General features: G+C 33.8%; 1 protein-coding gene across 1 annotated transcript; it reads right to left on the reverse strand.

Moving 5' to 3' along the window:
- Nucleotides 1–1710: 1710 nt before the first annotated feature.
- On the reverse strand, nucleotides 1711–27885 carry LOC132735145 (centrosome-associated protein 350-like). The gene is made up of 12 exons (XM_060722046.1): nucleotides 27693–27885; nucleotides 27160–27332; nucleotides 22094–22286; nucleotides 19523–19757; nucleotides 16215–16307; nucleotides 14482–14635; nucleotides 13754–13969; nucleotides 6675–6818; nucleotides 6090–6375; nucleotides 5395–5538; nucleotides 3323–3447; nucleotides 1711–2094 (listed from the first exon to the last, which is right to left on the reverse strand). The coding sequence occupies exons 1-12, from the start codon at nucleotides 27757–27759 to the stop codon at nucleotides 1726–1728; spliced, it is 2199 nt and encodes a 732-aa protein (XP_060578029.1). The 5' UTR covers nucleotides 27760–27885; the 3' UTR covers nucleotides 1711–1725.
- Nucleotides 27886–72089: the final 44204 nt, after the last annotated feature.

Below are 72089 nucleotides of genomic sequence, written 5' to 3' on the forward strand. Positions count from 1 at the left end.
ATAGTTCTTGTGTACTGCACTTCCTCCCTCTTTTTGTGCTTGACCATTGTATGAAGTTGTTTTGAATTTCAACCAGTACGTTTTAAGTTATGCTCCAGACAAGGAAAAGTATCAAAGGGCAGTAACTCTGTATTTTGTCAAAATGGAGTTATGGCTCTTATGCACTGCACTTCCTTTTAATGTCCTTGACAACTGTATGAAGTTGTATTGAATTCCAAACAGTAGTTTTCAAGTTATGCTCTGGACAAGAAAAAGTAACAAAGGGCAATAACTATGTAATTTGTCAAGATGGAGTTATGGTTCTTGTGCACTGCACTTCCTCTCAATGTGCTTGACCATTGTATGAAGTTATATTGAATTCCAACCATTAGTCTTCAAGTTATGCTCCGGACAAAAAAAAGCAATGGAAAAGTAACAAAGGGCAGTAACTCTGTAATTAGTCAAGATGGAGTTATGGTTCTTGTGCACTGCACTTCCTCTCAATGTGCTTAACCATTGTATGAAGTTATAATGAATTCCAACAATTAGTCTTCAAGTTATACTCCGGACAAAAGAAAGCAATGGAAAAGTAACAAAGGGAAATAACTCTGTAATTACTTTAGATAGAGTTTTGGTTCTTATGCACTGCACTCACTCTTACTGTGTTTGACAATTGTATGAAGTTGTTTTGAATTCCAACCAGTAATTTTCAAGTTATGCCCCGGACAAGGAAAAGTAACAAAGGGCAATAACTCTGTAATTAGTCAAGACAGAGTTATGGTTCTTGTGCACTGCACTTCCTCTCAATGTGCTTGACCATTGTATGTAGTTATATTGAATTCCAACCATTAGTCTTCAAGTTATGGTCCGGACAAAAGAAAGCAATGGAAAAGTAACAAAGGGCAATAACTCTATAATTACTTTAGATAGAGTTATGGTTCTTGTGCACTGCACTTCCTCTTATTGTGTTTGACAATTGTATGAAGTTGTTTTGAATTCCAACCAGTAGTTTTCAAGTTATGCCCCGGACAAGGAAAAGTAACAAAGGGCAATAACTCTGTAATTAGTCAAGATAGAGTTATGGTTCTTGTGCACTGCACTTCCTCTCAATGTGCTTGACCATTGTATGTAGTTATATTGAATTCCAACCATTAGTCTTCAAGTTATGGTCCGGACAAGGAAAATGCAACGGATGTCTGGACCGACCGCCCGCCCGCCCGACCGACTGACCAACCGACCACCGGGTGACTCCTATATACCCACCAAACTTCGTTTTTGGGGGTATAACAAGTAACATTGTAAGTATTTGGTTGAGTTTCAATTCATACTAACACTGTAAAAGTTTTAGATATCAAGACTTTGTGGCATTAATGTTGGAGATGCATAAGGTTCTCCCATTTGCTTTATTTCATGCACAGACAGGCACCCTAAGACAACCTTCTTGTAGAAGCAGGCACCCTAAGACAACTTTATGCATGCTAGCTAGATAGCTTTCTTACATGAAGACTCTTAAAGTTAATTGCTAAACTTGAAACTACAGTGGAGAGGAGACAAATTACTGACCATAAAGGTGTTTATTCCTGTATAAATAATAGTTTATAAAATACTTCTCAACAACTTTTCATACTTTTACTACACAGCCAGATATCAAATTACTGTTAAACAAGAGGGCCATGACTTTACACAGCCAGATATCAAATTATTGTTAAAAACAATAACAACAACTTTTGTGTAAATTTTGCGACATTATTTTAAGATTGTGGACTCTTTCAAAAAGTTTGTCTTCAAACAATTTTGAAATTTAACTTTTAGGCATTCATTTATATCTTTTTTGATCATCATTCCTAATACCTGAGACGCCTGTCGTTTTGTGATTTCTTCGTATAATTTACGCTGACGTTCTTTTGCTGCTGCTTTATTCTCTTCTCTCATTCTACGAATCTCTTCTTGTTGTTCTTGTAACTTCATCTTGAGGCCTCTTTGTCGTTTCTTGATCTGAGGGTATGAATCATCTGCACCTTTGTTTCGGATTCGTTGTCTTTGCTGCTCTAACCATTGTAACTCTGCTTTTGTCTTCTCTATTAAGGCATTTTCTCTCAGTTTTAATAATGATTGCTGAAGAAAGCATATTAATGAAAAACTTAATGGAACTTCAACACAGCAAAAATTTTGTTTTGGTCTTGTTACAATAAAAGTATCAGGGACTTTAAAGTGTATAAAACTTTTATCTCTGTTGCCTTCAGTTTACAAATTTCTTTTGTTTAAATTTTCCAAATGCCTGTATGAAAGAAATATATTGGTCTTATTCCTTTTGAGCAAATGGCAGATGCACATTGCTTAACAGTTAAAAACCACCTTTAAATACCAGCATATTTTGTTCCAAATTTTTTTTTATTCTGTTAACCCAGATTATTGGCCATTTACAGAATTTGTAGTGTTTGCAATAGTTGGAATATGTAAATAATAATATAAAAAATCCAAGTAAATAATGGGATCCGAGGTCTTGTACATGACCAAAAATCATTTTTTATTGTTTGATAAAGAAAGTCATGAACATTAACCTTTCACATAATTATTAATAAAAATCTTTTAATAGTTTGTCAAATGTTTAACATTTCCTTAATGAATAGCAGCTTAAGTTAAAACTTTTTTCTTTTTCATTATAATTAATGTATTTCAGTATGAAAAATAATACAGTTATTATTATATTGCATGAATAATTAAATAAAGCTATCTGTAGTAAAAGGGCTGTAGTCTAGAAATTCTATTCAATCAAATTAAACTAGAAATAAAATTACTTTTTCCAGTAAGTGCAACTTATTTTCCATTATTTTAATCCATATTTTTAGAGTGTATGTATATATGTGCATGCGTGTGTGTGTGCAGAATTGATATTTAAATGTCGTAAATAAAGTTTGTAAGATTTCTTAACATATCATGAAAATTACCGACTCTTGAGTGTCTGCGTTTCAAACAGGTATTTAAATGATCCAGTTAAAATGAATTGGCAGACCGTTAATGTGTATCTGTAGGACTGCTACTCAAAGAACTTCAAACCGCCAACTTTGATAACTTGCACACATGACTTGAGAGACATTCGGGCATTATTTTAAACATGTTTAATTACACAGTCAATATGACATATACTACCTTCACTTCAAATTTCATTTTTTTTCTTTTCTTCTTTGCCAAAAAGTAGGGTCAATGGGTCTGAGAAATGAAATATCAACAAACAGTGGCTTCAGCAAAAATTGTTTTGTCATAAAAATTAAAAATTTGCAAAATTAGCAAAATTTTATTTCTCACAGAAATGTTTTATTTATAAGTAATACAAAAATTGTACCTGATGCTGAGCCTGCAAGGCTTCTTCTTTCATAAACTGCCTAACCATATCTTCTGTAAACTTGTCAAACGAACCTTCTTTAAACAATGTATGGATATCATGATCTAACAGTCGTGTTGAAGATGCTGCAAAAATTAAAACATATCAATAAACTATAATATAAAACTGGATTATTACGCTTATTTCCAAAAAAAGAAAAAAAGAAAGTCAGTTGTGTATATTAAAATCTTGCACATAAATATATTATTATTTTTTCTTAATTTAATTTAGTCTAGCCTGTCTATAGGGCATCTAATCAGAGACACAAAATAAAGTCGCTTTAACACAGACTGTCAACAAGAGGGCCATGATGGCCCTGAAGTCGCTCACCTGTATATAGGCCCCCGGAGCGGGGCCAGTTTAAACCCCAGGGCTTTTATTTGAACAAACTTGGTTGACACCCATTAGAAGATGTTTCATGCTAAACATCTAAGGTCTAGCTCGTTGGGTTTTTTAAAAGAAGATTTTTTCAAGTTTTTTCTTTACACATATAGTTAAAAACAATGACACACCTGGGGCAGGGCCAGTTTTGACCCCAGGGCTTTTATTTGAACGATCTTTGTAGACACTTACTATAAATTGTCTCATGCTTATTATCTAAATTCTAGCTATTCGGGTTTTTTCAAACAAGATTTTTAAGATTTTGCTATACACATATAAGGAAATCAATGTCCCCCGGGACCCCAGGGCTTTTATTTGAACAAACTTTGTAGACACTCAGTAGAAGATGCTTCGTGCTTAATATCTAAATTCTAGCTATTTGAGTTTTTTCAAAGAAGATTTTTTAAGTTTTTACTATACACATATAAGGAAAATCAATGACCCCCGGGGCGGGGCCAATTTTGACCCCAGGGCTTTTATTTGAACAAATTGGTAGACACCCATTAGAAGATGTTTCATGCTAAATATCTTAGCTCTAGCTCTTTGGGTTCTTTAAAAGAAGACTTTTTAAGTTTTTATTATATGCATATAGGGAAAATCAATGACCCCCTGGGGTCGGGGCCAATTTTGTCCCCAGGGCTTTTATTTGAACAAACTTGGTAGACACTCGAAGATGTTTCATGCCACATATCTAAGCTCTAGCTCTTTGGGGTTTTTAGAAGAAGATATTTAAAGTTTTTTCTTTTGGTTGCCATGGCAACCAGAATTCTGCAGGGGAACAATTTTCAAAGGTGACCACCAAAGGAACACTCCTGTGAAGTTTGGATGAAATTGGCTTAGTGGTTTATGAGGAGATGTCATTTAAATTAAAACTTTACGGACGACGGACAAAGGACGGACGACGGACGAAAAGCGATCATATATTATGTCAAAAATGGGTCAAAGATAGAAAAGGCCGGGTTGCTGTGATGTTACGTATAAAATTTAACACTGACCATTAATGTCGAAAAATTTATTTAAGTCGGTAAACAGGATGTGGATGAGCAACAGACCTGAAATCATATTCCACAGTATGGGACCACATGTCAATGCTTTATGCCAAATATCAAAAGGCTGTGATAAGTAGTGGCTGAGAAAACTGTTACGAAAATTTCCTACCATTGACCATTTATGTAGAAAATTTAACTAAGTCAGTAATCAGGAAGTGAATGAGCGACAGTCCTGAAATTGAATCCAACAGTATGGGACCATGTCTTAATGTTGAATGCAAAATATCAAAAGGCTGTGATAAGTAGTTGCTGAGAAAACTGTTACGAAAATTTTCTAACATTGACCATTAATGTCGAAAATTTAACTAAGTGGGTAAACAGGAAGTGAATGAGCTGCAGACCTGAAATCGAATCCCATGGTATGGGACCATGTGTCAATGCTGTATGCCAAATATCAAGAGGCTGTGATAAGTAGTTGCTGAGAAAACTGTTACGAAAATATTTTCCCCGCAGGCACGCCTGCCGCCCGATATTCACCATACTACAACCCGGGTTTGCACCAGTGCAAACCCGGCCAAAAATCAGCATATGAAATTTCAATGCTTCACATTTTCCCCAACAGTTGCATGTATTTACAACCAAAATAAGCAATAGTAAAACTACCTTCAGAAGCAACAGATTCATTATCTGAGTGTACATGTTTTCCTTTCTTTCTGTGACTTTCTGACGGCAAAATAAGTCGGAACGATTTCTCCTCCTTTTCATCCTCTGTCATTGACTCGTTTATACTAAAATCATCCACAGAGCCTGAAACATTTACAAGCAAAATTAACTTCAACATCAGTAAAAACAGTGATCTCAACTCATATTATTGCAATATTTAAAATCTGAATCCCTTGACATAAATGAAAACAAAAGGAATAGTTGAAAATCATATACTTAAGCTAATTAAATAAGCTTTGTGAAGGTCATATGGTGCATTTCTAGATGTTCATAAAAAGGATGCCAGCATAATGCCTTTAAATACAACAATTCAGACAACAGCAGTTGATCCAACCATTTACATTTCTATACACAATACAATAATTATTACACACTTAGTAATACTAAACAAACTATAATCAACACTAAATAACTATAACCAATTTACCAACAATACATAATTATTACACACTTAGCAACACTAAACAAATTATAATCAACACTAAATAACTATAACCAATTTACCAAATATACATAATTATTATACACTTAGTAACACTAAACAAATTATAATCAACACTAAATAACTATAATCAAATTTACCAACACTTTATAACTATAACAAACTTAGCAGTACTAAACAAACAATAACTTACCGACACTCTCAGAATCATCATGATCATGCGCCTCGTCAGATCGACGTTTCGTTGATTTACTCAACTTACTCTTACCCTGCCATTTCTTCTCGAGGGCAGTATTTACAGCAGAAGCTGCAGCAGAGGCTGCAGTCTCTACAGCCAGTGTGTTGGTGTCCTGGAGGCCAAGGGCCCGAGCTTCAGACAAAAATTTGGCAGCCTCTGCAGTGGCTTTTGCAGCCTCAGTCTGAGTGTCAATGAGTTTCCTTGTGGATTCCTGAATTGCAGACACCCCTTCCCCTCTTACCTGGGAAATCAAAGGCAAGAAAATAGTCAGAATACTTTTCAACCAAGGATATGGTATTGTTACATGTCTGTTACTCATACTTTGAAATAACCTTTATTATTATAAAGAATGCAACTTTAGACCCGAAAATGGACCAATTATAAATTTTATGGTCTGCACTGTTCACTATTCAGCCAATAAATATATTAAAATTTTCTCTACGAATGATGGTTTAGTACAAACTAAAAGATTAGCAAGTCAATTTGAAACATTTAGCTTCTTAAAGAGTTTACAAAATAGCTCATGAAGTTTAGAAATACCTTGGCAATCATATCAGCAGCATTGATCGCAGCCTCAGACGCACGTTTTCTAGCATCTTCAAGTTGTTTTGTTGCTTCTGTAGCCTCTAATTGAGCCTTTAACTGAATTTCTTTCAACTGCTGGTCATAACCCTGCTGTTTTGCCTAATATTTTATAAAAGAATAACAAGAGTTGTGTCAGTAGGGCAGGACACTAGACAATCTGTGCTTTAGTGCAAGAGCCTCAATATGTTGAGAATTAACAGAGAGGAAGATTTCATTCACAAAAATACAAATTATGTATATGGCATGGATATAAGCCTTGGATATTGACCAAAGAATTTTATAATGTCAAAATGGACCTTATCTTATTACACATCAATGCTTAAGTAAGGGTTCTTCGAAAATGACCTTGAATTGTAATTCAAAAAGCATGAATCAAGTTTCAAGTATTTTCAAAAAAAATAATATTGCAAGCAAAATATTAAACCAATTTTCTTAATAGTAAATACACACAGGGCCATAATTCTGTCAAAATCCATGCTAGAGTTAAAGAGCCAAGATCAATTTGAGTTGTATATACATGATGGTCTATCCTAGAGAATGTTTTGTTATAATATGAAGTCAATCCATTCACTAATAACAAAGTTATAGCCAGTTATAACAAAAATATATGAAAATTTCAATAATTTGACCTTCAATGTCAAGGTCATTTTTGAGTGAATGTCAATGTCTGTCTGGTTAACTTGAAGGTCTATCCTAAAAGATTATGTGCAAGTTTGAAGATAATCCATTACAAAATAACAAAGTTATAGTCACTAATAGTAACAAGAGCGGTTGAACCGGGTGATGCTCCCCGACTAGGATTTGGACACAGAAAAGTACACTGCAGCCTCGATAACTCGCTCTTCACTATAACGCTAATCTCAGTATATCGTTTATAGACCTTGGCTCCCAAAAAAAAAAAAAAAAAACTTCCACAAATTTTTAAAATTTTTTTAAGTAGACTTAGATTTATAGCGCGCTATAACGCTTGCTCAATTTGACAGTCAAGTACAATAAACAATTGTTTTTAGGACATTTATGAGCGCCAAAGGTGTGAAAAACATGCCTAGGTAAGCGTTTATTAGCTCTTTTGCTGTCTTCAAATTGTTTCCAAAATCTCAAATTCATATCATAACTGTGACATTGGCAACCGGTGGTGAGTATAAATAAACTAAAATTCACACACATATCTTTGACATTTAAATCTTGCTGAATTAAATAACCCACAAGCCCAAAATCAATTTAAAATCCTGCACTGTAAATAGAGCGGCCATGACAGGAAGTAATTGGCGTTTGATTTACTAGGGGACACAACTAAAGCTGTAAAGTGTTATTTACAGTCCAGCTTTAGTTGTGTCCCCTAGTTAATCAAACGTCATTACAGTAATGGCTAACTGTTAGTGTTTACACTACATTCATGATTTATAATTTTCTTTCGAAAGTTTTTTGTTTCTTTTAAATATAATTTAAATTAGTATTATTTGTGAATATAATACATGTTTACATCATTGAATGGCTTTAGAAAAACATAATGTCGATATTCATTGAACAGTAAGTAAAACAAGAATGTCGAACGACACATATACCCCCCTTTCTAGCCATTGACTCACATAATTGATAATTTTATTACATAAACTTGCCAAAAATGGGTACATGGAAGTGTTCAATTATGGAAAAATCAACGGAAACCATTTTGACATTTAAGGCCCATGTGACATTGACCTTTGACCTTATGACCCCTAAATCAATAGAGATCATCTACTTCTTATGACCAATAACTAGGTGAAATATGAAGACTTTGTGATGAATACTTTTCAAGATAATCAGCGGAAACCCTTTTGACATTTAAGGCCCCTGTGACCTTGACCTTTGACCTAGTGACCCCAAAATCAATAGGGGTCATCTACTAGTTATGACCAATCACTATGTGAAATATGAAGACTTTGTGATGAATACTTTTCAAGATAATCAGCGGATACCATTTTGACATTTTATGGTCCCTGTGACCTTGACCTTTGACCTAGTGACCCCAAAATCAATAGGGGTCATCTACTAGTGATGACCAATCACTATGTGGAATATGAAGACTTTGTGATACATACTTTTCAAGATAATCAGCGGAAACCATTTTGACATTTAAGGCCCTTGTGACCTTGACCTTTGACCTAGTGACCCCAAAATCAATAGGGGTCATCTACTAGTGATGACCAATCACTATGTGAAATATGTAGACTTTGTGATACATACTTTTCAAGATAATCAGCGGAAACCATTTTGACATTTAAGCCCCTGTGACCTTGACCTTTGACCTAGTGACCCCAAAATCAAAAAGGGTCATCTAATAGTTATGACCAATCACTGTGTGAAATATGAAGACTTTGTGATACATACTTTTCAAGATAATCAGCAGAAACCATTTTGATATTTAAGGTCCCTGTTGACCTTGACCTTTAACCTAGTGACCCTAAATCAATAGGGGTCATCTACCAGTGATGACCAATCACTATGTGAAATATGAAGACTTTGTGATACATACTTTTCAAGATAATCAGCGGAAACCATTTTGACATTTAAGGCCCCTGTGACCTTGACCTTTGACCTAGTGACCCCAAAATCAATAGGGGTCATCTACTAGTGATGACCAATCACTATGTGAAATATGAAGACTTTGTGATACATACTTTTCAAGATAATCAGCGGAAACCATTTTGACATTTAAGGCCCCTGTGACCTTGACCTTTGACCTAGTGACCCCAAAATCAATAGGGGTCATCTACTAGTTATGACCAATCACTGTGTGAAATATGAAGACTTTGTGATACATACTTTTCAAGATAATCAGCGGAAACCATTTTGACATTTAAGGCCCCTGTGACCTTGACCTTTGACCTAGTGACCCCAAAATCAATAGGGGTCATCTACTAGTGATGACCAATCACTATGTGAAATATGAAGACTTTGTGATAAATACTTTTCAAGATAATCAGCGGAAACCATGTGGTCTACCGACGGACAGACCGACAGACCGACGGACGGACCAACAGACAGACAGACAGACAGACCGACATTAGCAAAACAATATACCCCCTCTTCTTCGAAGGGGGGCATAAAAATATCAGCGTTATATACAATATGTGGTGGGTGGGGTAATGCGGTAATTTCGCAATGAGCGTTCTAATGAGAGCCTCGTTAGAACACGGTGGTGAGACATTGGACCCCAACATGAGCGTTTTAATGAGGCTGAAGTGTATATCTTTTGTAGTTTCAGAGTTATGTCCCAGACAAAGTTCAAAATGTGATAATTCCAAACTTAGGCAATGCAGAGTTACTGTTCTTTGCACTGCACTTCTACTCAATTAGATCTGTCTACCGACTTGCGCGCGACATGGCATCTCAATATGTTGATCATTTCTGTGAAATAGTTGTAAAATCCGACTTCAAATAAAGAAGTTATGGGCCGGACACAATTTTTCTTCAAGGTCATGCTGTGACCTTGACCTTCAAGGTAGCTAGCCAAATGTTACTTGCGACACGTCGTCTCAATATGGTGATCATTTCTGTGAAATAGTTTTAAAATCCGACTTCAAATAACAAAGTTATGGGCCGGACAAGAATTCAGGACGTACATACTTACGTACAGACGGACGGACTGACGGACAACCCTGCGACTATATGCTCCCCCGAAATTTTTCGGGGAGCATAACAAGAGGGCAATGATTGCCCTGAGTTGCTCACTAGAAACAAATGCTTTTCAGTGTTTGTAATTATTCATTGTCAATATTTTCAAATATTAAATTTGAGCATAGAATATGTTTAGAAATGCCATGACCTGGGGCATTTAAGCTTTAGCTTAAATGGGACAACCAAATTAATATGAGCAAACTTGATAAAAGACTACCTAAAAATTCTACAAAGTTTGGTGATCATCTATCAATTATTTCAGCAGGAAATGACATTCAAAGATTTTTCAATTTTTGGCTTTGGTGGCCCCTAAAAGAGTACCTAAGAATGCTACTGACAAAGTTTTGTGATCATCCATCAATTAGTTCTGTAGAAATAGTTGTTTAAAGGATTTCTATTTTTAGCTTTAGCTGTCCCTAAAAGGGGCTTATCAAATTAATATAAGCAAACTTGATAAAGACTAGCTTAGAATGCTAGACAAAGTTTGGTGATCTTCCATCAATTATTTCTGTAGAAGAAGACGTCTAAAGGTTTTTCTATTTCTAACCCTAGAGACCCCTTAAAGGGGCCAATCAAATTAATATGATCAAACTTGATAAAAGACTACCCAAGAATGCTACAGACAAAGTTTGGTGATCATCCATCAATTAGTTCTGCAGAAATAGACGTTTAAAGGGATTTCTATTTTTAGCTTTAGCTGCCCCTAAAAGGGGCTTATCAAATTAATATGAGCAAACTTGATAAAAGACTACCAAAGAATGCTAGACAAAGTTTGGTGATCTTCCATCAATTAGTTCTGTAGAAGAAGACGTCTAAAGGTTTTTCTATTTTTAGCCCTAGAGACCCCTTAAAGGGGCCAATCAAATTAATATGAGCAAACTTGATAAAAGACTACCCAAGACTGCTAGACAAAGTTTGGTGATCATCCATCAATTAGTTCTGTAGAAGAAGACATTTAAAGGTTTTCCTATATTTAGCCCTAGAGACCCCTTAAAGGGGCCAATCAAATCAATATGAGCAAACTTGATAAAAGAGTACCTAAGAATGCTACAAAAGTTGGTAATCATCCATCAATTAGTTCTGTAGAAATAGATGTTTAAAGGTATTTCTATTTTTAGCTTTAGCTGCCCCTAAAAGGTGTTAATCAATTTAATATGAGCAAACTTGATAAAAGACTACCCAAGAATATGGAAGGGTATTAACGCAAAAATTACTTCTTGCATTCTGACTTGTATATCTTGCATTCTGACTTGTACATCTTGCATTCTGACTTGTACATCTTGCATTCTGACTTTTACATTTTGCTTTCTTACATGCACATTATGCTTTCTGCTGTGTGTGTCTTGCTTAATTGTATGACGCATGACAACGGACACCGGAGCATCCCCCTTTGATACTAATAGCTCACCCTGAACCTTCGGTTCTGGTGTGCTAAAAATCAGTAAAAAACCAAGCAAAATTTAGATGAAGGTCGTTTTTAAATGTAAGGTGAAGGTTTGTCTGGTCTACTTGAAGGTCGTGTCCCAAGGGTTGATGTGGCCAAGTATGAAGACAATACACCAAAAACATAAAAAGTTATGATCAGGTACAAGCTTGCTGATGGCAATGTCGACATAACTGTAACAAGACTCTAATTTTTTTTCTCCAAACTAGAACTATCACTAAATGTGATTAATACCCCCACAAGTCTGCTTCGGAAATGAGGATGTTACTAGTAACAGAATACCTTGTAAAAGAATTGAAACATAGAGTTATGGTTGTGGGCAATTAAAGATAATTGTGGTTCATGTATGTTGCATTTCCTTTCAATGTGGTTGGCCATTGATGAAGTTTAATTGAATTACTCTGTAATAAGTCCAGAAAGACAAAGAAAAAGAACAAAGGGCAATAACTCTATAAATACTGAAGATAGAGTTATAGTTCTTGTGCACTGCACTTCCTCTTATTGTGCTTGACCATTGTATGAAGTTGTTTTGAATTCCAACCAGTACGTTTTAAGTTATGCTCCGGACAAGGAAAAGTATCAAAGGGCAGTAACTCTGTATTTTGTCAAAATGGAGTTATGGCTCTTGTGCACTGCACTTCCTTTGAATGTCCTTGACAACTGTATGAAGTTGTACTGAATTCCAAACAGTAGTTTTCAAGTTATGCTCTGGACAAGGAAAAGTAACAAAGGGCAATAACTCTGTAATTAGTCAAGATGGAGTTATGGTTCTTGTGCACTGCACTTCCCCTTATTGTGCTTGACCATTGTATGAAGTTGTTTTGAATTCCAACCAGTAGTTTTAAAGTCATGCTCTGGACAAGGAAAAGAAACAAAGGGCAGTAACTCTGTAATAAGTCAAAATGGAGTTATGGTTCTTGTGCACTGCACTTCCTCTCAATGTGCTGGACCATTGTATGAAGTTATAATGAATTCCAACAATTAGTCTTCAAGTTATGGTCCGGACAAAAGAAAGCAATGGAAAAGTAATAAAGGGCAATAACTCTGTAATTAGTCAAGATGGAGTTATGGTTCTTGTGCACTGCACTTCCCCTTATTGTGCTTGACCATTGTATGAAGTTGTTTTGAATTCCAACCAGTAGTTTTAAAGTCATGCTCTGGACAAGGAAAAAAACACAAAGGGCAGTAACTCTGTAATAAGTCAAAATGGAGTTATGGTTCTTGTGCATTGCACTTCCTCTCAATGTGCTGGACCATTTTATGAAGTTATAATGAATTCCAACAATTAGTCTTCAAGTTATGGTCCAGACAAAAGAAAGCAATGGAAAAGTAATAAAGGGCAATAACTCTGTAATTACTTTAAATAGAGTTATGGTTCTTATGCACTGCACTTCCTCTCAATGTGCTTGACCATTGTATGTAGTTATATTGAATTCCAACCATTAGTCTTCAAGTAATGCTCCGGACAAAAAAAAGAAGGCAATTGAAAAGCAACAAAGGGCAATAACTCTGTAATTACTTTAGATAGAGTTATGGTTCTTGTGCACTGCACTTCCCCTTATTGTGTTTGACAATTGTATGAAGTTGTTTTGAATTCCAACCAGTAGTTTTCAAGTTATGCCCTGGACAAGGAAAAGTAACAAAGGGCAATAACTCTGTAATTAGTCAAGATAGAGTTATGGTTCTTGTGCACTGCACTTCCTTTCAATGTGCTTGACCATTGTATGTAGTTATATTGAATTCCAACCATTAGTTTTCAAGTTATGCTCCGGACAAGGAAAATGCAAAGGACGTCTGGACCGACCGACCGACTGACCGACCGACCGACCGACCGACCACCGGGTGACTCCTATATACCCCCCCAAACTTTGTTTTTGGGGGTATAAAAAGTCGATACATAATTCAGTGTAAGCACTTATATATGTCTCACCTTGAGCATCTGAGCAAGTGAAACGGTTTCCTGCTGGGCCATTGATACTGCACGTGTTCTATCTACATTCGTAAGCTGTTTCAATGACATCTCCATACTTTCCAAATTGTGAAACTCTGTGTAGAATCTACGCTCAAGAGAGTTTGGGGAAAGTCGTGGCGGTCCAGCTGATTCAGAATCTGATAACATTCGCTCTGCTCTCGGAGTGGCTTCATCCTGTACCAAATGCACATACTCAGTAATAATTCTTGTGCAACATAGTTTACTGGGTTAACCTTGAAAAGCCTTAATAGAAGCATATAAAGCTACATATTAACCAAAGAGTACCCTGATATGATGAATTTAAATGTTTAACACAGATGCTAATGAATAAACATTTCAACCTCTGCAGACCGACACTATTTCAGTTTGTTTATTTGTATGATATTTTATGCCAGTTTTAACACATTTTCAGTCATATTACAGCAGTTGGTCCAGCTAAGCAGCTTTCCTGGATACCTGGCCAGTAATTATAAATATCTACTCAAGTGACCTTCTACTGATCAAACATTATTTCAGAATAAGCTGTGCAAATCAAATGAGACAATTAGTTGTTGTATACAGGCATTGTCTAGAAAAGATAAGTTTATTGTAAAATAATACTTTGGAGAAACTAGAAACTGTTATTGTAAAGAGGTTCTTGCTCTATCGAGGGGCTGCTCTTGAGAGGTTACACTGTACAACATTACCTGTGATAACTCTTCTTCCATACTAGATTCCATTTCAGGTGAGACTCTATCTGAGACTTTAGTTGTTGATCTTACTGATGTTGCTGGCAAGCTTCTGTGGCTATGAACAATTTTATCTGTCATACTTTTTCCTCGTGATGTTGTCTTTTCCTCACTGAAAATTGATCGCAGAGACTATGAAATCCTAGTCGACAATGGAAACATCATATTTCCCTATACATGTATATATATTTTTTCAAATTAGATTAAGCAAAGCTATCAGGAATAATATCTTTGTCTGATTATCATTGCAGACTGCATGTTGTATTTAATACCCTTGTTTTGGTTAGCATAAGTTTTATATACTTTATCAGCATGAGTTTTATATAGTTTATTGTCATAAGAACCAAATAATTCATTAGCACCATTAATTTTAGACTAACTTAACTTATTAGCTTTCACAATGTTTAGCACATGTTGCAGTGAACATCTTACTAACTGTTAATGAAATGTAACCAGAACAACCATAACATGTGCTTCTTCAACATGGGGATAAATGTTCAAATAGTTATCATTGTCTTTTAGAAAATTACAATATCAGTGTAAAAGTTTTCTATTTTTGTCATGTTTTATCAAACAAAGCGTCTGATTCTTGTAAACTGTCCAAGAAGATATTTCCTTAAACAAGTAGAATTTGAAACGGAACTGAGCTTATCAGGATGCATGCACCACTCCTGTGAAGTTAAGATAGCTCTACTTACTCTTATTGAAAAGCTAAAAGTAACCAATTTTGACACCAACAAGTGGGTCATGAAAATGCCTCCACTTTTTTCTTTTAAAAGTAGGGCTAAACACAAATATGCCCTCTCCATTAAACTATCCAGGGGCAATAATAGTATTATATACTAGAGCTATCACTAAATGTGATTAATACCCCCCCCCCCCCCGACTGCTTCGGAAATGAGGAAGTTGAGGAAGTTACTAGTAACAGAATACCTTGTAAAAGAATTGAAATAGAGTTATGGTTGTGGGCAATTAAGATAGTTGTGGTTCTTGTACATTGCATTTCCTTCCACTTAAAGTTGACAATTGATAAAGTTAGATTGAATTACTCTGTAATAAGTCAAGATAGAGTTTTCGTTCTTAAGCACTGCTTTTCCTCTCACTGCGCTTGATCATAGTCTGAAGTTGCATTGAATTCCAAACATTAGTTTTTAAGTTATGCACAGGACAATACAAAGTAACAAAGGGCACTAACTCTAAAATGAGTCAAGAAAGAGTTATGGTTCCAGTGCACTGCCATTCCTCTGAATATATACTTGACCATTGTACAAACTTGTATTGAATTCAAACCTGTTGATTTCATGTGATGTTCTGTGACAAGGAAAAGAAACAAAGGAAAATCTCTCTATAATTACTCTGGATAGAGTTATGGTTCTTGTACACTGCACTTCCTCTTATTGTGCTTGGCCATTGTATAAAGTTGTTTTGAATTCCAACCAGTACTTTTCAAGTTATGCTCCAGACAAGGAATAGTAACAAAGCACAATAACTCTGTAATTAGTCAAGATGGTGTTATGGTTCTTGTGCACTGCACTTCCTTTCAATGTGCTTGACCATTGTATGAAGTTGTATTGAATTCCAACCATAAGTCTTCAAGTTATGCTCCAGACAAGGAAAATGTAATGAACCGCTAGATTGGTGACTCCTATATACCCCCCACCCCAAACTTTGTTTCGGGGGTAAAACTATACCTTTCAAAAGACTGTGTGTAAGATTCTTCACCAACAGTTTCCTCATCTCCATAATGTTCTTCAGATTTTATACCTGACTTTGACTGCTTTGATCTTTGAAAAGAAAATTAGAAAATCCAGTTTTTCGATATCATTTTAACAAGATAAATATTTCAAGAACAAAGCTGTAACTTAACCTTTTACATCATATTGACAAGTTTTCATGGCTTTTCAACCCCCCCCCCCCCCCACACACACACTCACCCTTTTTGGAGGCCTCTAATAGTGAAGAAATGCCATATTTAGGCCCCAAACACTGTTTTTCGTTTAGGAAGTGTCGTTAAAAAAGTGATCACTTTTTTGGCGCCATCCCCTACCAAATTGATACAGCAATGGAGTGCCCATTTCTGCTTTGGGGTTTGAAGGGGGGGTCTATCTTAAGGTAATGTGTTACCATGCTGAAAAGCTTTTTCCTCTATCTAAATCCATTGAGAAGTGGCAGCACTTTGAAGTCAGTTTTGAGGGAAAAACAACGAAAAATAGTGATTTTTAGCAATTTTTCCATGGTAACAGGAAATTTAAGATAGAAAGACAATGGTCCAGTCAACACTTGTGCCAAGTTTGATCAGTTATGAACCATTTTGTATTTTCATAGCAGTTTAAACTTGTAACAGGAGACTTTTCAATGAAAACAGCCATTTTTAACAATATGCTCATGCAGTAAAAGGTTAAGACACAAAAGATGCTTAGACCAAACTAAAGTCACGACCTCAACCAGAGGAGAAACCAGTAGAAATCTCATAATTTATTGACTCATCTTGACCAACTAACCTTGAACCCCATTCAAGTGTGGAAATCTATACAGTACCAAAACAACACATAAACAAAATCATTCAATAAAGTATTATATACAAGAGCAATCAGTGATCACATGTGTCACCTTATATTAGCTAATTGCATGTTGCAGCTACTGTGTAGCAGACGACACAAAAATCATGAACATGGCAAAACACGTTTTTTAATTCAAGGGCCATGACTCAGCCAAAAATCTTTCAAGTGGAAATCCATGTAAAATGTGTAAGTACTTGAGCTACCAATCAATCCTGTAAAGTTTCATTGAAATTGCATTGGTGGTATAATAGGAGTTATATAATAGTCCGGACAAACTTTATTAACACTTTTTGATTGAAGGGCCATTACCCAGCCAAAAATCATTCAAATGAAAATCTGTGTAAAATGTGTAAGTACTTGAGCTACTAATCAATCCTGTAAAGTTTCATTGAAACTCAGCATTAATGATATAAGAGGAGTAGTTTGGACAATTTAAAAATATGAATCATTAAAGGGCAAGAACTCTTGACAAAAATCATTAAAACTGGAAAATGCCAATGAACTGCTCAACTAGACTTGGAACTGATCATTCCTGTAAACTTTGGATGAAATTGTAGCAGTTGTTTTTTTAGGAGTAATCCGGACAAGTTTTGTGACAGCCAGACAGAGTCTCACTTTCAAGATGAATAAAACAAGGAATTTTCTGCTCACTTTCTAGGTGAACAAGAGCCATGTCAACATGGCCATCCCTCGCCGAATGTGTTTGCTAATTGGAAGAATATATATGCAGTAGAGCAGAATAATTCAATTTTAAGAGGTCTTTTGGTAATGAAAACTGATGGCTGAAGTGATAACAGATTTGAAACCTATGTGAATACTGATAGCTGAAAATAACAAAGGGCAATAACTGAAAAATAATGCAGGGTAAGTTATCATTCTTGTGTGCTGCACTCCTCCTCAATGAGATCTATCTATGAAGATTCAAGTTGATATCTCAAAGGCTTTTATAGTTATGCTCTGGAAAAAAAATAAGCATGAAAAATAACAAAGGGCAATAACTGAAAAATCATGCAGGGTAGAGTTGTCATTCTTGTGTGCTGCACTACTCCTCAATGAGACTTATCCACCTATGAAGTTTCATGTTGATATCTCAAAGGCTTTTATTGTAATGCTCTGGACAAAAATTAAGCATGAAAAATAAGGGCAATAACTGAAAAATTATGCAGGGTAGAGTATTCATTCTTGTGCACTGCACACCTCCTGAGAGAGATCTATCCACCTATAAAGTTTCAAGTTGATACCTCCAACACTTTTTGAGATAAGCTCTGGATAAAAAGTATGAAAAATAACAAAGGGCAATAACTCAAAAATTATAATGGGAAGAGTTATCTTTCTTGTGCACAGCATTCCTCCTCAATAAGATCCATCCACCTGTGAAGTTTCATGTTGACATCTCAAAGACTCTGAGCTATGCTCCACTCAGGTGAAAAATTAAGTATGAAAAATATCAAAGGGCAATAACTCAAAAATTATGAAAGGTAGAGTTATCATTCTTGTGCACTGCACTACTCCTGAGTGAGATCTATCCACCAATGAAGTTTAATGTTGATATCTCATAAGCATTTTGAGTTATGCTCTGAACAAAAATTAATTTTGAAAAATAACTCAAAAATTATGCAGGGTAGAGTTATCATTCTTATTCACTGCACTCCTCCTCAATATAATCTATCCACCTACGAAGTTTCAAGTTGATAACTCAAACACTTTTAAGATATGCTCCAGACAAAAAGTATGAAAAATAACAAAGGGCAATAATTCAAAAATTATAATGGGAAGAGTTGTCTTTCTTGTGCACAGCATTCCTCCTCAATAAGATCTTTCCACCTATGAAGTTTCATGTTGACATCTCAAAGACTTTTTGAGTTATGCGTCACTCAGGTGAAAAATCAAGTATGAAAAATAACAAAGAGCAATAACTCAAAAATTATGAAAGGTAGAATTATCATTCTTGTGCACTGCACACCTCCTGAGAGAGATCTATCCACCTATGAAGTTTCATGTTGATATCTCATAAGCTTTTTGAGTTATGCTCTGGACAAAAATTAAGTTTGAAAAATAACAAAGGGCAATAACTCAAAAATTATGCAGGGTAGAGTTATCATTCTTGTGCACTGCACTCCTCCTCAATGAGATCTATCCACCTATGAAGTTTCAAGTTGATACCTCAAATACTTTTTGAGATATGCTCCGGACAAAAATGTCGGACGGAAGGACGGACGGACGGAAGGACACAGACTATTTCTATATCCCCCGCCGCCTTTCGGCGAGGGATAATAAAACAGAGGAATTTTCTGCTCACTTTCTATATGAATAAAACAGAGGAATTTTCTGCTCACTTTCTATATGAATAAAACAGAGGAATTTTCTGCTGAACACTTCATAAATTCATTTTCTAGGTCATCACAACAAACAGTCCACAGGCAATCAGTAAAACTCACCTTGTCCTCTCAACAGGACTCAGAGTGCGTAGAGATTCAGAGTTCTGACTGTAAGGACTATCAGCACGCCGGCCTGTTAACCCGGGTGACCTTCTCCCTGTCCCTACAGCTGGTTGGCGCTGAGATGAGCTGGACTTTATGGATGGCGCAGCTGACTGACTCTGAGTCACACTAGCTTGAATTTCTGACTCAGCAGATTTCTTTTTAGACATTGGCTCCCTACCAGGTCTTATCACTGTAAATATAATGCAAATACTATACTAATAGTCAAAAACATTTTAAACTAGCAAAGAGATTTTGAACTCTTACCATGCTAAATATTCTAAATTGACTTGTAAACTTTTAAATATTGCATGAAATAATAATGTAATGGATTACCAAATCATTCAATCAAATTTTGTAAAAAAACATGACTTATTTTTAACGTAACTCAAAGTGAATTCAGTCAATAATGGAATGTCAATTATATCATAATTTACATGTTCAAAGCATTTAGTATGATACATTGGAAAAAACCATGAAAGCACTACATGAAAGTTGTTTTTGTGAGATACATGATCTGGCATTATATATCTACGAGGTTGTTCAAAAAGAAATAGGGTAAAAGCTTCATATTTAACTCAATTTAAAATATTTTTATATATATACACAGCAATTGTAAAATGTTTTCTACAATTTGAGCATAAGTTTATTAGATTATTCTGCTAAACGCGTGTTCCCTGTGATATTGAATAACGATGGTAACAAGCAATTGGCGCAGCAAATCAAACTAGAGCTGTTGGTAGGACAGCATCGCTCGACTATTCTTATTGCTTGATAGTAAAAGAGCCTTGATAATGAAAAATTTTCTATGTTTACAAAAAGGCAAAATTTTTCTTTAAAAACATGTTACAGTTTTAGGCCTTCAGGAGAGAGTCCTATTATGCTCTCAAAGAAGAGTATAAAATTTCAACTTGTTTCAAAGCCAGATGTCAATAGAATATGAAAATATCTGAGGTGGTATGCAAACTTAAATGTAAATTCTAAGTTGAAAAAGGGGCATAACTCTGTTAAAATACTTGATAGAGTTACCTCCTCCTCTCTGCAGGTTGGGGTCATGATAAAGAACAAGTATGCAAAGTTTCAAAGCCATATGTCAATGGACTTTGAAAATATAATGAGGTATTACAAAACTTTAACAAAAATTCTAAATTGAAAAAGGGGCATAACTCTGTCAAAATGCTTGATATAGTTACCTCCACTTGTCTACAGGTTGGGGTCATGATGGTGAACAAAGGTGCAAAGTTTCAAAGCCATATGTCATTGACTTTGAAAATATTTGACGTATTACAAAAACTTTAACATAAGTGGTTACGCTGACGCTCGGGTGACTACAATAGCTCTACTTATTCTTATCAAATAGTTGAGCTAAAAGTCATTGAAGCTAAGTTGTACATTTAATTTATTCAAAATATATTATCTTTTATTTTCTCCATATATTCCACAAACAGGTTTTATTATATTCAAGGGATATAATGTCCAAATTTGATGTCATTAAGATATGATATGACTAAATTATAAAGTTTTAACAGTAGTTTTCATAGCATTAAATGTAATATGATGTTTATTAAAAAAACAGAAATTTTGTGCTAGAGTTAAGTTTGGCTAACATATTGGCAATGCGCAGTCAGATACATATAAAATGATTAAATTATCACAGGACAATTAATCAGTCACCAAAACACTTTTTTCAGCTGGCAAAAGTAATTTAAGTAATTTAAAGGCAGTGAATGCGAGATCACAAACAGGAAAGGGCAAGGATGAAAGCAAAAAATTGATGTAACATTAACAACATCAATTGCAAAAGCAGTTAGCACTACAAAAGGAGCAACAGTAAACAGTCCATGTACTGTCCAGGATATTTGATATCTGCATCAGGTCTAATTAATCAGTTCTGACCAAAGAATTATTAGACCTAAAGTTATTTTCTCTCATAAAACTGTGTAAGTTAATTAAGAAATGTGAACAGCAGAGCAAAAGTCCTATTACTTTTTGAACAACCCAGGTATATATAGCATTCTAGAACAAAATATTGTCCTCATATAAGAACATACATGTATGTTCATTTAAATCACTCAGAACTCTGTTAACTTTTTTTCTAAGGAAATATTTGATATGTATATCCAAATGGTACATTTTAAAATGTTTAAATACTGATGAAAGATATTCCCGTCACTTTAACCATTATACATTTATTTATTACTTTTGTATCAAAGTAACCTATAAAATGTTGTTAACTTGTCCAATATTATGAATACCAGTGCTAGAAAAAAGGAGAATTTATAAATATGTGATTTATAAAATAAACAGCAAACTCCTTGATTAAGAGAGGTTTGACCCCTCGAAACCTTGGATGATATAGTTATTTATTTATTGTTTCCACAGTGATTCCTAACTTGTACAAAAATGTCTTGTCCAAGAAATGTAATAGAGAACAAGATTATTGCTCATAGATTTGTTTAAAATAAATCAATATGAGATATAACATGGCATGTAAGATCCTTTATATGTACAAAAAACAGTAAAACTTACGTCGTTCTTGTCTACGAGAATAAATACTGAACACATTAAATTCATCTGTGCGAGAATCGTCCCAAGACTTACTGGCCTTGTTGGTAGCAGGGTGGGCAGGACGAGGGATATTGAGTTGTGTGGTACCTTTATTAAGGCCCGTCTGACTGGAACTTCCAGCATGAAACTCCGCCTTCCGCAGACCCGTACCAATCTAAAAAAAAATGATCTCATGATATGAACAAAAGACAATAAAGCAAATCATTAAATTACTCAAATATCAGATTTTCTTTTCATTTTTGATGTCAAACAAAACTGTAGAGGCCGAATGGCAAGAGTAAACAGTATAAAGCCCGGTCAGACAGCACAGGAATGCAGAGTGGCCTGGTTTTAAACTGGTGGCAAAGAGTAATCGCTTTTGGTTTCAGCAGGTGAGGTGTTAAGAACAACAATTCTTTTTAGAAATGATGTTATATTAACATTTGTTTTATTTTCCAATCCATCAGTAAAATGGAAAGCCAGCACATGTCCATACAACCCACATACACTCAATAATGTTATTTTTATTAAGAAAACCACCAACTAATAACAACAGAAATTTGTTAGCCGGGGCTTCATGTTTGCAATTTTGCATTATAATTAGGTTATGTATGGCAAGGATGAAGACCAGAGATAACAAGGGTGCCATAGTCACAAAATACGCCCGTTTACGAAAGCTTTAGATGGAGATGGGGGCATTATCAATAAGTGTTATCTAGCAAGCAAGTTTTTATTCTTGGCACTGTGTTGTTAAATGAACCTTAAAACAAATCAGTAGGGAAGATATGCACAGGATGTGTGACCTTGACCTTGGTGGCAAGGACCTGAATTTTATGCACGGCACTCAGCCTCACAATGATGAACATTTGTGCCAAATTATATTGAAATCCCTCTATGCATGTAGAAGTTTTGCTCCAGACAAGCGTTTTTCTATGAGCTCAAACTGTGACCTTCACCTTTGACCTAGAGACTTCGTTCATGTGCAGGGCACTACGTCTCATGGTGGTGAACAATTCTATAAAGTAACATTAAAATTCCTCCATGCATGTAGAATATATGCTTCGGACAACATCTGGATATTTAATCATCTCCAGTGACCTTGACCTTGCAAATATTAACCTAAATTAAATGTGTCACACCTGTAGTCATGATAGTTACCATTTGTGCTACAATCCATCAATAAATGATGACTAAATGGTCCCTATACACATCTTCAAATTTTTATCTGAACTTTGACCTCTATGTGTAACCTTGACTTTGGTCGCAGGGATCTGAATTTTGCGTGCGACACTCAGCCTCACAATGGTGAACATTTGTGCCAAGTTATATTGAAATCCCCCTATGAATGTAGAAGTTTTGCTCCGGACAAGCGTTTTTCAATGAGCTCTAAGTGTGACCTTGACCTTTGACCTGGAGACCTGGATCATGCATGGAGCAATACATATCATGGTGGTGAACATTTCCATAAAGTATTATAAAAATTCTTCCATACATGTAGGAGATATGCTCCAGACAAAATCTGGATATTTCACCATCTTTAGTGACCTTGACCTTGCATATATTGACCAAAGTACATGTGTCACAGCCGTAGTCATGATAATGACCATTTGTGTTACAATCCCTCAATAAATGATGATTAAATCGTCCCTATACACATCTTCATATTTTTATCTAAACTTTGACCTCTATGTGTGACCTTGACCTTGGCTGCAGGGACCTGAATTTTGTGCGCGACACTCCGCCTCACAATGGTGAACATTTGTGCAAAGTTATATTGAAATTCCTCCATGCATGTGGAAGTTTTGCTCCGGACAAGCGTTTTTCAATGAGCTCTAAGTGTGACCTTGACCTTTGACCTAGAGACCTAGTTCATGTGCGTGACATGGCTTCTCATAATGGTGAACATTTCTATGAAATTTCATTTAAAACCCTCCATGCGTGTAGGAGATATGCTCCGGACAAAATCTGGATATTTCATCATCTTTAGTGACCTTGACCTTGTATATATTGACCTAAATTATATGTATCACAGCCATAGTCTTGATAATGACCATTTGTGTTACAATCCCTCAATAAATGATGACTAAATGGTCCATATACACATCTTCATATTTTTATCTGAACTTTGACCTCTATGTGTGACCTTGACCTTGGCCGCAAGGACCTGAATCTTGCGCGCGACACTCCGCCTCACAATAATGAACATTTGTGCCAAGTAATATTGAAATCCCTCTATACATGTGGAAGTTTTGCTCCGGACAAGCATTTTTCAATGAGCTCTAAGTGTGACCTTGACATTTGACCTAGAGACCTGGTTCATGTGCGCGACACTGCTCCTCATAGTGGTGAACATTTCTATGAAGTTTCATTAAAATTCCGTCCATGCGTGTGGGAGATATGCTCCGGACAAAATCTGGATATGTCATCATCTTTAGTGACCTTGACCTTGTATATATTGACCTAAATTATATGTATCACAGCCATAGTCTTGATAATGACCATTTGTGTTACAATCCCTCAATAAATGATGACTAAGTGGTCCATATACACATCTTCATATTTTTATCTGAACTTTGACCTCTATGTGTGACCTTTACCTTGGCCGCAAGGACCTGAATCTTGCGCGCGCAATCCGCCTCACAATGGTGAACATTTGTGCCAAGTAATATTTAAATCCCTCTATACATGTGGAAGTTTTGCTCCGGACAAGCATTTTTCAATGAGCTCTAAGTGTGACCTTGACCTTTGACCTAGAGACCTGGTTCATGTGCGCGACACTGCTCCTCATAGTGGTGAACATTTCTATGAAGTTTCATTAAAATCCCTCCATACATGTAGGAGATATGCTCCGGACAAAATTGGACGCCGCCCGCCCGTCAGGGGCGTTCCCATAATACGTTCCGTTTTTCAAACGGGCGTATAAAAAGGTTAATACGTTTGAATCAGCAAATAATTTGGAAATTTTACTAAAAAGTTAAAAACTACCAGATTTTAAACAAGAGACAATGAAAAATTCACTATGAATTATTTTTGACACATAAAACAAGATGTTAGGCAAGCTTAATCATTAAACTTTAATTAAGCACCTAAAACTCACTTTTTTAAGGAGAAACAAGAGCGATCAGTAATCACATGTGTCGCCTCATGATGGCCAATTTCATGTTGGGACAAGTTTTGTGACAGACAGACAGACAGACGGACAGTGCACAACTAGACTTGGTACTGATCATTCCTGTAAAGTTTGGATAAAATTGCACCAGTAGTTTATGAGGAGTAGTCCCGACAAGCTTTTGCGTATCTGGCAACACACAGAAAAAAAAAACACCTCTTTATCAAAGGGCCATAACTCGGCCAAAAATCATTCAACCGGAAAACCCGTGCAATATGCGCAAGGACTTGAGCTACAGATCAATCCTGTAAAGTTTCATTGAAATTACATGAGTGGTATAAGAGAAGTAGTCCGGACAAACTTTAAAAATATAAATTATTAAAGGGCCATAACTCAAACAAAAATCATTGAACCCGAAAATGCTGACAATATGCACAACTAGACTTGGTACTGATCATTCCTGTAAAGTTTGGATGAAATTGCACCAGTAGTTTATGAGGAGTAGTCCGGACAAGCTTTTGTGTATCTGGCAACACACAGAAAAAGAAACCTTTTTATCAAAGGGCCATAACTCGGCCAAAAATCATTCAACCGGAAAACCCGTGCAATATGTGCAAGGACTTGAGCTACAGATCAATCCTGTAAAGTTTCATTGAAAATGCATTACTGGTATAAGAGAAGTACTCCGGACAAACTTTAAAATTAAAAATTATTAAAGGGCCATAACTCTGACAAAAATCATTGAACCGGAAAATGCTGACAATATGCACAACTAGACTTGGTATTGATCATTCCTGTAAAGTTTGGATGAAATTGCACCAGTAGTTAATGAGGAGTAGTCCGGACAAGTTTTGTGACGGACGGACGGACAGACAGACAGACAGACAGACGGACAGACAGACGACGGAGAAGTGATCCCTATATGTCAATGCTGTATGCTAAATATCAAGAGGTATCTGATAAGTAGTTGCTGAGAAAACTGTTACAAAAATTTCCTACCATTGACCATTAATGTTGAAAAATTAACTAAGTCTGTAAACAGGAAAGGGATGAGCCAAAGACCTGAAATCGATAAACAGAAAGTGGACAAGGGACAGACCTGAAATCGAATCCTAGGATGTGGGACCATGTGTTAATGCTGTATGCTAAATATCAAGAGGCTGTGATAAGTAGTTGCTGAGAAAATTGTTACGAAAAGTTTTTCCCCACCAGCCCGCTGCCCGAAATTTAGCATACTATAACCCAGGTTTGCACCTGTGCAACCAGGTCAATTAGCATTTTTGATTGTGTTTTTGTAGTATATACAAAAGTTTTCCGACAAACCCCGTAACAATTATCACAAGAACTCCTGACAAGAACTCCATCCCTCGTGTAACAGTTCCACCCCCATGATTCTAGCACCTTTAGAATATTCAGACATAATTCAGGCATAATATTTTTATTCTGGCACCCTAGGCAAATGCTGGCACCTTGACATTAACTAGTTTCTTTTCCAAAGGTTGGTCAGTTAACTAACACTTTAGTTTACTAACGCCCTTACAAGCCTCCGTTGTCGAGGGGTTAGAGTCGATGACTACTAATCCAGTACCCTCTCTGGTGTGGGTTCGATCCCCAGGAGATGCTTTGGTAGTTTAGCGCGGAGGAAGGTAGTCTGGTACTGGTGTAACTCTCCAGAAACGGTTAGGACACTACCCGCCTATATGACTGTTGGAAAAAAGCGTAAAATGAAACAAACAAACAAAAAAACAAACATGGACAAAGGATTACATTGTATGCCTCCCTCTCTAAGACAAAACCAGGTAAATGCTGGCACCTTCATAGAACTAGTTTATGATATTTGACTGGTCACATAGTCACATCAGTCTAGCACAGAATAGCACAATGTCTATCACATAAGATATTATATATGAAGTCCTGTTAAGGTATAGCTCACACTTACTTTCCTGCCTTGCAATTCTTCCTCATCAGAATCGTCAGTTAATGTAATCTCACTAAAGGTAGAGGTCTCTGTTATCGTTGTATCTTCACCAATATCATTGGTCCCTGATATTAACTTGGGCTGGTTCCCTGCTGTAATCCCAACATCAGGTTGCCTTGTCTGAGGCTGGGAACCTGTAAATATATAATTCTTACATGCACTCTATTTCTGTATATCAATTATTTAAGGAATGTGAGGGAATATTGATGCAGCTTATGACCTTTCCTATTTTAGCTTTATAGTTTCCATATAAGAATTCACTGTAACAAAGCATAACTTGAACCAAGTCACAAGCAAACCAAAATAGATGTACAAAATATTCTCCCCTTGAAACTAAACAACACTTTATAACATTCATACTAAATTAATATAATTCTAGACTGAAGAAACTTTGCAGATTATAAACAACACAACATTATCAGAGTCATATTTTAAATATCATCCTAATATTCTCCATTCTTAGGACTGATGTTACAATGTAAAACATAATTTACCTGGAAGATTTGTTTTAAACACAGAATGATCTTCGTTGGCTCCTATCACACGATCATATCTTGACATGAATTCTTCCTCTCGGTCGCGATATGACGACGTATCATCATTCCATCTCACTGTAGGGCGTGAAGTAGCACCATTTAAAATTGAAATTCATCATTTTTTACACAGATGGAACATTCGCTTGAATTACAAAATATCGGAGTTCAAATTTAAACACCATCCTGGAATATAATTTTTATAAACTGTATTCTTGCTTAAAAACTGTGCACCCAGATATAGATTAACGGAAAAAACATGCATTAATTAATTCAAAATCCTCTATTATAAGCAAGCCAGTCTCTATCTTATTGGACAATTTGAATTAGACCAATGACAATTTTAATCATTCAATTAGGAAACAAATTGCAGTGATGCAAAAGTAAGACTATTAAAGAAGAGATGCAGAGAAAAAAGTCTTTGACAAAATGATGTCCCTATAGATAACCTTAATCCATTGGAATATTTTTAATATTAAAAAGAGATTCAAAGAAAAATTATAGAAATAATATTGTTGGAATAAATAACAAATTATATTTAAAATGTATCCGAGTAAATGTAATCAAAACTGATTATAAAGCATCATGCCTACAGAAGATAATTGAAAATCACCTTCTTAGTATTATTTAAAAAGTTTTCTCAAAAACATCTAAAAGAAATTGAAATATTGCCTTGAAATGTTTATATTTTAATGTTTTTGCTCAGACGATGCATTTTTGTATTTTCTGATCGTAAGATCAGTAAATACATAGCTAACATCCACGGTCTAACACAAAATTTCCTAACAGTCCTAACAACGCAAAGTAGTTCTCACTCAAAACTGCTTAAAAACCAGCAATTTAAAAGAAAGAATAATTTTTAATGTAGGCATTTAACGAATTACAGTGCATTAAAAGTTTAGATTAGTCAATAGAAATATGAGGTTACAATCACAAATTTCGCGGATGAATATCTTTTTTACCCAATGAAAAATGTTCGGCTATTTCCGTAAAGCTTCGGATTATCATGAATATCATTTTAATCAATGAAAATGCTAAATGCTATTTTTAGCTATGCAGATTACCGAATACTCCAGAGCGTAGTACACAAATAAATCTGACTGTCGATTAGTGTCCGACTATTTGTCATCCAATGAAAACGCTGTCATTTTAATCAATGAAAATGCTATTTTTAGCTATGCCGATTACCGAATACTCCAGAGCGTAGTACACAAATAAATCTGACTGTCGATTAGTGTCCGACTATTTGTCATCCAATGAAAACACTGTATTTCTGTGCGTTAATTTTCATAGAAGAACAAAAGTCAATAGGCCAACTATATCGAATTCCGTCCATAGTCGACTTTTATTTTTCATAGTACTTCACAGAACCGCATAGTGACGTAATAAAGCGAATGATAATGAGGTCAAATAAAGTTTGACACTAAATATGTTAGTATTCATCCGTGCTGTTCTACAGAAATTAGAAACATTCTCCTGTCGCTATCGCTCCCGTCGAAATTTCTAATTTCTGTAGAACAGCACGGATGAACACTAACATATACGTACTGGAATATATACATGTCGGACTGTTTTGGTGAGAAGATTTTCGATAAATTATTTTCATCAGTGTTAAACAACACGTTTATCGTGAACAAAATACCTCGAAATTAATAAGGATTACAAACACGAAATGGAAATTCTCAATTTAGAATTACATAATGTATTTGTTTTTATTCAAGGTTCATTTGTATAACTTCGCTGTGGTGCAGAGGTAAGCGGTCTCGTTGAGGGTGTGAGAGGCCTATGGTTCAAATCCTAGTCGAGGCAATTCTATTTTTTTTTCATGCAAAATTCCATATGTAAATCTCAAAATGTTATAGAAGAAAATCAAAACGCTGTCACTGCGTAAGATGAATTATAGTATATAAAAATAAACTTATACAGGAAAGTACATACAGATAGTCAGTATGATTTAGATTGCAAAGATCAGAAAATACCATAGAGCTGCAGCCCTTTGATTAATTCACTGGGATATACCTTCTTTTATTATACTACAAAGTATTCTTTCGTCTGGGTTATTTTTAGTACCACTTGATGGTACTGGAAATATGCGGACTTGATACCTGGTGAGCCAAACCATAAATGCATATTGAAATACAAGCCACGGCAAAATGGATCCTGAGATTTTTCCAACCACTATTGTGACATGTGACCATGTTGTATCAATTATCTTCCTGGCTATCAGATTATACTAGAAAGAAACACATTTCACTGACATTTCGTCAACTTTTATTCTTGAAATTAAAAGGTTTTGAGGGGAGAACAACATATAACAAGAACTGTCGGAGGACAGTAAGGCTATTGACTATTCCAAAAAGTTGTCACAATGGTGTTTTTTTGAGTATAATAATACTTACCTATGAATACATAAAATTGACCGAAAAGGTACAAAGGCTTGTTATTAAAGGGGCAACATTCGATGCCGCGGCAGCGAGTATTTGTGGGTGTGACTAATCAGTGATGTAAAACTGTCTGTTATAAACCCTGAACTATAAATTGCATGCAGTGTTAACCTGCAGAGAGAATGTAAACAAAAACAGCTGATTTTACACAGGAGAGGTTTAATGGATGTTTTATATAACTCACAGATTAATTAAAGACATTATTATTTTTGAAGTCAGTTGTTTTTCTTTTTTTTTCACTGGAATGCTGTATGTGTCCTTCATCAAGTCAGACAATTATATCCAAATCCAAAAGATGTGCCTTACATAGGAACAACCTGCTAAAAATGTTCTTAACAGGAATTTAAAATATTTTTAAGCTGTTAATGTATAAATTTTTTATGCATATGCAACATTTTGTTTCATTAACATTTGTGAAACGTAGTTTTTGACTACAAGATATTTACAACAAAATAAAGTGTAAATGAAATAAACCTGGAAGATACTTTTACTATTTTCATGAAACCATTCAAATACAAGTTAAATCAGTACTTTGAAATTTAAAAATAAAACACATATTTTAATGGATTATTGTAAATTTGTTGGATTTGATAAAGCAAGTCAGTAAAAGTTATTGTTTTTTTCTTATCATGTATTCAGCATTCCAATGTGTCGTCTGCTGAAAATCTCCCTCCCTGAAATATACATCGTCTGCTACAAATCTCTCTCCCTGAAATAAACACTGCCACGTGCTTCTGGTTACTACTGAAGGTTCATGACCTGTAATGATCACATGGCTCCTCCCAGGGAAATTCAAATTTCAAATTTGACAGCCAGTATTTTTTTCCAGAAATACTCTTTACAAAGTTATATTTTGAATAATTTTGGTCAATCTTTATCAAAAATATCTATGCCTACAAACATGCCAAGTGTTGTTTTAATGCATATGGTAATTAATCTTAAATCTTTGAAAAAGGGTCCCTGAAGTGAAGCATGCAAAAAATTAATAAGAAACCTGCCCTAGCGCCATCTGCTGGCTTTTATAGTCCAGTTGGGCCTTTTAGATGTTAATCAAGTAAATCACTGCTTTATTATTATGAATGCATAAAATTGTCCCAAGATAACAGCTTACAAGCAAAACTTTACCATGAATTTCTAAGTTGAAAAAGGGGAGAAAAATCAGCCTAAATGCAAGATAGAATTATGGATCTTGGTCAGTGACCTACAATTATGACCCTAAATGCATATAGGAAGTTTTAAATAAATATCTTTAATAGTTATTGAGATATGTAAAACTTAACCAAGAGACTAAGTAGAAAAGGGGAGATATATCAGCCTAAATGCAGGATAGAGTTATGGAACTTGGTCAGTGACCTACAATTATGACCCTAAATGCATATGTGAAGTTTCAAATCAAAATCTCTGGTAGTTATTGAGTTTCAGAGATATGCAAAACTTTCATGTTAAACTTAACCAAGAAAAGGAGAATTTTTAAGTACAAAAGGGAGCATAATTCAGTCAAAATACATGGCAGAGTAATGAATCTTGAGATGTGACCTTCAATTATGACCCTAAGTACATGTGTAAAGTTTCAAGTAAATATATTTGAAGACCTTTAACCTTTAACCAAAATTTCTAAGTTTCAAAGGGGCAAATAATTCTGCAAATATTGCAGGCAGAGTTATGCAACTTTGCAAACTGATGTACATTGTTACTATAAAGAAGTATTGTAAGTTTCAATTGAATATCTCAAGCAATAATTGAAATATTTGACTTTACAAAACTTTAACCAACACAGACGCCGTCGCAACTACAATAGCTCTCATATTCTTCGAATAGTAGAGCTAAAAACACCAAGCCCGTTTGTATATTTATTTTAACCACTGGTTTCAGGTAAGAAGATGTCAGTACCTTAAACCTTACTACACCAGTTTTTACCGTTAAATAATTGTATTTCTATTTCATTTTCTATTTTATTTTACCATCTGAAGGCAAGTGGCTTAAATCTCTTTAATATAATTGTTGATTAATCCCAAAGTGGTTAAAAAATACTTAACAAATTTTACTGCAATAAAATACATGTATATAAAACATTATAATACACGTGTATCATACACATTTAATGTGGCAAATATTTCAGAATTTCAGAAAGCAAAAAATATCAATGCCTGAATCCCAGACTATGTTGTCCTGTACAGGAGTCTGATACATAAATTGGTCACAGAAGCTAAACATAGATAGATGTGATCTTAAACTTTAAATATCTACTCATGAATCAGAATCTACAATTCCCAAAGCCTAGACATTTGACATGTAGCATCATCTATAGTTCTCTATAAAAGTAAAATAAATCATGCTCCTGGGGTAGAAATTTGTTGTGCCATGGGGGCCACTTAATTTATATAGACTTGTATTGTAAAATTAATTTAACTCTTCTTAAAATTTAAATGCAAAGACCAAGTCACCTTAAATATTTCTCATGTAGCATTTGCCAAACAGAAGCACATAAAAATTCGACAGACTGGAACTTAGGCTATGTGGTCAAAATCCATCAAGTTGTTTAGAAGAAGACATCATTTTTTAATAAAGAAATTGTGGACAATGAAAGACCACAAAAGAATTACACACTGCCATCTCAAAATCTCACCTCTGAGCACTTTGTGAGATAAGAGCATTTAGGTAGGTTGAAAAATACCGGTTAAAACTTACAAGAAATCTTGTCCTTTCTGAATGATTCGAGTGTTTTGGCAGATCATTTAACAATACGCCATGCATCACCTCAAAATTCTGCCTCTGTCTATTCTTCTCTTTCCTGCTGACGGCAGCAGACACTTGTGTTGCATGTTTTTGCTTGTTATACAGTTCTTCAAGCTGTCTTTTATGAGGCTCCTCTTTCTCTCTCATGTGTTTTTATCCCTCCTCCTTCTGTTGCCGCACTCTTTTGGCTTTCTTTTTTCATTGTATCTGTTCCTAGTCATATTGACGCTGTTTGACACATGGTTGCTGAGGTTTTCTCACTCTCTGATAAACAATTAATATAATTATATATATATAATTTCATATGTAGTGAATGAATGGTTATTTTAAATAATCGGTGACATTAAACAACAAGGAACATCGCAATGCGATGCAACCAGGTTTTCAGCAAAATATTTCACAGAAGCTTTGCCATGAAGGGGCATTTGTTTTTAATTGAACTTTTAGGAGGAATTATGGCTTTTTTAATATTCCTCAAACAAAAATGATTGAGAAATTTTATGTTGTCTATTCGCCTTTTTTTCCCAAATGTTTTAGAAAGGTAAACAGTACTTTATTTTTGCTTAATTTTTGCATTTTTGCGTCTCTTGTCATTTTCTTTTGTCAACAATATTGGCGTGTGGTGTTTTGTGCGATATCAAGAAAAGTATGTTCACAATTTTAAAAAAATACTTGAATGATGTCTTGGAAGAAACATGGGAATTTAGTGAGCGCCAGGGCACTTGATGACAAAGCTTCTGTGAAAGTTTGGTCAAAATCCATTGAGAAATGTAGGAGAAGTTGCGCACTGTAGAAATTGTTCACTATATATTCTGTTTAAGGAAAAAATATACAAAGGGCCATAATTCGGTCAAATATTATCCAATCACAAAACCCCGACAATATGTGCCAGGCACTTGATAACAAAGCTTCTAAGAAAGTTTGGTAAAAATCCGTTGAGAAATGTAGGAGGAGTTGCGCACAGAAGAAATTGTTCACTATATATTCTATATAAGGAAAAAACAAAGGGCCATAATTAGGTCAAATATATACCAATTGCAAAACCCTGGCAATATGTGTCAGGGCACTTGATGACAAAGCTTCTGAAAAAGTTTTTTCCAGTATTTTGGGAACATGACCCATACCCTTGAGATTGGGAATTTTAGCGGCATTTTGCCCAAAATTGGGGAAAAAAAACACAACATTTTCAAGTTTCCTGAGGCAATATATTCCTTTTCTAATATTATAGGATTTAGTTCACAAAAGTAGGTCTCTGATTTTCAAATTTTTGAACTGTGTTATTGTATGGTGTTTTGACTTTACACCTCCTGGATGTTTCACCCCTGGATGTTTCACCCTCAAAACCCTGGTGTTTTCATCACCACTTTTTAAATTTGATAAATATATGAAATAAATATCATTATGGGTTAATATTATATATAATACAACACATACTTGCAAACAATTACATTCATGAAGAAGATTTTTTTGACATAAATATAGTGAAATTTCCCTGGGTAAATAATTATAAATATGAGTTCTGAAAGAATTATCAGCTATAAGTCTACATGTATATATTATTTCATTTTTTTTTTGTTATCCAAAAATTAAATACCATAAAAATATTGATTAAATAAAATTTAATTATAACAGATAAGAACAATTAGAAGTGTGAAACAATTTTGAATAAAGCATTATAAACACAGGTTTATTAATTACTAAATTAGCACCTTTAGAAGTGTGTAACTAATAGTTCTTTTTAGTTTTTATAAAATAGGAAATAAAATTATATGATGAAAATAACAGTGTTTATTTTAATGTTATGTTATTGTATTGTGCATATATACATTGTAGATATAGTAATTGACTCTGAATAAAATTTAATTTTAGTAAATCTTATCATTTTGTTTTTATCTGTTTTTCATACATTGATACTTATTTGGTTAATTTTATTTGAACAAGAATGTCATTTTTAAATAAAATTTCTTAATTATAAATTTCAAAAAACAAATATTCTCTCAATGTCTATCATGCAAATTTATATGATAATGAGTTATCTGTCATCTGTAGCTGAAAAAAACTCGCACAATTTGCAACAATACCAAACTTTTGCACCACTATAAAACAACAATGCATACTTCAACTCGTATTTGTTGGAACTTAATAACATTTGATCATTGACAGGGACAACTGTATCTGATTTAAACTCGTCGCTAGAACTTTTAAAACCCCGAGAAGGAACATCATTGTGGTAACTCACGGTCACCGTTGATCGATTTCCCATTAGTACTTGCAGTTTCATTCGCCGTTACCGTTTCAGAAGTACAACTCTTTTCCGAGAAAGTCGCTTGCGTAAACATTAAATCATTTTTGTTTTGTTTTTATCAGTGCTTTTTTAACGTGTGAAACATTTTGATTTACTTTCACTTTCGGAGGTCGTCGGTATCGTAAGACGCTCGATAAACTTACACTGAGAAATCAAGCGCCTACTTAACACGTGGGTTGTTTAGACTCCGGCTATTTGCTTAATTTTACGTTCCCCAAAGATCGATTTTTTTAATTATTTTTTTAAGTTTTCGATTGGGAATTTTTGTATAAAAATTGGGAAAAAAACATACTATTTTCAATTGGGAATATGACCGAATAACGGCTATAAAATCGGCCAAAAAAAACCCCTGTTATCCAATCACAAAACCCCGACAATATGTGCCAGGCACTTGAAAACAAAGCTTCTAAGAAAGTTTGGTCAAAATCCGTTGAGAAATGTAGGAGGAGTTGAGCACAGAAGAAATTGTTCTCTATATATTCTGTATAAGGAAAAAATATACAAAGGGCCATAATTCGGTCAAATATTATCCAATCACAAAACCCCGACAATATGTGCCAGGCACTTGATAACAAAGCTTCTAAGAAAGTTTGGTAAAAATCCGTTGAGAAATGTAGGAGGAGTTGCGCACAGAAGAAATTGTTCACTATATATTCTATATAAGGAAAAAACAAAGGGCCATAATTAGGTCAAATATATACCAATTGCAAAACCCTGGCAATATGTGTCAGGGCACTTGATGACAAAGCTTCTGAAAAAGTTTGGTCAAAATCCGTTGAGAAATGTAGGAGGAGTTGCGCACAGAAGAAATTGTTCAATATATATTTTATATAAGGAAAAAAAACAAAGGGCCATAATTAGGTCAAATATTATCTAATCGCAAAACCCCGACAATATGCGCCAGGGCACTTGATGACAAAGCTTCTGTGAAAGTTTGGTCAAAATCCGTTGAGAAATGTAGGAGGAGTTGCGCACAGAAGAAATTGTTTACGCCCGCCGACATACCTCAATCTAATAACCAGTTTTTTCCTTCGGAAAACCTGGTTAAAAATATCATGAACAAAATTCAGATGGCTGATTTTTATATTTTAAAAAAAATCCACAAAATCTTACTTTTATACCATTAATATTGCACGGAGATAAATCAAAGCACTGAATGTGCTGAAATTGTTTAGGTCACAAACAAGCAATATTTTTTTGTAATCCTGATAGTTCTTTAACTAGAGCTTAGCATTAATCCTGTTTATTTATTATCAACAATTTTTCTATTTGACAAAACAAGAGCGATCAGTGATCACATGTGTCGCCTCATGATAGCCAATTTCATGTTGGGACAAGTTTTGTGACAGACGGACAGTGCACAACTAGACTTGGTACTGATAATTCCTGTAAAGTTTGGATGAAATTGCACCAGTAGTTTATGAGGAGTAGTCCGGACAAGCTTTTCTGTATAGATCTGTCAACACACAGAAAAAAACACCTTTTTATCAAAGGGCCATAACTCGGCCAAAAATCATTCAACCGGAAAACATGTGCAATATGCGCAAGGACTTGAGCTACAGATCAATCCTGTAAAGTTTCATTGAAATTGCATTAGTGGTATAAGAGAAGTAGTCCGGACAAACTTTAAAAATAAAAATTATTAAAGGGCCATTACTCTTACAAAAATCATTGAACCGGAAAATGCTGACAATATGCACAACTAGACTTGGTACTGATCATTCCTGTAAAGTTTGGATGAAATTGCACCAGCAGTTTATGAGGAGTAGTCCGGACAAGTTTTGACGGACGGACGGACAGACGGACGTTCTCACAGGACAGTAATTATGTGGCTACTCTATTGCTCTCTATTGTTCTTTTTAGCCACACAAAAGAAAATAGCCGCATAAAAGCATTACGGAATGAATGACATCAAAGAGAAAGAACAGTTACCTATTGTCCCTCTAGCCACATAATTACTCTCCTGTGAGTGCCGACAGACAGACGATGGAGAAGTGATCCCTATATGTCGCCACTACTCCGTAGAGGCGACAGAATAAATAACTTATCTACAATGTGTAATGTAATTTTGGCAATAAAATATATTTATTTTCATGTGTCTTTATTCAATAAAAGTTGTTTTCTTATATTTCCCAGTTTATACAAATAACGGAGTTTAACTTATCTACAGTGTGTAATGTAATTTTGGTAATAAAATATATTTATTTTCGTGTGTTTTTATTCTATAAAAGTTGTTATAATATTATATTTTTCCAGTTTATATAAATAACAAAGTTATAAAATGTGTTATGTAATTTTGTTAATAAAATATTCATTTTCATGTGTTTTTATTCTATAAAAGTTCAGTGTTTTTTTTCACCAAAATATTTGGGGAAATTCGGCCCCATTCCCCCCCTCAACATAGTATGTTTTTTTTCCCCCTCAAAGCCTACATTTCCCCCTATATTGCAGCGTGCAATAAATATCATTTTTTTGCAACTAACAGCCGAAAAATGTTTTATTTAATGCCTGTAACAGTTACTGTTAAGCAAGGTTGTTTACAAATCGTTCTCTGGTAGGTAAGGGGAGCTACTCCCGGCGTCCCAACAAGTTTAACATGCGACGCATTGATATTTTAGATCCGTATATTAAGAAAAAGAGACATATTTTAAACTTGTGTTGCAAGAGTTGCTCCCCTTTTCCACGGTAAAGAAAACAATATAAAATGAGTAAACAAATAAAATTCCCCCTCTATAGAATTTTCCCGCTCCAAAGGGCACTGCCCCCTCTCCCCCAAAAAGTGAAAAAAAACACTGAAGTTGTTAGTATAATTTTCCAGTTTATGTAAATAACGAAGTTATAAAATGTGTTATGAAATATTGTTAATAAAATATTTGGTTTTCGTGTGTTTTTATTCAATAAAAACTGTATTTAGTGTAATTAATTTATGAATATAAAAACAGGAAAAGGAAAAAAGTTTTCCATCAACAGTTTGGAAACGTTTGTATTTGAACACGTGGCCAATTGTTATTTAACTGTGGCGAATCGTTATTACTCTGTGTCGAATTGTTATGTGGCGAATCGTTAGTGTGGCGAATCTTTACATTACCCTATTAAGAACCCAAAATAAACTGGGTAAAAATATTCTGTTTTACGGTTTCAACAAAAGTAACAGCGCAAATTTGAAAACATCATATTTTGTCCCGTAATATAAAGGATCCCAGTACAATAATTACACAACACATTTGTACAAGTTTTACAAAAATATAGAAAATTTCTGCATTCTGAAATAATCTTGAAAATCGCGAAAATATATGACACTAAGTCTGAAACTTTTGTCACGTCACTTTATCACTTTATCTGTCAGTAAAACCTAAAAAAAAACACAATCAACTCGCTACAGTAAAACATATTCAAGGAAACCTTAATAATGTTAACATTTTTACTGTTTGAAATTACCTCTTTGGTCCTTTATTCAAATGATTTTCATGCAAAATCTGAAAACGTGTTGCAAATGGTTTACATTTTAAAGGGAGATAACTTACATTAATTCGTACTACATATTTTCGTACCTTATCTGCAAAAACTAGGTTCAGCGATATAAAGGCAGAGATATATAATATACATGTTTTTTTATGTCTCTGATAAAGGCCATCTTTGCCCTCTTTTCTAATTTTATCCTAATACTGTCTATCTTATCATTGTACATGCAGAGGGGCGATGGGGGATTCACCCCTATTTATGAGAATTCACCCCTATTTTTTTAGAGGAAGGGGGAAAATTTTACATAGACAAAGAAGGGAAAAGATCAACAAATGTAATAAATTCTCACTTTTCAATAACCCCCCCCCCCCTTTTTTTCAAATCCTAGAATAGACACTGGTACATGCATAAGCAGCAAAACAAAACGCTGTTTTATCCACAGACGCTTGGATGTCAGATCCTGTCCCCCAACGTGATACGCCCCTGTAAACCCTTTATCAAAATATTTTCATATTTAAACACAAATGGGTCATCTGCTACAACGATAGAACTGGTTAAAGTGAAGAAACCCTTATTTTAAAAAAAATTAGAATCTAGTTCAATATTTTTATTTTGTAACTTTCAATTGGGAATTTTTTTCTATAGATTGGGAAAATAATATACTATTTTCAGTTGGGAATATGACCCAATAACGGGTATAAAATATGCCAAAAAAAATCCCTGTAAACATATCAAAGGAAAATACATTACCTTGTTAAATATCAATCAAGTAAAAGATTAGTGTTCCCTTATACTTTACCGAACTTTAAAGCTAGTTTTAATATAAATCTGCTTCAGTTTTCTGATATGTTATGGTATGAGATTTTTGAAATATTTTTGAATGTGTATTTTTATATATTGCAATCAGGATAAATGCACAAAGCAAGGAGACACGGACATTGGATGAAATCAAGAAAAAGCTGTCAGATATGAAAACAGCTATTAAGAAGAAGGTGAGGGAGAGAAGACAGTTTTCCACCAACAGGCGGTGGCCCTGCTCCTATACTAAATGAACAGGATGAGAAGGTAACTATAAAATAACTTTCTAATAGAGATATTTGAAAACTATTTTCTTGCATAAATTGACAAGTACATTTTCATTCCTAGTAATATTTATTAGTCAGTCTTATTGATAACAATGAAATGGTTCAGTAGTGAAAGCATTTTTTTAAGATTGGATTAGTTTGTTTACAAATATAGATGTGAAAATAAAAGTTACCATAGTTTTCTATCAAATTTAATTCGGATATTTCAGAAGATATCAAAGGCATACTATTCCTCAGAAATGAATACACATATTTGTCTCTAAAAAGGGCAAAATTTGTTTTGTAATGTTGTAAAAATGAATTTAAAAGCATATTAGCAATGTGTATGTACCACCTGAAGAGAGATGCACTGGAAGTGAAATAATTTGTCATAAATATAGCAAAATGTAAACAAAGTAGTAATTCACTTTAACTGTAATAGTTGCCAAATAGCAAAGAAAGCTGTGTTAGCTCGAGGGTAACTGTTTACAGCGGTAACGAGGCTCTGCCGAGTTTCCGCTAAACAGTTTCCCGAGAGCTAGATATTCCCGTCTGTACCAACAGCCGGTGTTTGATTCTTTTTCATTACGTGTCAATTTCTTTCGGAACAGAAATTATGAAAACTGATATTCTCATTACGCACTTTTTTCTTATAGTAGCGTATGAACATACAACTTCATTCATAACGGAAAAATGACGTCATCCTAAGAACGCGATTTATTCATATAAGTCGAGCGTCAATGACGTCACTTAAAGCACGCGACTTGTCTTACATGGGGGCCTGTTACTACGTCATCGTAGAATAGTAGGCAGGGAACCAGACTAGGTGCAAGACAGAGTTTTCCAGCACCGGTGTAAGTATTAAGTATTTAAAGTGATTCAACTATTTTTCAGCTGCCACAGACGAAAGACCAATCTTTATTAACCAAACATCCGAGGGAACGTTACAGGGAACATCTGCCAATGTTAATGATACGAAAAAATACAGCCAAAGTAACAAAAAAAGAAAAAGCAGTGAGTAGAATTTCATTTTCAAAATCTTAAATGTTTTGTTAGAATAAAGATGTATGTTGGCAAACAATTGTATTTGCCAATTCCATATTAAATTCTGGAAATACCAATGAACTACAATGAAGTCTATATTGATATCAAGATTTAATATTAATAAGAATATGTCTTTATATTGTAGGCTGTTACATCTAGATAATTAATATGACACTTTGATCCCAAAAAATACCACATTTATAGAAAAATTGACAAATTAAGTTATTAAAGTTTATCATTAACAAAAAAAGTTTGCAAGGTCATGTATAGGTCACTTAATTTAGCCTGAATTGCCATTACTTTGTAGTAGACTGAACATACAGGAAGCATACATATTTTGACAAATACATTAACAACTAGAAATGTGTCGTCACGCCACGGATGCCTCGCATGCAACTAAAATTTCAGATGTTATAATATTAAGTTCCACATTTGTTTGCACAAACTATTTTTTTTTCATTTTAAGTTCAAAGCCCAAACTATTCAATGTTAACACAAACCATTTTTATACAAAGTTCAAGGCACTGAAACTATACAGTGTTAACCTTTTTGGCATACCACATATTAATCACACTTCTGAAAGAATTAACTAATATTTTCATATATCACATAAAACAAAGGGCAGACGTTTAATAAAACCATTTTATATAAACAATCTTTAAGTACTTTTTTGTATTTTTCAGATGCTGGTGATGATGGGGAAAAATTATGTCAATATTAGAAGACCAGACGCAAGTTTTAAAAAATATTCTGGAAGAACAAAGGAAAACAAATAAGATTTTAAGTCAACTATTTGCTGTCAATGCTGAACCTTAAATAACATCAATTATAATGTACATGTAACATATAAATGAAATATTGATGATTTTCGTTTTCTGTATTTTCACTGTAAAATTTCTTTTTCACTGCAGTGAAACATATTTTCCGTATTTTCACTGGTGTCTTGCTGGACTACTTTCTTCTAAATTGAGGCAACAAACAAAATTCAAGGGGAAATCTTTCAAATTGTAATGTTAAAAAAAAGAGAAATGTATATAATAACTGAAAATTCATTTTTTTTTTCAATATATACAGAATTATACAGAATTTATTTAAGTTTGATTGTGTAGGAAGCTATAAGCTTATAGACACACTTTCGAATCCGTTCCTGGAACCAACCAGTACGTACGCAATAATTATGAGTGTAAAGTTTCTTGCTCAAGGAAACAACGGCTTGCGCCTAACGGGGTTTGAACCCATGCGGCTAGCGATCATTAGGCTACTAGTCACATTAATAAAGTGTCTCAGGTTTCTAGAGTGTACAGAATCTTAGGGTGAGGTGTCTGTAAGCATTGGCGATGTATTCCAAAAAATTGCTTTACAGCTATTCGACAACAAGTATATATATCATTTTTTTTTTTTTTTTAATTTCAGCAAAAACAAGTTTTGCCCGTTTATGATCCCCGTCAAGTTTGGAGAGTAGGGTCGGAGAACCATCCCTACTGCCCCTTACAAAAACTATTTACATATAATTCTATATACTTTAACATGACTGGTATAAAGGACTGGTGTTATTTAGAATTTGTAGTATGTTCATGGGGTTTCTGTTTTTATAACATAGAACAGAAATAACAAACTGAAACAAATGTATACAGAAATAATTCTAAAGCAAACATTTTCCAAAGACTTTCTAAAACATAAAGTAAAATAAAAGTTTTATCAAAATACTTCATTTTGAAAAAGATAACTACTTTTTTGTTTCAACTTATCCTCTTGAGAGTTGCTTCCCTTTGACCTAATATTTTTTGGAACAAAATTATTTTCAGCAAAATTAAAGAAGTATTCTTTTTTATTCAATGTAACAAAAATGTTTGAAACATAATTTATGTTAAAAGAAAGAAAGTTGTTACATTTACCCAAATGTTTACCTACTGTTTTTCTTCTTCTTAAAATAGATTAAAAAATCTCATACAACAATTAACTGAGTCTTTACAAAAGACTGAGATGGTCTCAAATAAATCTTATCATTCTGCTATCAGGTTCAATAGGAATAAACATGTCATCTTTTTAGTTTTAACACATTTTGTTTTCCTATTGTTAAAAACAAATGAAAAGTGTGTATTTCAAAATTGGTGATGGCACTTTGACCACAGAATTATATCACATAAAAAAAACTTTACCCAAAAAAATACCATGATTTACTTTCCTCAAGTAAATGTAAAAACTATCATGCAATATTTACCTGAAAATTTATAAGATACTGAGTAGGTCAAAAGGAATTTTAACTCTTTTGCAACTATGTGCATTAAGAATAGAACTGTCATATAAAATCAAAGTATTTAGCTATAACTTTAACAGCTATTTTTTTTATGATGAGCAACAATTGGTCAGTGTGTTTTTGTAAAATCATGACAGTAATGTTTAACTTGAATGTCTTTTTAATTTACAAAGAGTAAAATCTACTCAAGACAACTTAAATATTTAATTGTAAAGAGAAAAAATGTACTGTGTGATAGTCATTTTAACTAATCATTACTGTTTCTTAAACTGTGTAAACATAATACACAAAACAAAGCAACAATTTGCTTAACACTATGATATTCTACTGAAGGGAGGAAGGATCATGGTGGGAGAGAGGGCGAATTGAGAGGGGGGGAAGAGGGGAAAAATAGGGAAAATATCAAATAAAAGGTTATTGGTGTAAACTACTTTGGCTTTCGTCTCTGCTGTTTAGTAAAAATTTTAAAAGGCATTAAAGATTACGTTTTCCATACGAACTAGCTGAACAAAACGAGCAATTTATCCATTTTCGGCGGTTTCAAATGATTAAATCCTTATAGGGGGCAGGGGGAGTAGTGAAGTGTCTTGTTCCTGCTCCGTAAAGTTCAAGAAGATAACGGTTTGCGGAGCATTATGCATGCATATGTTTAAAAATGAATTACATTGTATATCTTACTTTGAATAAAGTTTAACCCATACATTTTGTGTACATGTGTATAATAAATATAACTAAACGTACATAATACAAAATCATCGTTTAATATATACAGAGAATGACAAAATCATCTCTGGCTACAGACTAAAGGTATTTTACTATAGCGGCTTGCCACAATTACAACTTGACAAATATGAGCCACGCCATGACAAAACCAACTTAGTGGGTTTGCGACCAGCATGGATCCAGACCAGCCTGCGTATCCGCGCAGTCTGATCAGGATCCATGCTATTCGCTATCAGTTTCTCTACTTGTAATAGGGTTTGTAAGCGAACAGCATGGATCCTGATCAGACTGCGCGGATGCGCAGGCTGGTCTGGATCCATGCTGGCCGCAAATGCACTATGTTGGTTTTGTCATGGCGCGGCTCATATAATTTATTTTCCTACATAAATATGCTATCTTAAGTTATACTCTAGCATACATGTCCGTCGAACTCTGTGCTTTCAGTACTTTGATATGTATCCTACGTAGGAGTTATAAAGTCCTACGTAGGAGTTTAAAAGTCCTACGTAGGAGTTATAAACTCCTAATTAGGCTTTTTTATCTCCTACGTAGAAGTTATAAAGTCCTACGTAGGAGTTACAAAGGCCTACATAGGAGTTATAAAGTCCTACGTAGGAGTTATAAACTCCTAATTAGGCTTTTTTATCTCCAACGTAGGAGTTTAAAAGTCCTACGTAGGAGTTTAAAACTCCTACGTAGGAGTTATAAACTCCTAATTAGGCTTTTTTATCTCCTACGTAGGAGTTATAAAGTCCTACGTAGGAGTTACAAAGTCCTACGTAGGAGTTTAAAAGTCCTACGTAGGAGTTATAAACTCCTTATTAGGCATTTTTTTTATCTCCTACGTAGGAGTTAGAAAGTCCGGCGTAGAAGTTTTAAAGTCCTACGTAGGAGTTACAAACTCCTAATTAGGCTTTTTTTATCTCCTACGTAGGAGTTTATTTTTTTTTTATAGAACATTATAAATTGGCACCAGGACGCTTCCGTAGTAATGTTCAGTTGTTGGTTAATACACAATTTATTCTAGTTAGATTTTGTAGAGAGCTGTAAGCTTATAAACACTCTTTCGGATCCATTCGTGGGACCAACCAGTACTGAGCAATTATGCATGATTGTAAAGTTTCTTGCTAAAGAAAACAACAGGTTAATCCTGATGGGGTTTGATACTAAACGCGTTCGAGTATTGTGAAACATTTGTCAAATTGGTAACCTCAGAATTGTTATTGAACTTTTCAGTAAGGATGCTTATATTTGTAGTTTTATCAATTAAACACGAATGGGTTTCTGATATGTGTCACGAGTAATTACTATTTTGTTTTCTAAACATATTTATGTACATTTACAAGTTCTAATATACATGTTTATTGGAACAGAGGAAGGGCAAAGTGATGATGTAACTAAATCAAATGTGTGAAACCCTAAAAACATTTGTAAAAAAGTAATAGAAATTGCAGAATAATACAATTTTACGTCAAGAAAAGTGAACGTTATTAACATTTTATTGTCGATAAAAAATGCATCTTTATTTAAAGGAATAAAAATTGCCGAATTTAAAACAAAAACAAAACAAAACAAAAAAAGATTTTAATTACCTCGGTGTTTACATTAATTGTGAGTACTTAAATTTGGTGGTTTATAATTATACAAGAAACAAATACCGTATCCTTGGCTATAGAAACGAGACAACAGTTGGAAACGACAACGACAGTTGTACTTTTGTAATGTTACACAGAATTCGATGAACGTAAATTGTGAATGTTTCTCTCAACTTGCCGTTATAATCAAGCTTTTGAAGAAAATATATGCGTATGATGAGGACTTAAGCAGTTCAAGAATTGTTATAATGGTGTAGACAAAAGTAGCCACAATGTTTGACAGGTTAGGAAACTCGGTGAAATCAGTCACAAAATACGTTGGTTTTTAAGTTTTTAAACATTTTTTAAACATTTGGTCAAAATCATTGCTTCTTATCATATGATCAAAGTATGTAAACGTTATTTTATACATAAGTTCAAAGATTTAAAACTTAATATGATCTTAAAAGGTTTCCGTATTTTGTCGGACATAAATTATTACCTAGATTTTCTTTTTTATTCTGTTTTTGTAAAATAGTTAAACAAAATATAAACTGGTCATAGAATTATGTGCCGCGTATAAACAGTTTTTACAGAAGAAACAAAACGCTTTAATTGTTGTTGAATTCATACTCCCACTGAAACATGAATAAAGAAAAATTAAAAGGTTCGTTGAAAGGTTCTTTGTGATCAGGATAACACTTAAAGGCACACCAAGCATCAGAAACAAATATTTATATAGTATAAAATGTACTTAAATCTTACTGGCATGTTTATGATATCATATATGATATGTTTAATTATATGCGAAAATCAGGATGATTATCAAGTTATAGGTACTTATCAATATTTAAATAGTGTCAAGATAGTCAATGATATATACCATACTTTACATACCTTCGAACGACGCTATTGTATATTACATCTAGATTTATATGCAACTATGATGAAACAAATAAATCAATAGCAAAAAGGTAATGAATGATACTTCATCATTTAAACAATGTGTCAGCGATAATTATATACCATACTTTACATACTTTCAAACGACCCTTTTGCACCTAAAGACATGTATATTGCCTCAATTATACCTGCAACTATGATGAAACAAAGAAATCAATAGCATAAAAGGTATTGCTTCTTTAACATGAGCCATTAAAGTTTTATTTTAAGATAAAAATAAAAAAAATGGCATTTTAAAATCGATTTTCCTTTCTTCCGCCATTTTCTAAAAGGTGAGCAAAGGAATTGGTCATTGAAACCAAATATAAACAAATAATTCACGAGTCATGAAAAACATTCAGATGCAGACAGATTCATATTTTTAAGTTAGATGCAGACAGGTTCATATTTTACGTTAGATGCAGACAGGTTCATATTTCAATTTAGATACAGACAGGTTCATATTTAACGTTAGATGCAGACAGGTTCATATTTTAAGTTAGATGCAGACAGGTTGATATTTCAAGTTAAATACTGTCTCAACATCAGACACAACTTCAAATCTATTCAAAAGGTATGTCAAGTACAACCAATATGATTTAAGCCGTGTCGGGCTCAACCATAGTGTTTTGTCATTGGTCAAATATTTGACGAACACATTAATAGTTCTTCTTTATCAGAAATAGCTATTTCATTTTTCTTCTGCGTCATGAACCTTAACGTCCAAATCCTGTTCATGCTACAGTATATTCCATTTATCTCAATCATTTCTTATTTTCTTCATTTTGTCTTTTCTATATTTATTATTAAGTTTTTCTAAAACAAAAACAATAACAAAATAAATAAAATAAACACTGGCATCACCTGATAATTGTAGGATAACTTCTATTGTACAATTATCCTTTGAAAACAGGCTACTTTGCTCAGAGCGAAAAACAATTTATTTCTGAGTATATTTCTTAATTATTTCTTGTACTGTTTGTTTTTAGTCTACTTTTCTCTGAACATTTCAATATTCTTGAATTGATTCGATGGATTTTGTTATTTCTTGCGTCGTATGACCAGGCACTGAGTATGTATTGCTCCTTTGCTATCTGACGAGCCTTATAAAACAGTGCAGCACGCATTCTGATGAGTAGTCTGGGTTCCAGTCTGTCGATTTTTTTATGTGCTTCTTTTCGGCAAATCGACACCAGAGATGTTGTGTTATCTATGACGATCGAGTATGAAATAGCGCGTAAGTTATGAATAAGCAAAAAAAATATAAACGCCTGAATCCCAGGCTATCTGGTGAGGTATTCGTTTACAAATACACCAGATAAGCCCCGTGTTTTCAAACCTACCCTGGCCCTGTACACCGCATTCCGCGCACGAGAGGAAGAAAATATTACGATGATGTCACGTGGTTTGCCACTGGTTCTCTTGCCAGTTCGGTGTGACCTATCAATGTCAGATAGCTCAATTGACATATCCAGAGATTTCACAACTTTTAATATTTTGCCATTTGTACTTTCGTAATTCAGAGGAAACCCGTCCAGATAATGCGAAGTTGGATAATTGGGGCTAGTAACAGGATCAAACTCGGTACGGACTCTGGTGTAGAAGTTTTGTTTCGGTAATACCGCTAAAACGTAAACATTTTCGTCGGCTATATAGCTCAGCAACATCAGCATCGCTTTCAAGTTTGGAAACGCGAGATCGCAATTTATCAATTTCGGCCTCTAAAGACTTAATTTTCATTTTCAGCCTTGCAAGGACGCCATCAACAATAGCTTGGGCTTGTGTGTCTGCCTTAATATGTATGACTAGGAACCTCTGATTTAAACGTGTCCCTTCAGACGTCTTCAATTGCTTTGATGTCATCACTTGAAAGAATTATCTGCGTTTCTGCAACTTTAGATTTTTTAGAGTCTAAAAAGTCAAGTGGCGATGATAATTCCCGCTTTTTATTGATAAAGTCACTTTTTGGTTTTGAGCATTTAATATCACTCATTGTGTTACACAGTTTTTGCGTTCAGTGTAAATGTTGAAACTTTTGTGCGGGGGAGGTTTCTGTATACAAACTGTTTTAAATATAGATTCAGATGCACGGTTTTCACGAAATTCACGGACAAAATTTGCTATTTCTAATTCAAACTTCAAAGGGGTAAAATTCTATCAGCTTCATTAGTTTACCATCAGATATAATCTACAACTTGCATTGCACATTTCAAAGACCTCAGTTCTTTAGTTCAATCATATGTCTTCGATTTTCTTTTATTTACATTTTTTCGCAACCCTTTTTAATGACCACAAACGGACCAAAGTGGTTTTGATTGAGTGTTGGTCTCATTTGTTGATATTCTTATTTATAAATGCTTATACAATTTCTGACCATTGTCTATTTCTGTATTCATGTCATTTTAATTGAATAAAAACATGTATTTAAATCCCTCCCTTTTTCATTGTCGGACGTTTCCAACCTAGGGCGAAAATTTTTCCCCGTATTATTTTATTTATTTATCTATTTATTTATTATCTAAGCGGGATCTGCTCCCGTTCTCAAAATGTAAAAAATATTTAATAAATTGCCCACACCTAAAAACCTATTGTGAACTTTATGGGGGGGGGGGGGCAACTGTCCGTGGGAAAATACCCTAGAAATATATCATCTTGTTTTTTGTTGTTCTTTTTATAAATATATATTTTTTTCAAATGCAAGCTGTAATTGCAAATAAGTATAGCTGCATATGCATACTTATAGCATATTAAAATGAAAGAAAATTACACTTTTTAAGCAACGTAGTTTGAAGAATGTAAACAAAGATATTCCATTTCAACACTGTATAAATAGCATAATCAATGTAAAATAAACACATTATCTTAAGGTTTGTTTAAGTAAATAATTCAGGTTAGCCTCTATTCTACCGTATTTAATTATAAATAAAAAAGATGATTAATATTTTGTAAAATATTTATCCTGACGAAGGTTTGTTAAGAACCGAAACCGGTAGCTACTAGATTATTAAAATACCCAACCTGCACTGGTGTTGACGTGTTGTATTTTTTATTTATTTTGAAATAAAATCATATGTTTACTCAAGCTTTACAATAAATATGTAAGATAAAGACATTAAAAAACCCTTAAGAAAACCGAAAGCGGCAAAATTGAAAATGTTGCAGGCTCGGTTTGATTGAGCCTGTTCATTGAAGGTACTGTCGAGTACAAACTATCGTTCACGCCCCTAGCACCGGCTTAAGCAGAATTCAACATTTAACATGAACTTGTACGATTTTGAATTTTAAAGTAAAGTTTTAGTAACCATGTGCTGGCGTAAGTGTGTGAGTGCGTCATGAATAATAATATATGTCATATGTTGGGGTTCAGATCCGCGCTAACTGGGTGGTAACGAGGCTTGTATACACATACATTTAGTTAAATCAAACGCCACAACTAATACAGATGATCACAACAAACTTATGATTTAAATAGGTAATGACTGGATTATAAGTGATCTCAATAGTGGGTCAAATAAAGTGCAAACCAAAATATTGGGACAGAAATGGGTCGTTAATAGTGGATACGCGGGTGGGTTTAATTCTGGATCATTTCGAGGTATTCTCAAATAGGGATTACATGTATACTACCGGTATAATTATTCAGAAGATATCAGTGGTACATGACGATATCCTCTTTAAAAAAACCCGATAACATCTGAAAATAAAATGTAGAAAAATACCAAACGAATCGCAATGAAACCCAGATAAAATCGGTCACTCTACATGAAAGTATTTACTACTGTTGAATGCTGCTGATTGGGTTTACGAATGGGATGACTTTTTATCATACAATAATAAAACTTTGAACAATGTTAAAATATAGGACTATGTAATCACGTCACAAATCAGACACGATACAAGATATCGGCGTACAAATGTTTGATAAAAGACAACGTATCAATACCAGTCGAGTGTAGTTTAGATAAAGAGTTGAATATATCGACGTGTTGACAAGGTAACAAAATAGGGACGCTGAACGAAAGTCAAAGTAGGATTAGATATACTAAATGTACCTTTATATATATCGTCAAAGCATAGAATATCAGGAAAATATGATAGATTGAAATACAATTCATCTTTAATATCCGAGTATATGACGCAACTAGTAATGTAAAAAACACATATATACATTATCTATGGTATCTATATTTTTTTCTAATTTAAATTGATTTTTTCCAAGATAAACATTTTATATTGCAATCAAATATTTGTAAAGTGTATAAATGAAGAAATCTAAGGTATTATTGTATTGTATATATACATTATTTCTGCTCTAAAAAAGTTACAACGGACAAATGCATCATTTGTCTCCTCAATTGTGACTAAATTGAAATTCTCTACTATATAAAGAATAAAAAATTCTGGCTTTACAGACATATTATATGAAAAGTGTCTTTGTTGTTACAAGAATGTTATATTTATAGTTTTGATGTTGATTTACGTTACATCAACACAGTAGATGGCGACTTTCCAGCTTTATTGGTGCGAGGAAAAAAAGATGACCCTTCAAACACGAACTGGTACCTGAGTAGAAGGACCAGAAAGATATAATAACACAGAAGTAACCGTTTTTAAGGTCCTTGAATGACCCTTAAAGCACGTGTTTTGGTTTGTTTGTTTGATTTAGGGACCACCAACACAGCATAGGTCATATGGAACCGACACAGGAAAGATGATTTTAGCAGACCTTTGGTTTGCAAACTTTCAGACGTCAAAACCAACTATCCTGCTTGAGGTAAGAGACGCATGCAGGGCGTTAAATTTACAACTATTTTTTTTTAAAATCATTTTTAAAGAATCTCAGCATTATCGGTAGTTGATCTGTTTCATGCAGACATTAAATGAATAATATCTTTTAAGCAGCAATGTCATGGGATTTTTGCGGAGAACGTCAGAGCGTTAATGAATAGACAAATAAGTAGTGGTCCTTGTAACTAAATATCATGGATTGGCATATGCTTGGTTTGTGACAGAATTGACATATTGACTTTTTCCAAATTTATATTACTTTAATATTGTATATACAAAACTATAAAATCAAATTTTAAAAGACATTAAACATCAAACAAGCTGTGGAACCGAGTGCCTATGGTTTGCACTATCATAAATTTTTATGTTGATAGAATTAAGTATGTTTGCCAGTAGCGTCTATTTTTTCTGTCACACTTCTGGCGTAAAAAAGTCGAGTTTTACGAAGTTTGAGCATAAAGCCTCGCTTTTTGTATGCCGTGAAAAGTTTATTTTAAAGAATCGCGGCTGATAATTGCTATTTTCTGTAAAAATATCCAAACAATGATCTTTTTTGTTGTTATCAATATTTGAAATATTTCTTAAAATTTGCGCCCATTGTAAACCAATCCACTTAAGAAAACTTTTTTTTTTTCATTTTAAGTCGGCAGATTATCAGGACATACAGTTACTGTATATGTCAAGACATTTACTCAATGTCTTTAAAACCATCAGCTAACATGAATTAGATGTTTGCGACATTTAACGGCAAAGGAAAATCGTCTGACATTTTGTAAAAAAAGATTTTGTGACGTTTAGTGGCAAGTGCGACATTTCGCGGCAATGGTGCGACATATTATTGGCGTTGTGGCTTATAACGACGCCACAGTGTAACTGTTACATTTACAATTGTCTGAGCAACGCTATATTTGTAAGAGGATGCGTTGTCGGATTTTGGAAAGCGTAATACTAATTGATCAAGTGCTTAGGTATTTCTTATAAAAAGCTTTGTTTTTGTTTTATTTTCTTTCTTTTTGTTTGTTTTTGTTTTGTAAAGAACGGGAGTGTAAGTTTATACCTATATAAAGAACAAATATTTGAACATGACAGTTAACTTGGCTATTTCTCAATCTCGTAGTTGCTGCATATGATAGGTTTTGACCTGTATAAAATGATACCCTTTCATCAAATAATCTTATCTACTGAATCTTTATCAAACCGTTGAAATATAATGTACGGGGTAATAAAGAGTCTTATTTATAATGACTAAGAGAACATTAGTTTAATAAAATGCAAAAATACATTAGAACTGGAAAAATGGGAAAAAAAATTCTATAAAGTCTTAGTCAAATTTTTCAATAAGAAATTAATGTATATATTTTAATGATTATTTAGTATATATACATATATTTGCAATACATATTCTTCGATTTTTGATTTTTTTATATGCACAGTTATATACGTATAAATTATTTCACTTAAGTGTTGAATACAACCTTAATTACAATATACAGGTATATAGAGCGGTGAATGTCAGTAACATGCAAAGTTGAAAATAAGTGAGTAACCGAAGTAACTTCTAACCAAGAAGCTAGATAATAATAATATTAATAAAAAAAAGCCCAAGGTATGTATGGAGGGCCTGTGACCAAAAACGCTCTTCTTTTATTACCAATTTTAAGTTGTTTTTATGCCATAGTCTAGGAGGAACTTCGGTACTCTGTAACGTTTAAATATGGTAAGAATAATATGACATTTATCTCCGGAAGAGAAAATATTTTATTTTTAAAAATCGGGTCAAATTAAACGTTTTATAATTTCCCTATGTATATAATTTGATTGTTGGAGTAATTGGACATTACAGAGTCATTATATATACTATATATCTAAATAAAAGTATACAATGCGTGTTCTAATTACACATGCTTATTGCTTACGTCTGTTTTACACAGATATATACTCGAAAGTATGAGTAAAGATAAAATTTAAAAAGTAAAAATTTGTTCTATATCAGAATGTAGTTGTTTATAGAACCAGCATTTTTCACAATAGTCCTTTATATCAAAACTTTTAGTACAACAATCTGTATCTTTGTGGTATACATGATTTGATTTAAACACTGTATATGTACAATTTATCTTATAAATTATCTAGTCGAGATTATTATTATGAAGGGTAATGTCAAAATTAATGTAGTTATATCGGTGAAGGGTATCTGTACCAATGGACATAGCAACTACATTTATAAAGTGTCACGTTTATTAGCTATCTACAATAAATAAATAAATAAATTATAAAATAATAATAATAATAATAATAAAACAACAAAATCGTGTTCGTGTAAGTCATCAATTTTAGGAAAAAATAATAAATAAATTACGAAAAAGCATCTTGTGCATGTTTTCCCTTTTTTATCAAAAGCTTCAAATAGGTTTAAAAAATTAATATTATTTATGCATATAATTTATACATATATAAAATATTTATCTAAAATAAGTATGATACAAATGAGTTTGTTTTTAATACATTCCCTTGATTTTACCCCCCCCTTTATTTTTTTCTTCTGTTCAGTTATGTTCTGCTTGCTTTATGAAGTAATTTTTTTTTTATTTTGGTTAGTGATTATCATCTAAAAACTTCATTTCAATTTTTTCTCAAAACATTATTTGTATTTTCTTTTTTTCAAAAAATCAGTGTAAAGTCCGCATGTTCATTTGAAAAAAAACGATAGTTTTTTTTGTAAATTGCATGCTACTTAGATACCCTTTAAATATGATATATGCCAAAGTACTAGTGTACAAGGTTCATTAAAAAGGTTTTTGAAAGATAAAAAAAACCCCCAATAATGGCAAATTAACCATATTAAATAAATAAAAGCAATATATGAACCTTTTGTTAAATTTAAAGTAAAAGTCGTTATTGGTACAATAATTATTGTGTATTAATGAAAACAGCCCCACTTTCTTATACATATTAGGCAGAATAACAACATTTATATCATAAGTTAAAGATTTATCAGATATTAAGTATCAAGTCAGGATAGGCGGACAAAGTCCTGACATGTGTCTCGGGTGTATGATGTATCACATGATTTGTCACCCGTTGATAGAAGATAAAAGATAATAATAAATATAAATATATATCAAATCAAAATCAAATGCTTTTTGTTTGTGCACAGAAAGAGGAAAATAATGTAATGGAGTAATTTTAGAAAGGCAATAAATGTAAGTTTTTATTTCATGTATATGCTGGTAGATACTTACATTTAAATCATTTATCTTATAGATCAATTAATTTAAGCAAATTGATCATCATTTTTCGTTCTACATTGTTATACATTTTGTTCTTGTACAATCATTTGAATGCATTGCCTGGATTAAGGACTATAAAGGATTATAAAACAACTTGAGTTAAATATCTTTACTCATCCCCTCCGAGTAAAACTATTTTAAAATAAATAAATGTTATTTCAAATTTAACGTCGAAATAAGATCCCTTTTACCCCTTCACCGTAAAATGACGTCACCGGAGCGCAAGATGGAACCGTTCGCGCATCTTCACAGCGCATATGTTTCCTACATGGGTACCAAAAGGGGTAACATTAATTTCTTTCGGCGGATCAATATCCAACAAGTACAAATGTTGCTGCAATGCAGCAATTGAGAAGCTCCGCGCAAAAAAATGCGCTCATTACAGATACCTTACCAAATTATTCCTACGCATAGGTCATGTTATAGTCAGATTAAGTACTATTACATATTTTTTAAACCATTTTTTGCATAATTATACTCATCTTATGCACTGTCCATAACTAAAAAGAGGGAAAGATATTTAATATAAAAAAATGTTTTCACTGATGCCTACCTGGTAAGGAAAGTAATTCCATTATATACAAACAAGACTTACAAGGCTTGTAAATGTTATGTGACATGAATGTACTGTGTTCTGTTTGTGTCACTACTGTAGTCAGTAACATAAGATGATAAAAATATCAAAGTCTGAGTCAAAGATATAAAAGCTACTTGACATTGATGATATATATAAAAAACTATTGTTGATTGATTTATTGGGAGATTTATTTGGAGATCAATATATAGTTTTTGTTTAATTCATAAAAAACATTACATTTCATGTTTAAACTGCAGATCAAAGTTTCTGTTGTTATCATGATATCTATCTATAGCCTATGCTTAAAGCTACATGCCTCCAGATGAGTCAAAATATTCCAATAAAATTAAACTTGAGAAAAATGTACTAAGATGTAAGGGAAAGTAAATAGTTTTAAGATTCAAGAAATAATTTACATATTTTGTGCTATTTATTACTGATTTTTCAGTATTTACAACTATATTTCTACTGCGTTACTAACGCAGTTAAGGCTATTTAAGCATATTTTTACCACTTTTTGGTAATTTACGTGGTTTGTAAATATCATTGATAATGTGTAAATTGCTTCCTTTTGGTTACTTCACAATATTACACATTCAAATACATTTTCAAAATGTTCATGAAAATTAGGATGAATCTGGAGGCGTGCTGCTTTAATGAGGGTCTATCCACTCGTAAGGCAGCTTTCGCTGTCTAGTACGGACCCCGGACATGTCACCAGTAATACCCTTACAGCACGAAGTGGTATGCAAAACCAATGACGCAAATGATAATTATTAACATCAAAATTGTTAAAGGATTATGCCTGAAATCTTCTTTATATTGACACATTCAATCACTAATAGTATACATGTACTTGATATGCTGTGTGTAAATGTAATTCAAAATGTAACAAGTTATAATTTCATGTACTACTAAAAAAGGGAAATAACAAATTTATAAAATCAGAACATTTATAGCTATTTATAGCTTTCAAATTCGTGTACAGCAGAACTGCTTTCCGGTCCTCATTCATTAATATGACATGCTGTGAATCACCGACGGGAAAACCAATGTAGAAATCGAAAGGAGTTATTGAATGCGGATTTATTTTTAGCTGTAAATCGAAGGGATTAATTGATCAAATCCGGGCCCATTGACAAAAAGATAGTAAACACAAATAGCTCCGCTCCGAGCAATCAATAAGGGGGAACAATCTGGAAGGGTAATAAAGAACCCAATCATTTTAACTAAAAAACAAATACTTAAATCATACTGGCAAGTAGGAATAATTTAAATATGTTGATCAGATATAGTGGCAGATTTGAACGCTTTTGTGTCTCTAGCGGCAGCACGTCAAAATATCAAGCGGCGCGTTGTCGGACTTTCGTCTTGTCGTCCTGTCGCTAAGGTGTTGTCGCGATCTCACATTGTCCCTCGACTCAAATCGAAGGATTAGCTTATTAGACAGGCGACAGGGGGACATTGCGACAACGTGCCGCACTACAACGAGCCGTTATGCGTGCTTTGCTAGAGACAGGACGACAAGAAGACAGTGCAACAACGGGCTGTTTTGCGAATTTCGCTAGCGACAAGACGACAAGACGAAAAGGCGATAACGATATAGATTGTGTTGTCGCTATCGACAACGCAACGCGCAAAGTGTACCAAATCAGCCACCATAGATATGCTATGATTAACTATATGCGAAAAATCACGATAATTATCAAAATATAGGTATTTATCATCCTATATAATATTACAGTGTGTATGTGATATATACAATTATTATTATTTACATACTTTCAAACGACCCTTATATATTTTGCCTCTAGTATTACATAACATAAGTATAACATAAGCAATTAAAGTTTTATTTTACGATAAAGAGAAAAAAAATGATTAAGAAATGTGTCACCTTTATTTTTTTTCCTTTTTTTACGCCATTTTCAAAACATGAATGCTTGGTGAGTAAGAGATTTGGCCATTGACAACATATATAACAAAATAAGTCACTAGTCATAAAGCATTTCGATGCAGGCAGGTTCATATTTTAAGTTAGAAAAACTTTCTTAACATCAGACACTAACAACTTTTAATTTATTCAACTTTATTCAAATTCAAGATTTTAGCCGTGTGAACCATATTACTTTGTCATTGGTCAAATATTTGACTGACAAATCAATAGTTCTTCTTTATCAATTTTTTTTCTTCTATGTCATGAACTTAAACAGCTATATCATGTTTATGATACAGCATTATTCTGTTTATCTCAATCATTTCTTGTTTTCCTTATTTTGTGTTTTCTTTATTTCGAATCAAGTTTTTCTCACAAAAAAAAAACAAAACAAAAACAAAACAAAAACAATATAAAAAAACAAAAACAAAAACAAACTTGCATCACCTGGTAATTGTTGGACAACTTTTTATTAAAAATTAAAATTACATGGACCTCAGTAGAGATCCTCTAAAGAGTTAATATACATATAGGTATATATATAGACATGTACTTCGTTACCACAGGGTGGATAACTCTATCATATTGTTTTATTAGATATGAAAACAACCGCGGTCTCCTTTTAAACAATTTAAGTGTTCTCGTTATTTATTGAATGTATTGTAAAAAAAACATAATTATTATGTTTATTTTTCATCATTTATATAATTAATATAATTATATTATATAGTCTTTTAAAGAATAAGTAAAGCCTTTATCTTTCATAAGTATCCAAGTATAGTAGCCACACGATTCAAGAATATTGAAATATCCAGAGAAAAAGTAGACCATGTTAACTTAATGCAAATAATACAAAAAAACTAATAAAAAAGTATATAATTTAATACATGTGTGTCCACAACCGTGTGATACTATATTCTTGTTATTGTTTCCCTTACCATTTATTGTGTATTACATTACCTTTAGATGATAGTGAGATCGTACTTAATACAATTTATGTTATAAAAAGACCCATTTTACTATGTATTGCAAAACGTATATAATAGTTATATGTTATATTGACCTATATTTTATTCTCATAATAACGGCATTGTGTTAGGTCTAAAATATGCGATACCATATATGAACGATTATAGATTCATTAGTGGTATAGGAGGATATACCCCTAACAAAATCGATTAAATCTGAAAAGGAGAATGACGAAGAATTACAAAACGAATAAAAATGACACTTTAAATAGAGTTTAATAAAATCGGCCACTCTAGATCTAAATGAAAATATTTACTTCAGTTAAATGTTGTTGATTGGGTGTACGAAAAGTGTGACTTTTTATCACACAATAATAAAACTTTGACCAATGTTAGAATATAGGACTACACTATGACGGCACACGTCAGATACAAGATATCAGTGTTAAAGTGTTTGATAAAAGACAACGTATCAGTGTCAGTCGGGGTAGTTTAGATAAAGCGGTGAAGATATCGATTTGTTGACAAGGTGAACAAATATGGAGCTGAAATATAAAGTTAAATTCGGGGTTATAAAACCACTTTTATACATATATCTTTAAAAATAAATAAACAGACACACATGTCAAATCAAAGCACTTTTTTATAATTGATGTTGCTTGTCTTATATTTGATTTACAAACCGAGGTAATGACGCTGATATGAAAATGGACCTAATCTAAATGTACACATGTACATGTGTACAGTAACTATAGTTCATTTGTGTACATATAAGTTTTTTTCTCAAAAGCTTAACATTATTTTGCATAAAATGACAAATTTGTCATTATGTATAAAATTAAAAAAAAAAAAAAGAAATCATAATATTGTCTGCCCTTCAAAAAACGGGACAAAAGCATCGTTTGTCCCCTAAATATGGAATAATTGTGAAATACTATTTGAAGGGTAATAGCTCTGGTGTAAATGACTTGACTTTAACAGACACATGTGTATGAAACTGCTCTCCTTTGTTACAAGAATGTTCTATTTTGTCTTTGTTACATAGTCGTGCCGCTTTTGCGACTCCATAAAAAAGTATTGCACGGACATGCATATGTATTGACGTTTGCATTTTTTTCATATTTTTAACGACATAACATACATTTTCAATTTGAACTGAAATTATAGATGAAATGCATATCTTGTAACATAGCTGCCCAGCCTATAACCTTTTTGCTTACGGGCCTGATGACACTTTCAGGGTTGATTTTAGATTTTTAACAAGAACATGTGTTTTGTTGCTAACCTCGTTTTTTTTAAAAAAAAAGAATCTTAGCATAAACGGTAGATGAAACCTGTCCGTTCAGAGATGAGAAGTCTCAGAGTAATTTCAGCGGCAAAGGCATGATTTTTGCAGAGAACGTAAGAGCGTAAATTCAGACGGTGGTTCCGGGGTCTTATATCATTGCATATGCTCTATTGTGTCAGAATTGACATTAGGTCACTTGTACTGTTTATGTAATAAAAATTGTTATGTAAATCAATATTTTTTTTCTACAATTCGTTAGCACAGTATAAGATTATTTCATCAATACAGTTTTCCTTTTCTGTAGTATCAAAATATTTTGTTTCTTTACAAACAATTTAGGTAAGTCCATTACTCAAACTCATTTGTCACAGACCTTTCTACTTTATCTTAGAAAACGACAGACTTATAATTATTCTTTATTGGATAATGAAAGGTCACTCTCCAAATACGTTTACAAAATTTTGACTTACATTTTGAGAAAAAAGAGGTCAGGTATATCTAAGTCAGGTAAATATAGCAGATGAAGTGTATATTGCGCCGGTATATGTGACAATGGCGCTAAATGTCACACTTGCCACTTAACGTCGCACTTTTGTCGCTAAATGTCTCAAAATATTTTGCCGTTCAATGAATAAAGAACTTGAATGTCGCATCATTTTCCCTTACCGTTAAATGTCACAACACTACCGTAAAATATTGCTATATCTAAATGATGTTGGTAAAATGACAATATTAAATATGAAAAAGATCTGGGGACTAGCTATCTGTCAGATAGTAAATAGTAAGCTGTGATGTTCAAAGTAATAAACTAATATCGAAGTCACTTTCGTAGGTAATATAGATTTACAACCACAACTTATTCCAAAGAGCCACTTTGTGACAAAACTCATTTGTTTACGTTTTTTTTGTTGTTGTTGTTTTCATTCGTGGTCGCGTTTAATATTTTTCCATAAGTAGTGTACCTTTATCCACAATCCAGATTTAAACTATCATTTGTTTATTTATTTGTTGACGGTAATGAGAAATGTCATTGAATTGGTTGGCCTTGTTTGATTCGAAATTACGTTTTCTGTTTGTAAGCTGTAAAATGGAATGTGCTTAAAATTTGATTGAGCTTAGATCAAAAGCAATTACGTAAAAACGATCACTGTTAACTACACGGCAACTTTTCACATCTGGAACCGAAATGATATAACCAGTATAGATGTCTCAGACTGAACATCCGAGCAGACTGACTTTGGTCTTTGGCTGACAAACTCTAGAAATTTATATCTCGATATTCCAAGAATGATTGACATTTCTTAAAATTGAAATCTTGAAAAATCCATAGAACAAATTCAGCAGGAAAGATACGACTTGTAAATATTTACAGTCTTACCAGTGTCATATTATAAGTAGAAAAAGTCGAATATGAAAATTAAATGCGTACTTTGGCTAAGAAGCCCAAAGATTAATATTTAATTATTTATCAACGCGCGTGAAGCATATATCTGATATTAAATGCATACATTATTTGGAACGTTTACGTTCACGTTTTGCAAAATTAGCATAATTTTGTTAAGTACAAAGTTTGAAAAGTAGAAAAATCTTTAAACTCAAAATGCTCCACTAATGATCTTCTTTAAATATATTAGAGGACTAAATAGAACGTAAACTTATACCCTGTTTGGTTTGCGTTACTATTGTTGTATATGAAGATGCGTGAAGTTGGCGGACTAGCGGCCCAGCAGTCTGGAGGCGTAAAGTTGGCGGCCAGGCGGCCCAGCGACAGCTTTGATCATTGGAAGCCTAACTCAATCCTACACGGAACTACATTTCTATTTTATCGCCACATCAGCGTTGTTTATGCCGTGTGGAGGCTGTAAAAAGTCGCCCGTACATTCAATCCGAGATGTTATTTATCCGATCCTTAAAAAATCGTTCAGCACGATATTATTGTTGTGCTTGTGGTAATTCAGTTCTTTCTATTCGGCTGTTTTCTTGTAGGTTGGTTCCAGTATTCCTCACTTGAATACTGTTGAATCACCCTTAGGATATGTGGCCTGCTTTTAAAATTTGTCTTTTGACGTCATATATGTGATATGCAGGCTTCATAACCTTTGATCCCCTTTCAAAATTCCATATTATCTAGTTCTGCCCATTGTTTTCTCGTTTAGGGCACACACATTTTTTTACCTGGGGACCATATGCCGCTTTTCATGGAATGACACTTACGTGTCACATTGATGGTTCCATGATAACCGCCATATGAACACATCTGCAGATGTTTCAAAATTTTCAAACATCTTCCGGCGTAAAACGATAAATTTTATATCAGCTTGAAGGAAAAACTATTTGATGGTCAACTTTGACGCCGTGTGTACAAAAATTGGCTGAAACTATTGAAATAAAGTCAACGGACCTTAATCAGAAATATTGTCAACTTTCACTTTCTGCATGCCACTTTTCAAGATGCTTCTCAAAAGTTCGCAAAGTGTCCCGTTCTACCTTAATAATATTATTCTTAAATTGTATTCAAAGAGTAAAAAAATATGTTCAAACTTAACTCATTCAGGAAAAACGGATTTAGCTAACGATCTGAAATTTTTCATCTAGACAAACATCACAGGAAAATTAATTTTCGAAAACTATTTTCAATTTCCGTCATGTCTTAAAACCTCAGTGGAGTCCTTTTAAGTGGCCAGTGCGACATTTGGCATGGTGCAATATTTGGCGGCAATTGCGACATTTAGCGGCTTTGTTTCATATAACGGCGCCACAGTGTAACTATTACGTTTATAGACATATTTGTAAGAGAATGCGTTGTCGGCTATTTTATAGAACAGTACTTATCGATCAAGCGTTTTTTGGAATTGAATTGATTTGCAATAATATGTTTTTATATATTTGTTCAGTGTCTGAATAACCTGGTCGACAAAAAAACTAGAAGAACTGAATGATTTTGTTTGGTACAGAACAGGAGAAACTTCTATAAAGTACAAATGTTTGAACAAAGATGTATGATATGAAAGTTAAACTGGCTATTTTTATGCCGTACACCAGGATATACTTATGTACTCCGTAACGTTCTAATATGGTAAATTAGTATAACATGACATTTATACTCGGATGGGAAAAAGTTTAGTTTTGCGGAATAAGTAAGGTCATATTAAATGTTCAATACTTTGCCTAGATATTTAATTTATTTGTTGGAATAGTTAGAAAATAAAACTTAATTATATTTACTATATGTACATGTATCCAAACAAACTTATACAACATGTTTACTAATTACACATGCATATTGTTTATATCTGATTTCAAGAAAAATATAATCAATGAGTAACGGAGTTGTCGGCAAATCACTTTTTTTCTATACCAGAATGGACTTGTTTATAGAACCATCATTTTCACAAAAGTCCCTTATAACAAAAATTGTAGAGCAACAATCAGTATCTTTGTGAGTGATATACATTGTCTGATTTAAACACTTCACTACAGTATATGTTCTATTTATCTTGAAAATTATCTAGATTATCAGTATATAGGGTAATGTCAAAATCAATGTCAGTTATATCGGTGAAGGGTTATAGATATAACAGCTACGTTTAAAGTGTCACGTTTAATGTAAAGTTTTTAAGAAATTTACAATAAGGAAATAAAACATTTTAGAAAGACATTTACAAAACAAAAACAAAATAAAAAAAAAAAACATGATGTTCATTTAGGTATTTGTTAATTAAAATCATTTTAATGAAATAATCGAAAAAAGCAACTCGAGCAAGTTTTCATTTTTCGAGTTTCAAAAGCAGCTTTCAAAATAGGTTGTCCACAAAAAAAGAGCTTATCTATTATATTAGGTTAGTACGGAAGAGCATTAGTGCCAGGTGTGTGTATCTTATTAACTCGAAATTTCGAGTTACTACCTCGAAATTTCGACTACGTCGCTCGAAATTTCGACATATTAACTCGAAATTTCGACTAAGTTACATTACTAGAATTGCCAAAAGTTATGAATTACCAAGAGTTTAGATAATGTTAAATACAGAAGGGGGTGCTCTTGAACATATAGAGATGGAGAACCTAGGGAAGAGCATAAGTGCCAGGTGTGAAAGAGAGTTACTTATTTCGAAAATTTGACTTAAAATCTCGAAATTTCGACTTACTAACTCGGAATTTCGACTGCTGTTACTCAAAATTATGACTTATTAACTCGAAATTTCGACTTTCATTGCACGACTTACATTGGTTGCCGATGAAATTAAGGATTAAATTCAAGATACTTTCTTTCATGTGTAGCTGTTGCACATTGACAGAGCACCTATGTATTTAACAGAACATTTTATGTGGATCAAATTGTCCCCACAGACCAAACATATCCTTCCCATTTTCTGTGATTGCTTTTTTTAGGGGGAATAAAATCACACTTTACACATTTCGGTGTTAACCATGATTATGTCGAGATACTACAAGTCAAAATCACACCCTATTGTAAATTGTGCAATATTTATGTGTAAGTGGTGTGTATATGCCAGATAGTCTGTCACGTTTCCTTAACATATTTAAAAGATGTTTGTAAATATTCTATATTATTTTATCAGACTTTGATTCATATTGTGTTGATAAAAGAAAACAAAAACAATTCTCGTTTAGTCAGCCAAACAAATTTGACAAAAACCCCAGCACGCAACTCAGCGGTACTTTTCTCAAATGTTCCATACCTGAAGTATAGGATCGTTTTATTCACAGAGATGAGAAGAATATGATCAGTGAAAAGATATGTTCGAACATATGGGCAACAAAACAACGTCTGAAGAACGCCTGAACGTACACAATAAAGGAAGTTTTGTTGTTAGGGTCGGTCGTGTATATGCGATTGAGTATGCGATTGTCAAAGTAGACCACATGAATAAGTTTAAGGTTAACTTTAATACTTTGTCCAGGCACCCGCTTCTCCGTGATCTCCATCGTGCAATCACATTCCCTACTATATCTGATACTATTTAAACTCTTGGTAACTCATAACTTTTTCACCATTCTAGTAATGTAACCAAGTTGAAATTTTATTGTAACTAAGTCAAAATTTCTTGTTACTAAGTCGACATTTTGAGTTACAAAGTCGAAAGTTTGAGTAAGTTACTCAAAATGTCGAGTTAGTTAGTCGAAATTCCGAGTTAATTATTTGAAATTTCGAGTTAATAAGCCGTTATTTTGCGTTACCGAAATAGAAATTTCAAATTAGTAAGACGAAACTTAGAGATTTTGAGTAAATAAAAACTCACACCTGGCACTTATACTCTTCCGTAGGCTTGCATTCAAATGGTGTATGTTTTCATATACACTGTCGATTGCATTCGCCATCTTTAATTTTTGCTATATTATTCTATTAATTTTGAGTAACATGCATTTTCATTATTATCATAAGTTCATTTTCATTTTTTTTTCTCAAAATCAAGTGTAATTTGTTTTCCTACAATTCATATGTACAGTGCCACGTACATTTGAACATTTCAAAACATATCCTTGTAATGATGTCTGTTTATTAAGATAGTTTTCATCCATTCAATATGAAAGTACTATTTTGCAAGGTCACTAAGAAAATTTTTTGAAAATATAACAAGAAATCGCAATATACAGAGAATTTCAACGCTTCTCAGAATTTGTCACTATACACGAAAAAGAACAAAAACTGTGCCCAACAGGTAATAAACACTGGTTAGGTACTACATGTGAATGCAGCTTTCTGTCTCCCTCCGGTAAGATAATTATTTTTTAAGGCAGCAATCATAAAGCTTGTGACGACATTTTTTCGTTCATATTATGATATTTTTCGTGTAATAATAAAATAACATCTTACATACACAAACGTCACAGGCTTTTCACAAATCGAAAGCTACGGAATGAGTGTCATCCTCAGTAAAAAAGACATTCATACAGGCGCCAGAATGACGACCTTTAAACTGAAAATGGTGGGATTTGAGAATGATTAAACGGGCATAGATGTAAAACACAAAACAATTCAGTCTGAGACGAAAGTTTAAATTGTTAATAAAATATTTTTTTATATAATAAGATGAAACTTTTGTTTATTCTTATTACTTCTTGTTCATTCCAACGGCCCTCGTGGTCAACTCCCTTGCATCAAAACACCAAACCGGCGTTAAACTGCAGGTAAACACAGCTAAAAAATATTATTTCTTAAATAAACCATAAAATAAACGTACTATTGGCTAAAATGAAAGTAACAGCCGTTATTTGTAGAATAATTGTTGTGTATCGATATAAATCAAATACATTACTTTATAGATATCATGAGAAACAACACCATTATTATCATAGGTTTAAGATTTATCAGTTATCCATTGTCAAATAAAGTCAGGTTATGTGTCCACAATTAAGAACAGGCAATTTCTGTCACGTGTCCCGGACGTATTATTTATCCATTTGTATCCAATGATTAACAAATGATTTGTCACATGATAGAAACTATAAATAATAATAAGTATAATATATAGGCCCCGTCAAATAAAAATCAGTCATTTTGATTTTTGTTCGTGAATAGAAAGAGGAACTAATTGCAATGGAGTATTATTAAACAGCGATAAATGTAAGTTTTTATATCGGCATATATGGTATCAAATACATATCCTATTATATTTAGTTATGGTATTACTTACCTTCGATTAAAGAACAATTCACATTTCATGTAATATATTTATACTTTATTTCCGTTATTTTCATATATTCGGAGCAAAAGAGAAACTTTCGATATCGATACATATGTTGTGATATAATGTGATACACTATAAGCCGGCGCATAGCAGATGCTGCTGTTGAACAGAAATGATCAACAGGGCAAAGTATAGAAATAAGCTTAAGACAACGTTTCTTTCTGAACAGGTGGCTGTTATAGACGACTTAAAAACGGGCAATAAATAATAACGTTGATCATACAGTATTTGAGTAGGAAAAACTAAATTCATCCATGTTAAATAGATCGAATAGTAAACTCTTTCAGGATCGGAAATACGAGGGTTAATCAATATATAATGCAACTCATCTTATAACTTCCGAAGAACAAAAAAAAAATTAAACTGTCATGTAGATACCAAAATTAAATGCAACTTGCGCTTAACGTCATGTTAAATGATATAATCGTGTTACAAGACGTCACTATCAGCCGTTATGGCCATGGATCAGCGTAGCTACATTAAAACCGAATGCAAGCGTAGTTAAACAGCAAAATAGGTATGTAATGCCTTACGAGAAGCTTGCAGCATATTCTATCATATTGCCAAGATACCAGATAGGTGAATGAGTTAAAAATGTCAGGAAATGCGTTAAAGATGTTCATCGAGCAGTTTTGAAGTGCGTCGGCTACCGACGGTCGTTTGACACATCGATATACGCCGGATCAAGCTGAACGATTTTTTGAAGTGGCACCCATCTACCTGTTACGGTTTTATTCGGAGGGTCAAGACATTTATTATCAAATATCGTTGAAACTTGGGCGATGTCATATGAACAGGAACTGAAAAGATAATTAGCGGACTGAATCAAACTGAAGGAGAACATGAGGTGTATGCGTTGCAACTATTAGGGGAACTTGAATTTGCCGTGGCCGCGAGGGTACTTGAGAATGGTTGCCTACCAACGGGCACAGATGACCAAAGAGAAGTCCGCGACAAACCAACCTTAAATTATATTTCTGAAATTATTTGACAGATTGCATTATATAATGAATTGACCATGTATAACAACTTGATTTGAAAAAAGGAGTAATATTTGTTTTTGGTAAAGAGGTATATTTATACGTCACATAATTTCCCCATCTTAGAATAATTATGTTGATGAATGAATGTCCCCTATTTAACATGAAATGTATTAAGAACGTATGATCATTTCTGCATTGTGATAAGAGTTTTATCTGATTTTGATAACAAAATGTTTTGAAATCATATAACTTCTTAAATTAGTTAGTATGAAGTGCCTTATATGACTTTACAAACACAGAGTTATAAATGTCACATTGACGTACTGATATGTTTTGAAGTTGTACACGGATTTTTTGGAAATCAAATTTGGTAAGATGACGGCCTTTAGGTTTATGAAGAAGTCTCTAAACTTCATAATCAACTTCATAATCAGCCTTCAGCTTACTAAGTAGTTAATAATTTAATTTTGATCAATGTTGCATTTAATTACCTGCTTACCTAGAAACCTAAACAGTACGAGTGAACTTATACTTGGAGTAAACTGGTTATCATCTTCTCCGAAATTAGAGCCTTAAACAAAATATCTGGGATTGATATATTCTCTAAAGAACAATTTTCAATTGTCTTCTTTGCTGGAATGCCGAGCTGGCAGAGCAATCTAGCGGGATATTCCTAAACACAGAGTAAAACAATGCTCTGTTTCAATGCTTATCTAGAAGAGCAATTGAACTGGGTATTCCTTAATTAGTTGTAAAATGGTCTGCTGGAATGCTCTTCTGGATAAGCTATCTAGCAGGGAGTGCATAAAAAAGTGTATAGAATGCTCCGCTCGATGGTCAGCCGCCTAAGCGATCAAGCTGTGCATTCTTAGATAATTATAGTGTAAAATGCTCGGCTGAAATGCCGAGCTGGCAGAGCAATCTAGTTGGTCATTCCTTATAATAGAGAAACAAAATTTTAATGCTCAGCTGGAAAGCGCAACTGGCAAAGCAATTTAGCAGGTTATTCCTTAATATAGTGTTAGAATGTTATGCTGCAACGCTAAGCTGACAGAGCAATCTAGTAGAGCATTCTTAAATATAGTTTGAAAAATGCTCTTCCAAATGCTCTTCTGGCTAAGCAATCTAGCAGGGCATTCCTAAATATAGTTGCAAGAAATAATATACTGCAATGCTTAGCTGGTAGGGCAATCTAGGAAAGCATTTATTAAAAGTGTTTAACAAAATGTTCTGCTGAAATGCTAATTTGGCTGTTAAGCAATCTAGCTGGGCATTCGTAAAAAATGTCTGCTTAAAATACTCAGCTGGCTTGGCAATCTAGCGGGTGCATTCTGAAACATTATATAAAGTGCTCTGCTGGAAACCTGAACTGGCCGATAAATCTAGCAGTAGAGTTAGAAATGTTCTGTTACAATGCTTCCGGAGCATGCCTTATTATATTGTGAAGAATGTTTTGCTAAGTTTCAGATGTCTCGGCAATCTAACAGGGCTTTCCTGTATATAGTGTTAAAATGCTTTGCTAGAATGCTCAGATCGTTAAGCAATCAAGTGGGAAATTCTTAGATTATATTGGTAAAACATGTCCTGCTTCAATGCGCTGCTGGCTAAGCAATCTAAAGGGCATTATAAAAATCGAGTAAAAAATGCTCGGTTGCAGTGCTAATTTAGTAGAGCAATCAAGCTGGACATTTTAATATGTATTGTACAAAATGATCTGCTTCTTTTGCAAACTCGTAGTGCATTACTGAATACAGTGTAAAATTTATCTGCTAGAATGCTTTGCTGACTTTACAATCAAGCGGGGCATACCTTAAATTAGTGTATAAAATGCTGTGCTCGAATAATCAGCCCTCTGAGAAATCTAGCCGTGCATTCTTAAATAAAGTATTAAAATGCCGAGCTTGCAGGGCAATATAGCGGAGTGTTTCTAAAAATTGTAAAGAAAGCTCTAGTAGGGCATACTTAAATAAAGTTTGGAAAATGTTGTGCAGGAAAGCGTTTCTGGGTAAGCAATATAGCAGGAAATTCCTCAGTTTAGAAAGAAATACTCTAATGCTGTAATGCTTAGCTGGCAGAGCATCTACATCTAGTAAAGCATTCTTAAAAATAGTATAAAGAATGCTCTGCTAGAATGCTCAATCGGCTGATAAGCAATCTAGCTGGGCATTCATAAGAATAGTATAAAGCTATCCTGCTGAAGTGCCGAGCTGGTAGAGCAATCTAGCAGGGCATTCTTAAATATATAGTTCTAACAGTACTCTGCTGAAATGATCATGTGGCTAAGAAATCTAGTAAGGCATTCCTAGATATAGTGTAAAATATGTTTTGTTGGCATTCTCGGCTGGCTAAGCAATTTAGCGGGACATTGCTGAATATAGAGAACAAATGTTTTGCTTGAATGCATAGCAACCAGAGCCATCTAGAGGTATATTCCTAAATATAGGGTAAAGAATGCTCTGCTAAATTCTTTGTCGTAGCAATTCTTGGCAAACAGGGCATTCCTAAAAAGTGTGTTAAAATGCTCTGCTGGAATTTTCAGTTGGCTAAAAAATAAAGTGGGGAATTCTTAGATGTAGTGGTAATGCATGTTTTGCTTGAATGCCGAGCTGGCAGAGCAATATTATGGGGCATCCCTCAATATATAGTACAAAATAAAAATGTTGTGTTTCTGTGAAATCAAGAAGAGCAATGTGTACAAAATGCTCTGCTACACTGCTCAGGTTGCTTGGCAAACTAGCAATGTATTCCTAAAAAAGCGTAAATATTATCTGCTGGAATGCTCTGCTTGCTAAGTTATATAGCGGGGCATTTCTCAAAATAGTGTATAAAATGCTCTGCTCGAATGCTCAGTCGCCTAAGCAATCCAGCATTGCATTCTTAAATATAGTATAAAAATGCTCTGCTGTAACGCCGAGCTGTCAGAGCAATCTAGTGAGGCGTTCCTAAAAAGAGTCGGAAAAATGCTCAGCTAGAATGCATAACTTGCAAGCAATCTAGTAGGGCATTCCTAAATTAAGTGTTTGAAGTGCTCTGATGCAATGCTTATGTGGCAGAGCAATTTAGTAGAGCATTTTTAGATATAGTTTGGAAAATGCTCTGCTGGAATGATCTTCAGGCTAATAAATTTAGCAGGGCATTCCTAGATATAGTGCAAAATTGCTCTGCTGCAATGCTTAGCTGGCAGGGCAGTCTAGTAGAGCATTCCTTAATATCTATGAAAATGCTCGGCTGGAATTCTTTTTTGGCTATTTTGGCTAGGCATTTGTTTATAAAGTCTAAGATATACAGTCCCAGACTAAAGAATTGGACTCTTTGGAGTGCCTAGATGTCGATAAATATCAGGATTTTAAATGGCATAAAATTCCTCAAAGTTTGCGAGTGTCAAACGATCATTCGAAAATTAACGGAATGGCCTCCTGAGGATTACTTAAATCCAAAATCGGTTAAAAAATCTATTTGCAACAAACACCTAGAAGTTGCGAGAATGTCAGTCACATCTACAGACGAAGACCTGTGATAAACATCTCGGAGGGTCTCTGAGTAAAGAAAAAAAGAACAACACAATATTTTCACGGGCATAAGGATTGAAGATTGCTAAGACAGCTTAGGATCGCTGCTGAGAATATATTAAACTATATTTTACAATGTCCTGCTAGATTGTTATCCAGAAGAGCATTCCAGCAAAGCATTTATTTACAACTTTTTAAGAATGTCTCCATAGATAATAACAGTTCGGGATTTCAGCAGAATATTTATATACTACATCTAAGAAGGCGCAAATAGATTGCTTCGTCATCAATTCAAGCAGAACATTTTTACACTTTATTTCAGAATGTTCTGCTAAGAAAGTCTTACATCTGAGCAATTCAGCAGAGCATTTTAACAATTTACTTAGAAATGCCTCTCTAAAATGCTTAGCCAGCTGCGAATTCCTGTAGAGCAATTTTACACTACATTTAGAAAAAATAATGTAGATTGCTTTGCCATCTGAGCATTCCAGCTGAGGATTTTAGAAATGTTTCTCTTAATTGCTCTGCAAGCCCAGCATTCCAGCAGAAAATGTTTTACATTATATTTAAGACTATTCTCGCTAGATTTCTCGGTCAGTCTGACATTGCAGCAGAGCAATTATATACGATATTTAGATTAAGATTGCGAAACCAGTTGAGTATTTCAGCAAAGCATTTTTACACTACATTCAGGATTGCACAGCATTTTGTACACTATATTTTGGAATTACCCGCTAGATTCCTCTTCCAGCTGAGCACTTCAACAGAACATTGTTTACTCTTTATTTAGGAATGCCCCGCTACATTGCCCTGCCAGCACGACATTCCTGAAGAATTGTTAACACCGCTTTATTAATGAATGCCTAAATTGGTCTACCAGTTCGACATTTCAGCAGAGCATTATTAACCGTTTTAATGAATGCATTTCAAGAGAGCATTTTGCACAATTTTTTAAATATCCCGCCAGATTTTTATCATAGCTTAGCAGTCCAATCGAAATTAATTACTCTTTATTTCGAAAAGCCTCACTAGTCTGTTAAGTTAGCAGAGCATACCAACAGAACATGTATTTCCACTTTATTTAGAAATAGATAGATTGCCCTGCTAGTTTGACATTTCTGCAGAGCATTTATATACATTAACTACATTAGAAACCATGCTTCACTGCTCAGCCAGCTCGGTATTCCAGAAGAGCATTTATTACACTATATTAAGAAAGCCTAGTTAGATGCTGTGCAAGCTCGGCATTTAAGCAAAGCTTTTTTATATTATATTTAAGAATGCCGCGCTAGAATGCTAAGCCAGCTTAGCATTACAGCTGAGCATTTCTTACACCATAGCGATAGCTACTACGTACGCATTCGATAGGTACCACGTGCGTACGCGATAACTACTACGTGCGCACGTACAAGCAATTACGTGCGCACGCAGTAGCATTAACGTGCGCACGTTATGAATGACCAACGTTGGGAATATCCCGTGCGCACGTAGTTACTATCGCGTGCGCACGTAGTACATACCGCATGCGCACATAGTATTTATCGCGTGCGCACGTGATAGATAAAATATTTCTGATGTCCCCTCTATACCACCGTAGTTATCTGTGCTCAACATTTTATTTAATGATTGCCCATTATCTGTTTTATGACAGCAATCGTTTCGGTATGTTATAACTGTCTTTCAATCCCTTCTATTGCTTTTTAACCATGCATATTGAATTAAGATTAGTTCTTACATATATTAGTTGTGTTAAAGAAA

The sequence above is a fragment of the Ruditapes philippinarum genome, unplaced genomic scaffold (genome assembly GCF_026571515.1).
Source record: "Ruditapes philippinarum isolate M1 unplaced genomic scaffold, ASM2657151v2 ctg5026_1_1_1_1, whole genome shotgun sequence".
Classification (NCBI taxonomy): domain Eukaryota; kingdom Metazoa; phylum Mollusca; class Bivalvia; order Venerida; family Veneridae; genus Ruditapes; species Ruditapes philippinarum.

Excerpts from the sequence above, each read along its gene's own strand:
- LOC132735145 (XM_060722046.1), bottom strand. The coding sequence starts at position 27,759 with ATGTCAAGATATGATCGTGTGATAGGAGCCAACGAAGATCATTCTGTG. Across the intron at positions 27,333-27,692 it reads GTTTAAAACAAATCTTCCAG|GTTCCCAGCCTCAGACAAGG; the intron begins GTAAATTATGTT and ends ATATATTTACAG. Across the intron at positions 14,636-16,214 it reads TACACACAGTCTTTTGAAAG|TGAGGAAAAGACAACATCAC; the intron begins GTATAGTTTTAC and ends ATCAATTTTCAG.